Below are 60,948 nucleotides of genomic sequence, written 5' to 3' on the forward strand. Positions count from 1 at the left end.
GTCACTCATCTTCATGTATTCTGCTTTGGGTATGGCAGTGACAAGAGCTCCTCTGATAATATGATGCTTCTTGTAAAGTTTCCTCAGTTCTGGAGTATGTTTCTTTCTATCCACAGCAGCTCCTTCTTCATCAAGGACTAAATCACCAACACCATCTTCCAGAATATCCCATAATTCTTCATCTAGGCTCATGATGTAACTGTAAAAGTTGGTCTTCCACCAAGAGAACTCTTCAGCATCTCCATTGAACTTTGGAACTTTTCCAATACTGGTTTTCTTACTATCACTATAATCATGTGAGACATGTTTATAGCTAGTATCACCAGGACCAGTAGGAGTAGGAGTAGACATGTTTTTCTCAGATCTTTGACTGTTGCACGGTTAAGTGTTACACAACAGACCAAGGCTCTAGATACCAATTGAAGGTGAGAAAAACACAAGAAGGGGGGTTGAATTGTGTTTTAGAAAAATTCTTCGTTTCTCCTAAAAACTGAACACACTGATCAGAAGCTAAGCGAGACAGCTTCTGAAGTGATAATCAGAATCTAAATGCAGCGGAATAAAACAGAGAGAGAGAGAGAAGAAGAACGACACAAAGCAATTATACTGGTTCCTTCCACAATCCGGAAGTAGTCCAGTCCCCCTTGCACTTCCAAGGAGATTTCACTATGAGTAATATCTGATTACAAATGCTCAAGCACACAAGCAAGAGACTTCCAATGCTCAAGCACACAAGCAAGAGACTTCCTTTGCTCAAGAACACAATCAAGAGACTTCCTGCTCAAGCACAACTGCAAGAGACTTCCTAACTAAACAAAATTACACAGAAAATTGTTTAAGGTTGAACACTTGATATACAATCAGAGGTGCTCACAATACAAATCAGATACAGACTCAATGGACTTAAGAATTTCTAAGATATGACTTTGAGACACAGAAATTCTAAGTGAATGCAGAACAATTTCAGCAGAGGTTTGGTACTTGTGAAAATCTTGTGAGTCTTTCGTTCAGCGTTCTTGCATTACCAATTCTCTAGGTCTTCACTCCTTTATATAGAGGTGTGAGAGAGACGTTGTGAAATTGCCAGCACACCAAAGAGTCGTTGTTGAAGCTTGATCTTTCACCAATAATCTTTTGCCTGATTTGGCTGTTGTCCTATGAAGAACAAATTTGAAATCCATTCCTTATCCAAAGGAACATCTATGCAGGCGAAACCGTATTCTGGAGCTGTTTTCTTGTCCTGTAGCGCGGACACAAAACAGAGTAGTGGAGAACGTGGTTGTACAATTCGTACAAAGTACAATGTCAACGCTTTCGTCCAAATTGCAAACACACGCCTTCAAACACCTTTGAAATGACCGTTGCAAACTCCACTAATCCTTTGTTTGTGTTTTCGAATCCAATAGACAGCTTTTGCATTGATAATTCTTCAATTCTTGATTATTTGCAAATCCAGTTGATATTCAGCTTCTGGTGAAATGGCTTCTGATGAGGCAGCTTTTGATGATGCAGCTTCTGATGATATGACTTCTGCAGCTTCTGATGACGCAGCTTCTGATGATGTGGCTTCTGGACCTCTTGTCTTCAGAAGCACTATTCTTTAGGAGCAGCTTACTTCAGGAGCGCTATTTCTTCAGGAGCAGCTTGACTTCAGGAGCGCTTTTTCTCTTCAGTAGCAAGTTGCCTTCAGGAGCGTCCAAGCTTCAAATTTTTGTTGTTTCCATAGCTCTTTATTTGCTCATTCAGAACCAATGATGATGTAACTTTATAATTATGGTCCTGTACACTTGAACAAATATTAGCTAGTCCAATTTACAATTTTTAATACCTTGTTATCATCAAAACCCTTTAAGGTTCATTGTTAAACACATTTTGTTCCAACATAGTACACGTGGCGTCTTCATATTTTCCATCTCATTTAATGCTTTTCTATCAACCAATCAAAATGGATATTGAATCATTTATTTTTTATTAGCCAATCAAAATGGATCAATGACTCATTTATTTTTCATGAGCCAATCAAAATTGATTATGACATGATTTTTTTCCTATATATAGAGACAATTTGGTTTTCATTATTTTCATCTACATATCTTCCTCCCATAAAAAATCATTGTTTTCAACCCCAGTCTCTTTTCTTTTATTTGTTTTTTTTTCTTATTTTTTATTTTTTGTTTAACATTTATTATTTGTATGTTACTTTTTATTGTGATTTCTTATGTTGCTATTTTCTATTCATATTCTCTTTTAATTTTTTTTTCGGTGTTTGTTTCTATGTTCTTTGTTATTGACCGAATCTCTATTCATGTTTCTATTTTCTTTTGTATATACAAAAAAAAATTGTTTTTATGGCTCCTTTGATTTATTTAAAACAGACAACAAGGCAAAACTAATATTTTATAATTAAAAAAAAAAGATATTTGAGTGGACAAAGTTAATTAATTGACGAGCGTATAAATAAAAAACAAAAACAAGACCTTGCGTTAGTGTATAGTGTTTATGATATTTTTTAGTTTTATTTCCTTCATCCTTATGAAATATTTAAATGAATTCATACAATTATTAAAAATAATATCCTTTTTTTTTTATTTTGGTGGTGGCCGGGGTTCGGACCCTAAACCTTGCATATTTTATGCATTGTCCTACCAACTGAGCTAAGCTCACGTGGACTAAAAATATTTTTTTTTGGTACAACTAAAAATAATATTCTAATTAAAGATTATTAAATTATTATATTGTTTTAGAAAAAAATTTAAAGTTTTATTCAACGCCATCTTTGTATTCATTTTTTTTTTACGGAGCATTCATTCTATATTGTTAAAACTTATAATCACAAATGGTTTAAAATCGACTGCATATTTAATTCTTTCCACAATATTCGTTCCATCCTTGACTTCTACGGAAAAACAATTCTTTCAAAACACTTCTACAAACTTGAAAAATTAAAATTGAATGATTTTGAAATTGTAATCATAGTAATTTAAAAAAATAAATATGAAAATCAGGTATTTTGGCTCAAGTTGTTTATGAACTCCATCAAATTTTTTTTTTGGAAAAACCCGAATTTTAGTTACTTCGCGGTTGAACTCTTCTCTTAGGAACCATAGGGTTAACAAAAAGAATATATAAAGACACATAAATACCCATTATTATTATTTTAGGGAATAAATGCTCATTATCATTTTTCCTAAAAATAATCATAAAATATACAACAATATAATTTCCACTAAACGGTCTTTATTACTTTTCTAAAAATAATGAAATTGAATATGTCATCATATTTTTACACCTATTCCTTTTTAAAAAAAAATGATATTGCATAGGTTTGTACTACATACAAATTTGCTTCTATTTAATGGTGTTTTTTTTTGTTCATGCTACTAACAAAGTTCGATTTTGTTATATGATAAATGATCAAGTTGCACTAACTTACACAAGATAATAGATCAATTTGACTTATTAAAATTAAGGGACCAAACTGAGATTTTAAAATAAGTTTATGGGCAAAATTGACCAATTTTAAAGTTATGGGATTACATTGAACTTATTTTTTTTTTTGAAGGAAGGGACTACATTGAACTTTAAAATTAGTTACAGGGCCAAAGTGACATTTAAGCCAAAGAAAAAAATTAACAAGATGGAAAAAACATATAATTATAGAAATAGTAATAACAACAACATTTAAAAGGAGAATTGAATGATATTATTAGTATTAATATTTGTTGTCATGTTTTTTTTTAAATATGGTAGCATGTCTTTAATTTTTTTTAATAAGTTAATACTAAATTACTAATAGTAGCATTACAAAGAAAGGTAGACTCAATTGGTAAAGAAATGACTTAGCTGTAAGGTAATTGATTTAACTTATGGTGTCTGCGCGAGGACTTCTTTAGTGAATGATTTACAAGTACCTCTCTAAATGATCTTTGAGCCATGAGATTTGTTCTGACTCTGATGAGCTTCCGAAGCCTAACTCATCTAAGTATTTTATCATTTTTTTTAAATTGTAAATTTAAAAAAAAATTAAAAATCTCAACTTTTTGATTCAAAATGAAAGCCTAAATTTTAGCATATTCTAAAACAAAAAAGATTAATAAAAAACATTTTTTAGGAAAGATTATTCAATAAAATGGAAAAATCATATAATTATAGAAATAATAATAACAAAGTTTTGAAGAATAATCGAATGTTACCCAAAATTAAATTTGAGCAATAACCGATGTTTTTTTAAATTCCAATTTTACTAATTTTCTACAAAGTTTGTATTTCAATTTTTTTTAAAGTATGTTGTGTCCTTTTAATAGCATAATGCATGCAAATGTCTTTTAATAACAATTTTTTAATGCATTTATGTCTAATTTTATAAATAAAAATGTACATGGGATAACTCTTTAATGATCATTGCACTAACGATTTTTGAGATATAATATTTAACGAAGTAAATAAAATAAAAAATAAAAATCACAATGAATTTATTTTTAATAAAAAAAAATGTCGACGAATGTTAATTTTGTGAAAGGTATGAAATATGATTTCATCTATGTTGATCTCATTTATGTTGATCAAATTCTACTCTTTTTTCCAATATGTAGAACGCTGACTCACACTTCATACATTAACGTATTTTAATCAAGTGTGTGATTTTATGCATTCATAATTATGTGACGTAGTCATAAAAAGTAAAATAGAGACACAAACATGTTCAAAAATGTGGGTTAGTGGTGATTTTATGGATGTAGGTTTATGTTCCTTTCATTCATGAGAAGGGATAAATGAAATTAGAAGCAAAATGAATACAAAAAAGGACATTGAATATGAGAGAAATGATAAGAGAAAAAGATATGTAATGTGTTTTCTGTCATGAGTTGGAACTCTAAATCCAAAGTTTGTCTTTTTACCACTAGATTAAACTCTTAGAGTCGGAAAATCACAATGAAATAGATAATGCATTTTTAATTCAAATTAATCATGATAAATAGCATATTCATTATACATGAACCATCTCTCATCTTGGTTTTTTACTGAAAAAATTTATTGGTTTAATTGTTCTTGATTATTGGAATTACACGATTAAACACATTTTTCAAAAGTTGTTGGAAATTTTATGAGTTTCTTGAAAGGGTTTAGAATTTCTCGATAATTAATTTACCAAAACATTAGACTCAATTAAAAACACACCACATCTTTTAAAAACGTATAATTAACATGTATGTTGTCAACTTAGCATAACATAAAAGTGCTTTTCCAAGGTTAAATCCTACCTAAGACCAAAAATATTTTTTTTTTTGAAATAATACAAGTTAAATGAAATAAATGGTATGAAAGAGAACAACATGGAAAAACTTAAATTTAATATTTTCCAGAAGAAGAATTGCACTAAACCAAAAAAGCATCACATCATTTTAATTTTTTTAATAAGCATCTATTTTATCAACTTAGCATAATACATATGCATTTGTCTAATGTAAAATCCCATCAAATGCCAAAAGTAAATGAATTTGAAAAAAAAATTAAGGTTGAATAAAAATATAGCATTAAAACGAATTACATCTAATAACTAAAATTTAAGATAAAAAAAAATCAAACAAATGACATTTAAAAACTAACAAATCAGTTTATCATAATGTTAGGTTGGATAATCGTGTTATGCCAATAGCAACCAAACAAGTTAGATTGACACTACGTCTTCACAAAAAAAAACTTAAGGCACTAGGTAAATGGGTCATCTCATTTCTATCTTGATCAAAATCTACTCTTTCATCCAATATATGTAGAATGTTAACTCGCTCTTGAAAATGTTACCATATTTTAACCAACTGTGTGATTACATGTGTTCTTAATTATGTGACACAGTCATGGAAAGTAAAATAGAGACACAACATGTTAAAAAATTTGGGTTGATGATGATTTCGTGGATGTATGTTTATGTTCCTTTCTTTCACTGAGAAGAGATAAAGAAAATTAGAAGAAACAAAATGAATACGAAAAAGGACATTGGATATGAGAGAAATGATAAGAGAAAAAAATATGCAGTGTGGTTTTGTCCATAAGAGAATAGTGTATAATACGAGTTGTCGTTAATTTTATAAATTTGTTGAAGGAATTGAGGAATCTTGAGTAATTATTTTACCAACAAATTAGACTTTATTAAAAAAAACTCAATATCATTTTAAAATGTTTAATAATTATGTATTTTGTAAACTCAACATAACACATCTGCATTTTTTAATTGTTACATCCCACCAAATACCAAAATTAAAGGAATTTAAAATAATAGTGGTTGAATAAAAATATAGCATGAAAATGAATTTTAACATAAGAGAAATGATAAGGGGAAAAAAATAAAGAGTGTGTGCTTTGTCTGTGAGAGTATACATAATATATTGAGTTGTTGGGGGACTACTGGGGATCCAAAAACTAACAAAAAAAAATTCATCATAATTTTGGAACTACCGGGGAATCCTACACTGGGTATGATTCCCACAGTAAGCTAAAAACCACACGAGTGAGATTGATACCACATCCTTACAAAAAATCTTATAGTATCAAATATATGAGTCTTTTTACTGATATCTTCTTCGAAATCTACTATTCCATCCAATATAGAACTTTAAGGAATTAGCTAGGTATATGGGTATATCATTTAAATGGTCTTTAAAATTTACTCTTGCGTTCATGTAAAACTTTAATTCACATTTGACTCATTAACATCTCTTCCTCAAGTATGAGACTCTTTGTATCTGTGATCTACCACCTTGAATCACTCCCGCTTTCCCCACAAAGTTGAATCGAATAGAGATGAACCACACAAATAAGAACGATACCACATTTTCACCAAATATTTTAAGGCACTAAGTGTGAATTTTTTCACTTATATGTTGTTCAACCTTCAATCTTCTACTCAATGTTAGACTATAACTTACATTTGATACATCACAACATTATCTCCCTCAAATATGAAGAAATTCTAGCCCGTGCTTGGCACGGGTATCCATACTAGTTATAGATAATAATGTAATGTAACTTGCCAATAAACCGATTATTTGTGTGGTCCATCATTAATACTTATGAGTTATGTCTTCATCTTGTTCTTGGTTGGTTATTCTGGATTCACTAGCTTCATTATATTTTCTTCTTAGAGACTGAATCTATGATCAAGACATGGTTGGTGATACTTATTCTTTTCATGTCCGCAAACTATTTACAACGCGTGTCTATGAGAAATATCAAGTACCTAGTCTGTTTATCTTTGGAGACTCTTTATATGATAGCGAAAACAACAAACCATCCTACCTTTGCTGAATTTGATTACAAACCTTATGGAATCATTCCTCGATCGGCTCAACCGGAAGATTTACCAACGGTCGAACTGCAATTGACATAATAAGTACATTCTTTCGGTTTTAACTATATTACTGTGAACTATTTTTGTTATCTCTCTGTGCTTCAACTCAAACTAAAGTCTTTTCATTGACTATAGCTTGCCTTCTTGGATTTTAGATATTCATTCCATCATTTGCAAACACTAATGGTTCAGACATTCTCAAAGGTGTGAACTATGCATCTGAGGAAGCAGGAACTCGTATCGAGACAAGCATGACTATAGTTTAAACAAATTGTAGTTTTTTATGGTTTGTACTTATCTTCAATTGGTTTGTCATAGTTACCAGACATGAGTACACTATCACGTCGACACTGATAATAATTTCAAAATTGACATAATTAAATGTAACCACACAATTCTTAAAAAAAATAAAAAATGTAACCATAGTGCCACACGAGTCACGGTCGTGTTGTATCAAATACTAACATGTGTTGAATACCATACACATGGATCATAATTACCGCTGCTACAAAATGTATGTTACATTGCTCATACATGTCACCAAATTAACACATGTCCATACAAGCTTGGTATGACAGTTGACAAATCACCGAATTATAGTTTCTGAAATTGCTACCGGACTTGGAAGTCTTGAAAAAACTCAGCAATACCTTAACAAATGTTTGTGTCATGTAATAGAATGTAATGTTACATAAACAAATGAATGAAATATTATTCTGTTGAGAAATATGCTATAATGTGAAAATCAGAAATGTTTTCGTTAAATGTGGATAATTTTATCTTTTTCTTTATGTTATATTATCATTTAATTTTACTAAGGGCATCCATAATGGTAACTGTTTCATCTGAGTGCTGCTATATTGCATGAGGGCCACAACAAACGGAATCATACGACTATGGGAAAAGAAACAACTTTCAGAACTATCGGTCGCACTAAGAAAACCCAAAATCGCTTATTCAATCTCATGGTTTGCATTATCTTATGCAGTTATTCCCTTACTTAACAGAACCATGTTCTTTTACAGACACAATCCTTGAAAATCGACTCGTTGGGTATTAGGCATCTCCAAGCTTTTTTGTCAGGCAAGTGTTATATATAATTGATACTAGAAATCTGTCACACTGAGGAAAATGCTATCAGAGACTCAAGCGTAAAGACTAATCAATGCCAATATTTTGTTCATCATGCATACCTGAATTGTAAAAACAAAAGACAAGCGTAAAGACAAATTATTAATGTAATAGCTTTTAGAAATGTGATGGTGGTTTAAGGTGTCCAGCAAATTTTGTGTTCCATACTTCGATTTTTCAGTGGCGTGGTTTATTTTTATTTTTTTTTAACAATTGGCGTGGTTTATGTTGGTGCGAGATTTTTTCATATATAGGATTGTAATTTTCTAAAGTCATGTTTAGTGAATGTTTGGTGGAAGAAAAAAAAAATGTTCAGTCAATGTTTTACAGAGAAAAGCAATGCCAATTAAGTGGTTGGAGAAGGCACACATACCTTCTTTCTCAATAGAATTTCTGAAATATGTAATGCTGCTTGAAGGCAGAAGGTATGAAATCATATTGAAAAAGTGAACAATCTCACACAGTTAAAAATTGAGTCAACTTTTATATAGTACTATTCTTTATGATCTCCGCCACTTTTTTTCCGCAACCTTGTTTCAGTTTAATTCTGAGATTTCTAAGGGGAGCGCCTTGCTATCATGAAAACCCCAGCTGTGACCATAGTAGCTGCATGAATCAAAGCGTATCAATTTAAGAATGCTTATGTAACATATAATGTGAGGTTGATTATAAAGAATTTCCTACGTTGGGAAAGTGATCAAAGAACATTGCAATTTGGAAGTAAGTAGTAGTACTGATATAATACGTGAAGAGAGTAAAAATATGGCTTGTCCCATATTGCTAGCAAAGAAACATAATACATGAAGTTGTTCTATATCAAGATGACAAGTGAATGACTAACAAATGCAATTTGACAGAGATGTCTATTGGTTATTCCTGTCCCAATCACACTGTTCTAGTGCCACATTGCTGAAACTGCCATCTTCTCCGATTTATCATTTGATCGGTAGTGTAGTTTTAGTGGTGGTGGTTCTAGACCAGTAGCATTGACAGTTTAAAAAGTTCAATTTTTTTTTTTTTTTTAGAAATCACAACTTTGATCCTTATTTTTTTCTTTGATTCAGATCAAACTAAATTTTTATTCATTGATATGCAACTCAACTTCTTGCATTTGAGAAATTCATTTTATCATTTGCAAACCCTAATGGTTTAGACATACTTGAAGGTCTGAACTATGCAAACTCTAATCGTAGTTTTTGATTGTTCATCTTTAACTTCAATTGGTTTTTGGTAGGTGTTCTAGAGGACTATGTAGTACTCACGCAGTTATTGAACACGACACTGACACATCAACATCAGTAATAATTTGAAAAAAACTTACATTTAAATGTAATCACAGGATTTGGTGTCGTGTCAGCATCAAACATTGACATGTGTCAGATACCAGAGACACAGATCTAAAGTGTCGGTGCTACAACTTGTATGTTACATTGCTCATACATGTCACCAAATTAACATTATGTCCATACATGGTTTTGTATAGAATGTTGAATCGAAAGTTTTCGATAAATAATCAGCTTCTTCGTGTGGTCACAAATAAAGCTAAGTTCACCGTTTCTTTCTCCAAAACTAATGTCGACTCAGAGTTTCACCCTGCAAGACGCATCATAGAGGTTTCTTGGGTGTTATACCCTAATTTTGGACCTAAAAATACTTGCTCAAAATACTTTTCCATCTCTAATATATGTCTATTACTCTTGAAAGATTGTCAATTTGCAATTGTTTTACACTGGTATTTTACCCTGCTTTATCCTCCAATTTAGCTTTAAAAATCTTTTCATCTGTGTATTTGTCTATGTTTTCTTGCATTTCAAGTCATCCAAAATATTTTTCTTGCATTTCAAGTCATTTGAATTTGTCCCTGATCAATTGCATCTCTCTCTGCATTTTATTTCAATATTATTTGCAAAATTCATGAAAAAAGGGTATTTTAGTCATTTCCTGCATTCAAACCCATTTTAGTCCTTGAAAATTGTTTGAGTCTTTTCAATTGGTTTGTATAAGTCCTTGTTTCAATCTCATGTTAAAGTCCATTTCAAAAATTACATTTGAGTCATTTTGAGTCAATTTAGCCCCTAAGGGGCATTTTAGTCATTTCCTGTGTCAAAACTTTTTTAATCCCTGAAAATTGTCTCTGAGTCTTTTCATCTAGTTTGTATAAACTCTTGCTTTAATTCCCTGTTAAAAAACCATTTTAAAAAAAAATGCATTTGAATCATTTTGAGTCATTTTAGTCCCTAGGGGCATTTTGGTCATTTCACATGAAATTTTGGCAGAGAGAGGTTACTTTAAAGTACCTCATTTATGTAGTTGGTTCATTTTAGTCCATTTTTGTGTTTTTTATTGGTTTCACTTTACGTTTTTTCCAATTTACCAAATTTTATTCCAATTTTATTTTAAATTTCATTTCAGTCCTTCAAAGTCTTAAAATTGCATTTTAGTCTAGTATTGTTAATTGCAGTCCAGTCCTTGTATTTTTCCTTTTTTGCAGAAAGGTCCCAAAGGTCAAAGCAGTTAGAGATCAGTCAGAGTTTGTTACAAGCTTGTGTCCACGTGGCAGTGCCTGATTTGTCCAGGGTGCACATTGCGTCAGCTATAAAGGGCCATCTCATCACCATGTGGCGATAGATGATTCATTCTGCCAAATCACACCAGAAACAATAACCACTTTCTCTCTCTGAAATTTTAGGATCAAAAGCCAAAAAACTTGTGAATATTCATGAACATTCATCATGAACGTTCATCTTCAACCTCATAACAAAATCCTAGAAATTCCAGAATCATCACCATAGCCACGCATCACAACACAAAAATCAAAAGCGTGATTCAACAAAAAAACACGACGAATTCAATTCCAGATTCAATCACGAATCCAGTAACACGTGTGAGACAAAACTCGATCCAAACAGAACTGAAGCTAAGGCTCGCGAATTCGAAACCGAAATCGTCGTTGCATTCATCTGTGTTCGCAAAACAACTCTGCACCTCCGTTTGAGTCTGAACCGAAGCAAGAAGGAGAAGGCCGTGAATCTTGAAGCTTTCCGTTATCTCGCTCGTTTTCTCCGATCTCAAACAGAGGTAAGCCATACACACTTCATTCTGTTTTCGTTCTTATTGCTTTGTTCAAGAACTGCGAGTACATCTTTGGTAGATCTAGGACATGTTGAGGCTGATTTACGAAAACTAGTTTCAAAATAAGAAAGAGGAGAAGGAGAGGATCACTTTCGTGTAAAAAGATTTCAAAAAGGACGAAAATAGACGCCGGCCACCGTGCCGGAGGTACTTCCGGCCGACCTCAGCCTTCTTCTCCGTTCTTGTTCTGCAACTAGAGAGAGAGGGATTTCCTTTAGAGAGAGAATGTGGCGTGAAAAATGAAGGGTAGACCGGTTCTTTTGGCTTTATATTACCTTTGAACCGGTTCGACCCGCTCCAAACCCTACCCGGTCCATTTCCTTGGCTCTTAGGCCCAAGTTGTTTTACTGCCTTCTGTTATGGCTTCGCCTATGCTGATTACACCCCCCTGTATTGTTGATTGCACCTCTGTCTTGTCAAAAACCCTTTTAAAAATTCCTAAAAAATTGTGTTCAATATTTTCTTGTTATTTTCAATGAATTTTGATGTGTTGTACATATTAATTTTGTTGAAAATATATGAGGGAAATGTGGATTTCTTGATTAAGTTTGGTACTTGTAATTTTGTTAAAAATTTGTCAAAGCTTCCAAAATTGTGTGAAAATGCTTGTGATTGTCATGGATGCTTGAGACTGGTTCTTTGTGATATCTCTGCATATTAAAAGCTGCAAGAATATATGTGTGATGTTTCTCATTAATATTTTCACTTGTTTTGTTAAAATTTTGTCAACTTTTACTATGTTCTTGACCCTAATACTTTGATACATGATAGTGCTACTTGATGAGGGATTCTATGATGTATATGCCTCTGAATTCGTGGTTATTTTACTATTTGGTGTGCTGATTTGTGATTACTTGTGTTACAAGTCATGTAAATGTTTGTTTGTGTGTTATACCCTAATTTTGGACCTAAAAATATTAACTCAATTCTTCTTTTCTTGCATTACAAGTCATTTGAACAGTCTCTGATCAATTACATCCTTCTCTGCATTTTATTTCAATGTTATTTGCAAAATCCACATAGAAGGGTATTTTAGTCATTTCCTATGTTAAATTTTCTTTCAGTCTTTTAAAAATTTGTTTGAGTCCTTTCAAATAGTTTGAATAAGTCCTTATTTCAATTCTATGTCAAAATTCCTTTTAAAAATTGCATTGGAAGACATTTTGAGTCAGTTTAGCCCCTAGGGGCATTTTAGTCTTTTCATGTGTCAAAACTCTGTTTAAACTCTTAAAGTTGTCTCTGAGTCTTTTAATTTTGTTTGTATAAGTTCTTGCTTTAAATTCCTGTTAGAAATCCATTTTAAAATTTGCATTTGAGTCGTTTCGAGTCATTTTAGTCCCTGGGGGCATTTTGGTCATTTCACATAAAATCTCTGATTCATTTTAATCTGCTTTGTTGCTTTTAATCGTCCCGCTTTACGTTAATTTTCAATTTACTTTTTTTACCAATTTTTAATTACTTTTTAGTCCTTTTTGTCATTTTGTGTTTTAGTCCATTTGTTAGTCCAAATAATTTTCAGGTGCCACGTGTCCAAATGCTATTAGTCCACAAAAGTTTGTTAGAGTCCAGTTCCACATGTCCCACTCCAATTGGCCCAAGGCTTACCACATCATCTATAAAAGTCCAAGTCAAGGTCAAAGTGTGACAATTAATCATTTCCACAAAAAATACACAAAAATAACCAAAAAAATTTCCCTCTTTCTCTCTTTTCTTCCCCAACCGTAACAACTTTTCTCCACCACTCCTTCCACCATAACTAACCTCCATAACCACCACCTTCAATCTCCAACCACCCTAACAACCTCTTTCCACCACCCTAACAACCTCCTCCCATCGCCATCACCATCACAAAAACCTCACAAATTCACCGCCGTAACTTGCAAAATCCTCCATTGTTCCTCACTAATCCGATCCCCAACAACAAACTCTCATACCAATAACAACAAATCGGTTTCAACACACAAATCACTACACGATCACAAGGAAGAGCAAATCGAATCAAAGCTATGCAAACGAAACGGAACTGAGAAGAATCCGAGTCACAGAGAAGAAGAACAAGATCGAACGGCAAGGGTAGGTGCCGGAGACGGATTCAGGGTCTCATCAACATAAAAATTCGTCACTGTTCTTGGAGCTACAACGTCACAAAACCGCACCGTTCAGGCTTAAAGAAACGAAGCTGAGGTACAAAGGAACAGATCAGAGTTCGAAGAAGAGAAAGTTGAACCGGCTGAAGCTTATACATGGAGTATCGAAGCTGTTTGCAGCACATACGCCTCTGAAACGAACCAGATCGGAGGGAATCAGCAAGAAGAAGCTAAAACGAGCTGTTTCCAAAGAAGATCAAGCCAAAGCGAAGGAGAAACCTCAACGTTTCAAAATCACGAACCTGCAAATCCATCTCACAACAGAGGTGATTGAAACCGAAAACGTGACGAACGGAGAGGTATTTTTGTTCGTATCTTTATCTCTAGATCTAGTCCGTTCTGTTGCTGTTTTTTTAAATTTGAACTCAGAAATGAAAAGGGGAAAAGGAGACGATTATTTTGATCAAAAATGAATGAAGGAGAAACTCCGACGCGGCGGCGCTACGGCGGACCACCACGCCGGAGTAACTCCGGTCGTCTTCCTCACCCATTCTCCGGCGTTTTGCTTTTTTGTGAGTTTAGAGAGAAGAGAGTCTGAAACTGTTTTGTAGGGAGAGTTTTGAATCGTAAAAAATGTTTTACAAGAAGGAGCAACCCTTTTATACTTGCATCTAACCCATGGCTTTAACCCGCTCCATATTTTTGACCCATACCCATGCCCATTAATCTGACTGGTTCGACCCAGTTTGAACCCAGGCCCAACTCTCTACTGCTGTGATTCTGTTTCTTGCTTGTTTTAAACACCCATGCATGCTTCCCACACCCCCTGTTTGCCTCAAGTTGCATGAAAAATTCCACAAAAATTCTAGTAATTTTTTATGCTTTTTTTTTTTTGATATTTTTTGACGTATCTAACATGCCAAATCTTGATCACAACATGTGAAAAATATTTTGGTTCTTGATTGATGCTTTGTGTCAATTGTTGTTCAAATCTTGGTAAAATTTCTAAAGTTTTTTTTTTCTTTTTTTTTTTGTGAAGTTGTTGTGATCAATTATTGGCATTAGATATTTGTTTTTACACATGGAAACTTGCTTCAAAAAATATGTGTTCATGTTTTGTTAATTTGTGCATTTTTTTGTTATGTTTTGCGAAATTTGTGATGTGATTTTATTCTTAAACTTTGATGCATAAATGGGGCCTTGAGTATGAGATGTTTGGAGTGAATTTGACTCTTAGATATGATGTATACCTACTGTTTTTTGAATTAGCCTATGTGAATTTTGGGTTTGTTAAATAATGTGAAGCATACTTGTGAATTGAAGCGGACAAAGAAAAACTTGCAATCTTTATATTCTTTGGTATAGTTAATGATCTTAGTTCTCGTGTTTTTTTCTTGAACCAAGCCATTCAAAACTTCTTTAATATCATGAGGATTTAGGCCTTTAACTATACTTTAGAATGGTTTTAAAAGAAATGTCAAGCCTCTTTCATCACTTTTAGTTAATTTCTCTTGTTACTTCATTTTCAAGTTACATTTACTTTACTATGCCTTTAGTATGTTGTTTCGATTTCATTTGTGCTACCAAGTCCTTTTGTTTCATGTCTCATATTCCATAGCATCTCGCATATTCACGTTGCATATTTCTCTTTTTTTTCCTTCTCTTTCTATATTTCACTTGCAAGCAAATAGAATGTAAAGTTAGGGCTTTGTAATTCTTTTTTATTTTTCTCATGCCTTTTAAATTCTTGCAAGACCATAGAATGTATCTAGGCCAATGATGTAAAGGACAATGGACTCCAATAATGTACACCGACACAAGCACCGACACATGCACACACATCACTTTAGGTATATGGTTAGAATATGCATGTTTAGATGTATGTTTAGGATTGTATGTTTAGATGTATGCTTAGGAATCGCGATACTTAGAAAAATCCTTTTTCCAAAAAAAATATGAACAAACTTCACTCAAATATTTTTCTTAATAAACCTTGGGATCAAAATCCCATTGAATTTTCCCTTTATTTTCTTAAATAAAAACCTTAATGAATTTTAATAATACTTAGACCACATTTTGCAAAATAACTAATCTCACCTCACATTTTTCCAATCTTATGCCCTTGAGGCCTCTCAATCTCCATTCTTCAAACTCCAATTTTCAAACTTAAAATCAACCAACAAAAACAAAAAAAACATTTTTGGAAGAGAACTACGGTGGATTTGATCCCTTAAACGGGTACGTAGGCAAGGAACAAAATTCCTTCAATTCAACTAAAATAAAAACTCAAACACTTTCTTCTCCCTCCAATTCTTCACTTAGAATATTCTTAGGCTTAATATCATTTTTCCAAATAGCATTTAAAAATAAAGCGCGCGCGTAGAGAGTAAAGACGGTTCCTATAGGATACTATAGTCGTTATGGGTGCCTAACACCTTCCCGTAGCGAAAACAACTCCCGGACCTCAATTCTCAAGGGTTTTGCTTATTTTTTCCCTTCCCAAGAAAAAATGAGATATCACCGGTTAAAAAGGTTCAAACGTAATCAATGTTTGACACCCGAAAACCAAGATAAAACATTGTGAAAATAAAGTGCCAAATATGTCTTAAACATATCATAATTCTTGACTTGAGTGTATCCTTATAATCCTCATATTATTGAGTGTAATAAAACCTTTAGAAAATTGTCATGATGTGAGGATTGTAGGTCATATACTTGTTTTGATTGTCATGATAAACTTTAGACATATTTTGCTACTTTTAGGTTAAGGATCTTATCACTTTTTGTCAAGTTTTTAGTGGTTCTTTTGTTTATAATTCCCATTCTATTATGCCTTATGCTACTAACCACTTTACTTCATGTTTCATGCATTCCATAAGCATCTCATCCTCCATCTTATATTCTTGGTCTTTATTTTCTTACACTTTAGAATTCATGCAAAAGTTAGAATGTAAAACCTAGGAATTCTTGTACTTTACCTTATGCTTTTAATTTCTTGCAAGACCATAGAATGTAAACTAGGGCATATGTAAAGGACAATGGACTCTAATGATATACACCGACACAAGCACCGACACATGCACACATATCACATGGTTACTCTAGATGTATGCTTAGGGAATGTATGCCTTAGATGTATGTTTAGGAACTTCGATACTTAGAAAAATTCTCTTTTCCAAAAAAATATGAACAACATCACTCAAATCATTTTCTGAATAAACTTTGGGATCAAAATCCCATTGATTTTCCCTTTATTTTCTTAAACAAAAATCTTAATGAATTTTAATCATACTTAGACTCTTTCTTTGCAAAATAACTAATTCCACCGCACATTTTTCCAAATCTTATGCCCTTGAGGCCTCTCTCTCTCATTCTTCAAAATTCCATTTTCAAAAATTAAAATCAACCAACAAAAACAAAAACATTTTTGTGGAAGAGAACTACGGTGGATTTGATCCCTTAAAAGGGTACGTAGGCAAGGAACCAATATTCCTTCAATTCAAATAAAATAAAATTCAAACATCTTCTTCTCCCTCCAATTCTTGACTTAGTAAACTTTAGGTGTAAATATCACTTTTCAAATAGCATCTAAAAACAAAGCGTGCGCGTAGAAAGTAAAGACGGTTCCTATAGGATACTATAGTCGTTATGGGTGCCTAACACCTTCCCGTAGCGAAAACAACTACCGGACCTCGATTCTCAAGGGTTTTTCCTTATTTTTCTCTTCCCAAGAAAAAATGATATATCAAAGGTTAAAAAGGTTCAAACTTAATCAATGTTTGACACCCGAAAAACCAAGATAAAACATTGGGAACCTCCACCATTCAACAACTATAAATGTTGATGGTCTCATAAAAAGGCGCTAGAGACTCTATTTGTGGATGATTGATTAGAGATCCTCGTGGTAGATTCATTCGCGATTTCTACAATAGACTCGACATTTGCTCTGTTGTGTCGGCAGAAATATGTGCTCTTCGCGTTGGAGTTGATGATATAGCAAACCAGTTAATTATGATCAATAACATCAAAATTGCAGCCACCAAAAGCATGTATGAAAACGTGTCAATCTTCTAATTCCTCATTTATTGTTTACAATGGCTAGTCTTTAAAACGACACAGAGTCATTTCATAATTGAATTTAGTTACACATAGAGTTGGCAATGAACCGAACCAACTCGAAAATAGTTCGAAACTCGATTCGACAATTAACTCGTTAAACTTGGTTCATGAACCAAATGAACTGAACTTGAGCGAAAAATTAAGTTCATTAACTAAATGAGCTCAACATGAACTATATATAGTTCGGCTTGTTTGGTTCATGAACTATCTTGATTATATATATACACACCTTAAATTTACTTTTAATTTATATATATATATATATATATATATATATATATATATATATATATATATATATATATATATATATATATATATATATATATCAACCTTTTTTCAACGTAACTTAAATCTATTCCTTCTTGACTTTCCTTTTAAAAAATTAAAATATTACTCTTAAATTTAGTATTTAGTATACCATACACCTCTTTCCAACATGTAGAAGTTTTCATTAAGATGTTAACATTGAACCTTTACTTTACAAAACTAAGTTCATAGAGTCCGTGAAGAGGAGGTCTGAAATGTAGGCCGAAGGGGAGGGATGGACCATGATATCAACGTTAAAAGAAGCTCAAAGCTTAGCTAAAAAGGTTGCACAACTATTTCCTTTCCAGAGGGTGCGAGTGATGCTAACATGCGTAATCTTGATATGAACTTAGATATTCCATTGTTTATAACTAAATTCTTAAATATTTCGTTAAATTTGTTTATGCAGCTTACTTGCAGGCACTGTCATGGCTAGCAATTAAGGTTTTGAATTATTGCCTATGTTGTGCTGTCATCTCTGAAGCATCAACACTTTTGATCGAAGGCGTGTCTTACATGTATCAGTGTTTGACACCGATATATGTAATTAGTTGAATTATGGAATTTTTTTCTTCAAATTATTAGAGGTGTGGATGCGTCGGTGTTTGTGTTGTGTTCGGTATATGTGCCCGTGTTTCAAAGGTTGCCATCTTTGATGTTGTGAAAATTTGAGGTGAATTACTGTTTAGTTGCTTCCTTGCTAATGGGAATTGATAGTTTGTTTTTTTTTTTTTTGTTTGAAAAATGAAGGAATGCATGATTCTTTTTGTGTATCATACATGCAATGCGAGTCATATCGAGATACAAAATTGAACTCAATGATACGAATCTCTAGTGTATATACTGGACATGAATCTCGTACTGAATCCCTATTCATTATGTTGAACCCTGGGTCACTAAGATAGATATTAATTTGTTCCAATGAATCATTACCTAAACTTAGTGTACACCACTTTTTTTCTGTGAATTTTGTGTGGTCAGCCACTTTTCTTTTGTCGTTTGATTTATGACGTAAGTCTTAAATTATCTTGAGGTTCATATACGATATATTGGAGCACTGACAGTGTAAATCTTTTTTACACATGCATCTAATCAGATCACAAGTAAATATTTGTGGAGATATTTTAAGAATTAACTTGAATATTTGTGTGATTTGAATGGATGTGTATGCAAATTAAATATACGATTCATTACAAGATTTGACCATCGATGTGGAAAATAGTTCTTCTCGTTCACGTTATGAATCTCGAAATGATAACGATGTCTATGACTACTATGAAGAAAAGAATTTGTTTTTTAAGAATTGGGTTTGGTGTGTGTAGAACTTTCATAATCAAGGAGTTTGGCTGAAACTTCTTGAATGTGGTCCTTCATTTGGATGCTTTCATAAAGAAAAAGGAATGAAAAAAATAAGTAGGATTGAGATTCCAAAATTGAAAAAGAATTCCAAAATTGAAAAAGAATGAGGTTGAATTTTTGTTATTTTTATTTTATTTTGTTTGAACAAATTTGAGATAATCTCACAAGTCTATAGTTTTCTGTTTAAAGATTGTTTTTATTTCCCATGTAATGCAATGCAATATGTCCTGATACCAAGTTTCTGTGGGTGAGTAGCAGTAACACATTATTAATTTTTCCGTGCATCAATCCAAAGGCAGAAAGAAGGGATCTTTTGGAATCTGCGCAGTAATGAATCCTAAAAGAATGAAAAACTCAAACCCTTATTTAGAAGGAAACTTAGATACTTGAATATGAATATGGACATAATAAGTATATACTTCGTTAGAACATTGCAAGTAAGTAGTACTGATATGTTACTACAAAACTGCCAAGTGAGGTGTAAATGTTGAGAGTATAAAAATGGCTTTTAGTCCCACATTGCTAGCAAAGAAACATAACACATGTGAAATTGTTATATATAAGATTGCAAGTGAATTACTAACAATTGCAGTTTCACACAGGTGCCTATTGGCTATTGCTGTCCCAATGCCACCGTTCACGTGCCCTTCTGTTAACCAGCGAAACTACAGACTTCTCCGACTTTTCATTTGATCGGTAGTAGTAATTTCGGTGGTAACATTGGCATTTGATCAGTGGCAATGGACAGTTTAAAAAGTAAAAAATTTCTTTAGACATCATAACCTTGATCATTTTCTTTTTCCTTTTCAAATTAGCTTGTTAGCACTCTATCTCAAGATAATTATTATGAAATAGATTATATTATAGATAATAATGTAATGTAACTTGCCAGTAAACCAATTATTTGTGTGGTCCATCATTAATACTTATGAGTTATGTCTTCATCTTGTTCTTGGTTGGTTATTCTGGATTCACTAGCTTCATTATATTTTCTTCTTAGAGACGGAATCTATGATCAAGACATGGTTGGTGATGCTTATTCTTTTCATGTCCGCAAACTATTTACAACACCGTCGTGTCTATGAGAAATATCAAGTACCTAGTTTGTTTATCTTTGGAGACTCTTTATATGATAGCGAAAACAACAATAACCTTCCTACCTTTGCTGAATTTAATTACAAACCTTAAGGAATCGATTCCTCGATCAGCGCAACCGGAAGATTTAGCAACGGTCGAACTACAATTGACATAATAAGTAACATTCTTTCAGTTTAACTATTTTTGTTATCTCTCTGTGCTTCAACTCAAACTAAAGTCATTTCATTGACTATAGCTTGTCTTCTTGGATTTTAGATATTCATTCCATCATTTGCAAACACTAATGGTTCAGACATTCTCAATGGTGTGAACTATGCATATGAGGGAGCAGGAATTCGTATCGAGACAATCATGACTAAAGTATAAATAAATTGTAGTGTTTTACGTTTCATACTTATCATCAATTGGTTTGTCACATGAGTACACTATCATGTTGACACTGATAATAATTTGAAAATTGACATAATTAAATGTAACCACACAGTTTTTTTTTTTTTAAAAAGTAACCATGCCACATGAGTCAGGGTCGTGTCGTGTCTGTATCAAATACTAACAGGTGTCGTATACCATACACAATTTTTTGCAATTTCTTATGTAAATCCCCTTGATTTTCTTATATAAACCCCTATAAATTGGGCAATTTCTTTAGATTTTTTATTATTTGCTTGCAATTTCTTATGTAAACCCCTATAAATGTGTTGCAATTTTTTTTTGCCCAGACTTTATAATAATCCTGGCTCCGCCACTGAATACCGGTGCTACAAAATTTATGTTACATTGCTCATACATGTCTTCAAATTAACACATGTCCATACAAGCTTCGTATTACAGTTGACAAATCACCGAATTATAGTTTCTGAAATTGCTACCTGATTTGGAAGTCTTGAAAAAACTCAGCAATACCTTAACAAATGTTTGTGTTATGTAATAGGATGTAATGTTACCTAAACAAATGAATGAAATATTATTCTGTTGAGAATATATATGCTCTAATGTTAAAAAGTAGAAATTTATTCGTTAAATGTGGATAACTTTTTCTTTTTCTTTATATTATATTATCATTCAATTTTACTAAGGCCATCGATAATGGTAATTGTACACATACCTTATTTTTCAGTAGAATTTCTGAAAGTTGTAATGCTGCTTCAAGGTAGAAGGTATGAAATCATATTGAGAAAGTGAACAAACTCACACAGTTAGAAATTGAGTCAAATTTTATATAGTACTATTCTTTATGGTATTTGCCACATTTTTCCTCAACCTTGTTTCAGTTCAATAATGATATTTCTAAATATTAATTTAAGAATGCTTACGTAACTTATGATTTGAGGTTGATTATAAAGAACTTGCTACGTTGGAAAATAATCTCAATTCTTTGACATACATCAATTATTTGTAAAGAGTAAAAATATGGCTTTTAGTCCCATATTGCTAGCAAAGAAACATAATACGTGAAGTTGTTCAATATAAAGAGGACAAGTGAATGACTAACAAATGTAATTTGACAGAGATGTGTATTGGTTATTCCTGTCCCAATGACACTGTTCAAATGTCACACCTCCGAAACTGCCCACTTCTCCGACTTATCATTTGATCGGTAGTGTAGTTTCAGGTGGTGATGGCGTCTGAATAGTAGCATTGACAGTTTAAAAAGTTCAATTTTTTTTTAGAAATCACAACTTTGATCCCAACTAATGTTGTTTCATTGAGCTGCAACTCTGCTTGGATTTGAGAAATTAATTTCATCATTTGCAAACCCCAATGGTTTAGACATACATAAAGGTCCTAACTATGCCAACTATAATCGTAGTTTTTGATTGTTCATCTTTAACTTCAATTGGTTTTTGGTAGGTGTCTAGAAGACTATGTAGTACTCACGCAGTTATCAAACACGACACTGACATGTCAACATCGGTAATAATTTGAAAAAAAAAAACTTACATTTAAATGTAATCCCACGACTATATCGTGTCGGCATCAGACATTGACATGTGTCAGATACCTGAGACACAGATCTTAAGTGTCGGTGTAACAAAATGTATGTTACATTGCTCATACATGTCACCAAATTAACATTATTTATATCCATACATGGTTTTGTATAGAAAGTTGAATCGAAATTTTTTAATAAGGAATCAGCTTCTTCGTGTAGTCACAAATCAAGCTAAGTTCACCGTTTTTCTTCCAAAACTACTCACAGTTTCACCCTATGAGAAGCATCATTGAAGTTTCTTGGCAACCTCCACCACTCAACTACTATAAATGTTGATGGCCTCATAAAAAGACACTAGAGATTCTATTTGTGGATGATTGATTAGAGATCTTCGTGGTAGATTCATTCGCGATTTCTAAAATGGACTCAACACTTGATCTGCTGTGTTGGCAGAACTCTGTGCTCTTCGCATTGGAGTTGATGATATAGCAAACCAATTAATTATATTAATAATGTCACAATCGCAGCCACTAAAAGCATGTATGAAAACGTCACAATCTTCTAAATTTCTCGTTTATTGTTTACAATGGCTAGTCACATGGAGTCATTTCATAATTGAATTTAGTTACACCACTTTGAAGCAGTATATATAGCCAACAATCTAAACAAAAAGTTGAACACAAGTAAGAAGATATAATACTGTAAATAAATTGGTTATAAGACAATACAAGGTTTGAGCAGAGTTGCGAAACATTTAAATGGCGAGCCATTGAATTTTGTGCGTACGTTTAAAATAAGTGATTTTGTTTGACTATATGATATTATTCACGTAATATATTTTGATTATATTTTCTACCACTACATAATAACAAATGGTACCATTTTTGTATCGATTTATAAAATATCAAATGTTTATATTTTTTGCTAATACATAATTAAATATATCAAAGGTCAAAAATGTGCGTTGACATGTAAACTAAGCAACTAAACTCAACTAGTTAATGGACTCATAATTATATAGAAAATTGATGGAGATTTTATATAAGTACTCATAATTATATTGAAAGTGAGCACTTGACATTGCATGAGAGCAAAATCAATTCCAAATCGTTCCCTCTTGTATTTTTTTAACTAACAATAACTATTATAATCAAATAAAGGTAGATTAATACAGTTAATTGACAGCGGAATCCACAGTGGCGGAGCTAGAAAAAATATTTCGGGTGGGTCAGCAAAATATACTCTAATATATAAACATAAATTTTTCTGTTGTAATAAACGCTAAGCACAAAGTTTCATCAAAAAAGTAAACTACATACCTTAGAAAATTAAAATATTTCGTTACGCGATCCAACTAACTTGAAATCATCAATAACCAACTCAGAACTAATACTTGCACTAATTTCCCTTTCGATACAAACCGTCATGCTATCATTTAGAAACCCACTTCCCATCTTGTTTCTCAACCTAGTCTTGATAATCTTCATTGCTGAAAAAGATCTCTCAGTTGTGACCGTAGAAACTGGAAGAGTCGTGATAAGGCGGAGTATAAATTAAATGTGATATCTTACGATTCATTATAAGATTCGATCCATGATTTGGAAAATAGTTCTTCCGGTTCACGTTATGAATCTCGAATCGATAACGATGTTTATTTCCCTTGTAGTGTAATGCAATAAGTACTGATACCAGGTTTCTGTGGGTGAGTAGTAGTAGCACATTACCCCTTTTTCCCTGTATCAGTCCAAAGGCAGAACAGAAAAAATGGGATCTTATGGATTCTGGCTAGTAATGTGATCGATCCAAAAGAAAGAATAAACAGAAGAAAGAAAAACCGAAACCCTGATTCAGAAGGAAACTTAGAGACTTGAATATGAATATGGTTCGGAACTATTTAAATGAATGAATTAATGAATGTCGTTGTTGTTTGAACCTAAAAACAGAATAAGTATATACTTTGATAGCTTCCTTATGAAGGCAGTGTGATAAATCACAATTATTTCTAGGAACTGGAAAATAGGTTAATGGTTATTGAATTGGTTTCTTTTATATATTTAATAGAAGAAAGGATAGGGAGAATCATCCCATAACGGTAATTGTTCCATCTACGAGTGCTGCTATATTTCACGAGGGCCACAACAAACAAAATCATACGACTTGTTAAACTATGGGAAAAGAGTTTTTGTGAGCTTAGCTTAGTTGGTAGGGACAATGTATAATATATGCAAGGCCGGACTTTCAAACCCCGGCCACCACAAAAAAAATAACTATGGAAAAAGAAACAACTTTCAGAACTATCGGTAGTACTAAGAAAACCCAAAATCGCTTATTCAATTTCATGGTTTGCATTACCTTATGCAGTTATTCCCTTACTTAACGGAACCATGTTCTTTTACAGTCGCAATACTTGAAAATCGACTCCTTGGGCATTAGGCATCTCCAAGGTTTTCTGTCAGGCAACAATGCTTCTATGGGATGTTATATATAATTGATACCGAAAATCTCTCACCGAGGAAACTGATATCAACGACACAAGCGTAAAGACTAATCAATGCCAATATTTTGGTCATCATGCTCACCTGAATTTGTAAAAACAAAAGACAAGCGTAAAGACAAATTATTAATGTAATAGCTTTTAGAAATGTGATGGTGATTTAAGCTGTCGAGCAAATTTTGTGTTCCATTTTTCAGTGGTGTGGTTTACGTTGGTGCGAGATTTTTTCGAATAGGATTGTAATTTTCTAATTTCATGTTTAGCCAATGTTTAGTAAAATAAAAAAAAAAAACTAAATGTTTTACAGAAAAGTAAAACCAATTAAGTGGTTGGAGAAGGCACACATACCTTATTTCTGAATAGAATTTCTGAAATATGTAATGCTGCTTGAAGGCAGAAGGTATGAAATCATATTGAAAAAGTGAACAATCCCATACAGTTAAAAATTGAGCCAACTTTTATATACCATTATTCTTTATGGTCTCCGCCACGTTTTTTCCTCAACCTTGTTTCAGTTCAATTTAAGAATGCTTATGTAACATATAATGTGAGGTTGATTATAAAGAATTTGCTATGTTGGAAAAGTGATCTTATACAAGTAGTTGTGTGAAAATAATCTCAATTATTGGATCTTAAGATGGTGGACAGACATCATTTCTTTGAAATACTAGAGGCCACAGTACAATTAGATCATAGAACGTTGCAATTTGGAAGTAAGTAGGACTGATATGTTACTACAAGTGCCAAGTAAGGTGTGAAAGTTGAGAGTATAAATATGCTTTTAGTCCCGCATTGCTAGCAAATGAACATAACACATGTGAAGTTGTTATATATAAAGATGACAAGTGAATTACTAACAAATGCAATTCGACAGAGATGTTTATTGGTTATTCTTGTCCAATGACACTGTTCAAGTTTCACTCCTCCGAAACTGCCAAATCACAACTCTGATCCTTGTTTTTTGTTTTTTGTTTTCATGTTCTTCGTTGATTTAGCTCAAACTAAATTTTTATTCATTGAGCTATGCAAACTCTCATCGTAGTTTTTGATTGTTCATTTTTAACTTTAATTGGTTTTTGGTAGGTGTCTAGAGGACTATGTAGTACTCACGCAGTTATGGAACACAACACTAACACATCAACATCAATAATAATTTGAAAAAAACTTCCATTTAAATGTAATCACATGACTCTGTCTCGTGTTAGGCGCATCAAGCATCAAACATTGACATGTGTCAGATACTAGAGACATAAATCTAAAGTGTCGGTGCTACAAAATGTATGTTACATTGCTCATGCATGTCACCAAATTATCATTACGTTGATACATGGTTTTGTATAGAAAAGTTGAACCGAAAAATGAAAAGTTATTAGGATTAATTTTTCTCAAAATCTTTTTTTTTTTTTAAACAAGGAGGTAACACATGTACAAGTTAAACTCATTTTTTTAAATAAAAAAGTAGATTTTTATGGGTAGTAGACAAACAAAAATAACTTCATATTTTTTTCAAAAATCTCTAAAAAAAAACTCTAGATTCTTTTAACACATTTTTTTTAATCTAATACAGTTAATTGACAGCGGAATCCATAAGCCGATGATGTAGGATTTCTATAATATTGAATTTGATAAGAAAATGGATTTATAAAAAAGCTAATGAACAAGACGAGGGTACCCCGTGAAGAAAAAAGGACAAAGATACCAGCTTCGGTTACGATAAAATGAACTTGGGAAGACGTTACAAAATCGAGAAGGATTCAAGACCATCTATTTGACGGAACCGAAATTATCTCTCTTAGCAAGAATATCATCACAACCATTAGCTTCACAATACACACGAGAAATACCGGGGCTAGGGTTTAAGATTTAGAACACAACAAAAGAAGCATTCAGAGAGAGTATGCTTCATAGTAGATATAAAGGTAAAACCACTTTGTGACGGAACTTGAGGGTCGACTTTAATGAATATGGAAGGGATGGAAATATCCAGACAATGACAAAGAGAAACATCCAAAACTAATATATTTGTTCATGAATCACATGATAAATAAATGAAAACTCATAGAACCAATCACGATTGAACAAGTATCTTTTAAAGATTTGGTGTATGTATACCGAATACAACAACGACTCTAAAGGTTGAACTCAATACTTTTAAGAATCTTGAGTTTAACTGTCTCATATATATAAGAATCAATGTACATTATACGCTAGTCCGAACTAAATTAATCGAATATATAAGACACAATTAAACTCAAGATCCTTAAGTTTATACGCCATCACCATCGAGAGTCATGTTAGTCTGACGAGATGTCTCCTACAATTGTCAATTATATATTTTTCCTATAAATATAAACATTGAAGTATAAGAAATAAATAATGAAATAAAATGTTTGTTGTATATAAAGACAATTTAGAACAAATGAGCCATTAGATTCATGATAAACATGAGAAATAAGAACGTTATAGTCAGAGACACGCTGCAATTGAAGCATTTCAAAGAAAATAGGCTTCGAAATGGATTTGAAGGTAAAGTTAATTGTGACCTAATTCAAAACAACTTGAAAGTCGAACTTAACGAAGAGAGAAGTGATGAAAAGTTAATTAGCAAAACATATGACGTAGAGAAACGTTCAATGCTAACATATATTTTTTTTGGTTACGAAGCTAAAAAAACAAAGCAAAAAGAACAGCTAAGCTTTGCGAAACTAGTGAAGAGGATGTCTGAAATACTTGCCGAAGAGGAGGGATGGACCATGATATCATGTTAGAAGAAACTCTCGGCTTAGCTAAAAAGGTTGCACAACTATTTCCTCCTCGGAGGGTGTGAGTGGTGCAAACATGCTCAATCTTGATAAAGAAAATCTTTGATGTCTTGAATCTGAGTAACATACTTGTGAAACCTTGACGCTTGTTCATGGAGGATATCAACACAATAGAGAAAATCAATGAACCAAATAATGTCATGTTAATCCATTTGTTTAACCAACAAAAGTCTGGAATGAATAACATGGAGTTCAACATGAATAATATCTCACTTTATTTTTTTTTTAGGAAATATCCCATGATCCTCAAATCTAATATATTTGTTCTACAATAAAATGACAAATAAATTAAAAAAAAAAATCTGTTGAGTAAGTTGTGATTAAATCGATAGTTCAATCCACTTTAAAGAATTTGTCATATAACGAGGATCAAACTAATCGACAAATTACCAATATAATATAAGACACATTAAACACAAAATTCTTCGGTATTGAACACCATTGTTAAAAAATAAAACATTTAAACATAAGATTCTTCGATATTGAACACCGTCGTCGAAAATCATGTGGATTATGTTTATTGAGATGAGATGTCACCCATCAATCATATATTTTTTCATATGAAATAAATAAAATTCCTCCACAAAAAAATGAAAAAAATGACCCAAAAAAATCATAGGTATAAATAAACCCATTTAATGTGAATTTAGGACAAAGAATAAAGAAAATCCTAAATCAAAAACACAAGAAACTGAGCAGCGCCGATCACAACGCCGCGGTGAGGTGAGTAACTCCGATTTCCTTTTTCCGATTTCATTTCATATTCCGATCTCCCTCGCGTGGTGGCGCCGACGAGGAAGCGATTCCGGCCGCCCTTCAAAGGGCACCGCATCACAGAATTGCGTCGAAGCTGAGCGGAATTTTTATAGATTTTGTTTTGGAATTTTTTAGGGTTTTTTTTTTTGGGGGAGTTACTAGGAATTGTGACGACAAAGGGTATGGGAAATGAATTTTTATAGATTTTGTTTCGGAATTCTTACAATTGATACGATTTTTTTGAACTATATTATGATACAGAATATAATTATTTCGGCAATTTGATTTAAACTTTGATCCAATGTATTTTTTGGTTACCCATATAGGAAAGTTTTAGTTTTAGGCTCAGTCAAGGTGGGACTATTATTGCTTACGCCTACGAGTTTTGATTGTTTTATGACTATGTAGAGCTCATGGTTATGTATTTTGAGAAAAATTTGATGTATTTATGATGTTGGTTGCAGCAGAGTTTGATTTTCTGTATTGCTCGAAATGGGTGTTCCTAAGCAAAAATGGTCAGAAGAAGAGGAATCCGCACTTAAAGCTGGAGTTATCAAGCATGGGGTGGGTAAATGGCGTACGATCCTCAAGGATCCTGAATTTAACCATGTTTTATACCTTCGGTCAAATGTTGATCTAAAGGTTTGCTTATGTTGTGCTTATTTATTCATTTGTTGTGGTAATGAATTGAATTAATGTTGGACCGTAAAATCTGGATCTAAATGTTTCGTTATGTGGGTTGTTGGATAGGATAAATGGCGAAATTTGAGCGTGATGGCAAGTGGATGGGCTTCGAGGGAGAAGCCAAAGGGAGCAATGAAAAGGGTGCATTATCAGGCACCAATACACGAGGACAACTCTATGGCTGTCACTCCTTTTTCTCTAAGTGATGATGAATTTGTTGATGTTCAGCCTCTTCAAGTTTCAAGAGATATGCCGCAAATTTCTGGCCCAAAAAGCTCTAGTATAAGGTTGGGCCCAATTATTTTATTTTATTTTTGTTTTTTTAATACGGTAACTTATTTAATTGTTGTCTAATTGCGTTGACAAATAGCAGCCATAGCATAGTGGAATTTTAATAAACTACTATTGTTCTGTGATACACAATTCGATACAAAATATCATAGTAATACCTCAGTTAGATTCTCTGATTGAAATACGGGAGAATCCTATTCAATTCTTGATGGGATCAGATCAGAAACGGAGTCTTGCAAATTATCCCCTCAAGTGGAAGATAATTTCGAGATGTTCGAACGTAATCAAGGGTTCAATATGAATAGTGTCACTTTAGCAACCACACAAGGTGACACTTTACCACTGTTGATCGGCTTTTTGAAAAAGGATGAGGCAGAGATCGAGTAAGAATTTGAACAAACTAATATTTATCTTGATCAACTATTGGCAATACTCGCATCTATCACCTAGGGTGCAGAATAGAACAAATAATTTTATAGTGCAGTCGGCAATTGTCTTTCAATTAGGGATTCTTGTTAATTGCCAAGCGTGTTAAGATCATTCATTCCATTGCTTTCCTTGTATTCTTGCCTGATTTCATTATCTTGTTTTGCGTGAATCATATAAAGGAATCATTATCTTGTTTTGCTTGCATCCTATAAAGGAATCATTTATTTAACTGTGTTTACGTTATACAGGTTGGATAACCTTATAATGGAAGCTATATCTAGCTTGAATGAACTTGGTGGTTCTAATAAAACAACCATTGCTTCTTTCATTGAGGTATAATTCTGATTGCTAAACCACACTTTTATTTGTTCTGCTTTTAATTCATTAGTTGACATGTTGTTATTCTAACTTCAGGATTGTAGATGTTATTATACGTAATAAATATCACATAAAATCATTATTTTATTTTGAAAGTATTTTAGAATATCTTAGAAAATTTATTGGGAGGTGTTTCCATATTCTATGATTAGTACAAATAAAAATCATTATTTTATTTTGAAAGTATTTTAGAATATCTTAGAAAATTTATTGGGAGGTGTTTCCATATTCTATGATTAGTACAAATATGGGTTAGTACTTCGTCTGAGAATGAATCCTGACGCAAGAGTGAGGTGGCTACCTTTTGAATTGTTATATGGTCATATGGAGGTCATGGGACAGCCTCTGATATGCTTGCTGGTGTAAGGCTGCGTACATCTATCCCCACTAAGATGATCTCACCTATTGGGAGGCTTGTGCCCTAGAGTAATAAATTACAATCACTTGCTGTGCCTATCATTTACAAGACAATATCCTTGTTTATAGTCCTAGAATTGTATAGAAGAAAATGTAAGAAATATGTAAAGATAATTAGCAAATGCAAAAGAAGAAAAAAATAATCAACTACATACATATAATAACACTGATAACGCAAATGTTTAATTACTTTGATTTTGCTAGCTAAGTTGGGGCCATCATGAAGCAGAGCTAGTTTGAAAAAGAAGGCTAAAATTAAGCCATTATGTTGAAGACAAGTGAGCCAATTAGCTCAAATTAGCTTCAGTGGTTTGAGACCTGTGCGTGTGAGTGTCTTGCAACAACTCCATGCCTTCTGAAACCTGGTTACTGTGTCTTGTGGTTTCTGCGAGTGAAAGCTTAATGCATCCTGATCTATGATGCTATTTCAACTTTCAGTTGACTAAATCTTATGTGCTTAAGATATGACATTATATTCATTGTTATTACTAACTGAAGTGTTATAGCATTGCATTTGGTTGGATACTGCTCTGTTTTATATTTCTTATACAATATTGTTTGTGTGAAACATATGTTGAATTTCATCATTTTGTATTCTGTAGGACCATTACTGGGCACCTGCTGACTTCAAAAAGCTGCTGTCAGCAAAACTGAAGTATCTTACATCTCGTGGAAAACTGATCAAGGTATATTACAACACGTTTCATCATGTCATAACTCATCCATCTAATGCAAACTTACAATAAAAATTGTCATAAATGAACTTGCTTAACTCTAAGATGCTTGGATTAGTATTAGGAAAAATCAAAGTCTCACATTAGCTAGAAATAAGGCCAAGCAGAGCTTATAAAGCCTAGGCAATCCTCACCGTAGAAATTGGTTTGCTGGAGTTGAATCAGGCCAAAAAACACTAGATGGTATTAGTGTCTATCCAGACATTATTGGACCACCATATATTCCATGAACCAAGTTTGTTAGTGTTGGGGGTGATGAGCAGGTGTGTTAGAAAAAACTTAAGACTCACATTGGCGTGAGATAAGGCCTACATAAAACTTCTAATGTCGCGGCAAATCTTAGGCCCCAAACCCTACACATTACACAAACTCTGGTATACCAATTATATGACTGTAGGTCTGAGTTCGTGGAGTGGAAAATGGGCTAGATATGGAGTAATAGCTGAATAAAATAATCTCAGGACAAGGGGATTTGGAGAGATGGTGAAACGAATAAGGAAAGATGTCATTAAAATGAAAGTAGTGACTTTTTTCTTGAAGGAATGAAAGTAGTGCCTTGTCGAGTTGTAATTTTCTTCTTCTTCAGCATACACATCTATTTGAAATAGGGGTGCTGTGGATGCTGTTACGTGTTTTATTCTATTCTCTGTAGTCTGTTTCTTATATACAGCCGTTGGTTGTGGGTTTGGGCTGAGATTCTAGTATACAACTCCATTTTCTAATGTAGACTTAAAGACAGTTTTCTTCTTTATATTTGAATAATCAATATTTTTTCCTGATTTAGTCTTATACATTTATTGTGAGCTATATTTGGATGCTATTCTCATTTTTGGATGTCATGTAATGTTTACTTATTTCAATTTGAGATTTTATTTCATGGGTTGAATTTTATATTTCAGGTGAAGCGCAGGTATAGGATTGCACCTACTCCAGCATATTCAGACAGAGGAAGACACCCATCAACATTATTATTGGAAGGGAGGCAAAAAGGCTCTATGAAATTTTACAGGGATGAGAGCAATATCCATACCAAGTCCGAGATCGATTTAGAATTAGAAAAAATAAGGTCCATGTCTGCACAAGAGGCAGCCGCATGTGCTGCTCGAGCAGTTGCTGAAGCGGAAGCCCTCATGGCGGAGGCTGAAGAGGCAACAAAGGAGGCAGAGGCTGCAGAAGCGGAGGCAGATGCAATGGAAGCTTTTGTAGAAGCTGAAAGGAAAAGGCTGAAGGAGAAAAACACCCAAAGACGGTAAATCTTGGCTTTTTCTTCCTTTGTCATACTATAACTTAATACATTAATAGGACATGTAGAAGATTCTTTTGGATTACATATGATATTATTTGGGAATGCCAATTTTATTTGCTCTTCCATAAAACCTGCTTGCGAGGGCATAATACATATCTCTTCTCAAAATTAATCATCTAAAATGATTAGAAATGTGATTTGTTGCACATCTCTTCTCAAAACCGATCATCTAAAATGATTAGAAATGTGATTTGTTTGCGGAAGGATTTATCGTTTCGGAAACATTCTATTAGGCATCTTAGTGATTATTTGGTATATCTATCAAATAGATGTGGTATTTTATTTTTTTTGCATATTTAAATTTGTAGATGATCCCTGCTTGATTGAAGTGTGAAGAACGAGACTTGGGGAGCGTGATCCGTGGCGTTGGGTAGGACAGAGAGTCAGTTCTTCATAACCATTTGCTGGCATTTTCTATATCTTATGAAGAACTAGACCTTGAAATATACTTGTTGTAGATTAGGAAACATTGTTTGAATCTTTTGTTGTAATTTCTTGAGAGCGGTTGTTTCCATTAGTGCTCTTCAAGTATACCATTTGTAGAAAGCAGATGTTTATATGAATTGGAATCTATTCGAATTTTTGCAAAAGCATATAGTTTTATTAGTGAAACCTTTCATATAAAAAACCTTTTAAGTTAAAGAAAGGCTTTATTAGGGATCTTTTCATGTTGTTGGAACAGAGTACCTTTCCATCTGTAGGTTTGTGTAGGGATGGAAATGAGACGAGTTGAGTTTAACTCGCCTTAATTCGACTCAATAAGAATTGATTAAGCTCGAAACTCGGCTTGAGTTCGACACAAATCTTTTTCTATCCCTAGTACAACTAGTTTAAAGTTCAAGAACAACTTGTTTCTCTGAATCGCGTAATTTAAAAAAAAAAACAATTTTTAGATCTTTGACCTTTTAATATTTTTTTTGAAAAGTCAAAGATTGAATTAAAATATAAGCTATCACAAGCATAATGTGTTTAAAGGATAGACACAAATACAAAGATCATACCTGCATAAATATGCAGATAAATATAGAAAACTAAACATAGCTAGCTGCGAACACCCCAAAACAAAAATACAGAACCACACCAAAACCAGTACACGCAACAAAGACAAAAATCAAAAACTAGATTTGGGCATATTGTCAAAATACTATACTCCAAATACTATATATAGAATCGAGCCAACTTATAAACCAAACAAATCAAACTATATGTATCTCATGTTCAGCTCATTTAGTTAACAAACTTGATTTTCAGCAACTCATTTGGTCATGAACCAAGATCAACGAGTTAATTGTCCAATTGAGTTTCTAACTATGTTCACGTTGGCTCGGTTCTTTGTAGTATGCAAGGTTCTACTTTGGAGGAGTGCACTCTGTTCTAGACTTGGATTCACGCCAGTCACTGCTTGGTGCAGTCCCTCATTTATGAACCATTAGATGTGCTTATTTAATTAATTTATTTATTGTGCTTTTGATTTATTTTAATTAAAAAAAGTGTGAGTTGGAGAGTGAGGTGAATGAAGGAATACATCCCTGTTCCACACACTTCATTCCACAATTATTTATCTAGATTTCAAATGTAGTCCTCTTTTTTTTGAAGTCAAATGTAGTTCTCTTAGAAGGAGTTGTGTAGTAGAAACTGATTTTTGATACAATCATAGTGCATGCTTCTATTTGTGTTTGTTAATAGGTAAAACCGAATTTAAAGCATATGATAGATATAACATACAATGGATTTGACAAGTTTAGTGCAGTCCCTCACATGTGATAGATATAACATATATGCTTCCACTTTTATGTTCTTTTCAGAAAGTTTTATTTGAATATATTTTAACATAAATAATTTTACATTCAATTTATTTTTGCCATAGTAGACAAGGTGGTCTGGCTATCTTTGTATGAAAAGTTATTGGTTTTTAGGATCGTGAATTTATGGGTCTTAGTGTCTTACTATTGATACCCCACTTCAACACCCTATTTATCTTTTTTTTTCATTAGCTTTTACTGAGAAGTATTATCCCTCAACATACTCCCACAACACAACAATTACTTTCCACTTAAATTTCATTTTTTGATGCAAGTAGCAGTTGTTGTATTCCACTGTGACTTACTGACTTGTTTATAGTGTGGTCCAATGGAAAAAATCAATGCAAGCAGTGTCTTAAAGTTATATAAGGCATTTTAGTACAGTTTTATTGACATTGTTAGTGAATAATAATTAGGAAAATAGTACATTTTTATTGACATTGTTAGTGAATAATAATCAGGAAAAATTACATTGGTCTCCCTTAAGCTTTGTTAAAATATCACCTCCATTGGCTGTATTGTTTTAATCAAACACTCACATCCCTTATTTATTTTCTATCCGATAAATTCCTCCCTTTCAGGTTAACGCTGTTTAACCTTCATTAAAACAGCTATCCTTTTGCTTAGGATCATTTTCAACAACTACTCCCCTATTTTTGAAGTTTTCCCCATTTCATCACTGGTTTCTATCCATTTTCATTCCCTATAATAGATGTGACTTGTTAAAACAGCTTTCCCAAGGACGTGATTCTGCTGCAATTTGCTGTGCCACAGGCACCCTGCAAAAGGCATCATCACATCATAGAATTGCGCCACAGTAAAGCTTCATTAAGCGGCCTGATTTGCAGCATATATTTATTTTGAATTGAGAATTTTTATAGGTTTTGTTTGGGAGTTAGGAGAGAATGGTTGTTTAGGGGAGGGGAATTTCTCAACTTGTTTCGGTATAATTCTTACAATATATATATATATATATATATATATATATATATATATATATATATATATATATATATATATATATATTCTGAATTATTTTGAAAAAGAGTAAAATTATTTGGACAATTTGGTGTAGCCTTTTGAAACCTTGATCCAATGCATTTTTTGATTACCCATGTAGAAAATTCAAGTTTTATGGATAAAATAATTTGCCCTGGCTAGGTGGGACTATCATTGCTTTTTTTTTTTTTTTTTTGCTTCTAACGTTCGAGCAAAGCCTAAGAGTTTTTAACGTGTTACGACTCTTTAAAATTCGTGATTATATATTTGGAAGTGAATTCGATATTTTTATAATTTACTTATGATGTTTTTTTTAAAGAAGCTAAATTAGCCCACCTAAATTAGCACCGAAGAGAATCGAACCTGAGACCTTGAGGAGGAGCACACTCCCAGGTCCCAAGCCAATACCACCAGGCCAACTCAAGTGGGAATTTACTTATGATGTTAGTTGCAACAAAGTGAATTATTGTGTTGCTCTAGATGGGTGCTCTTAAGCAGAAATGTACATTTGAAGAGGAAGCGGCTCTTAAAGCTAGAGTTGTCAAGCATGGGATGGGAAAATGGCGTACAATACTCAAGGATCCTAAGTTTAACTCATATTCACTCAAATCTCGATCTCAAGGTTTGGTTATGTTGTTGGTTGTTGTGCTTGTTTGTTTATTTATTCCTTTTCCATATAATAATGTATTGAATTAATGTTGGACCGTCTAATGTGGATCTAAAGGTTTGGCTATGTATGTGGGTTAAATAGGATAAATGGAGAAATCTGAGTCCGATGGCGAATGAATGGTCCTCAAGGGAGAAGTCTAAGGTTGCAATCAAAAGGGTGCGTCATCAGGCACCAAAACAGGATGACATTTCGATGGCTGTAACTCCGGTTACTCCAAGTGATGATGAAATTGTTGGTGTTCAGACTCTTCAAGTTTCAAGAGATATGCTGCAGATTCCTGGTCCGAAAAGGTCTATTGTAAGGTTGGGCCCAATTTTTTTTTGGTTTAATATGGTAGTTTTATTTCATCTAACGTTGTCAAATAGTGTAGTGAAATTTTAACAAACTACTCTATGTTGTCAATAGTGCGCTATAGCGGGTTAGCATGGCGGCACAGCCTGCCACTACCATGCCATAGGCCCACAAAGCACCGTTGAGAGAAGCGGCGATAACGGCCACAATTAGCTGTTGAAAAGCGGTGCCGTCAAGGCACATTCCTGGTACCGTAGCGGTTTGGTGGCCGCTATTGCAGTTTTGTGGGAAAATTCTCGATAACCCAATATTTTATTTTTTATTTTAATTTGTTTAGGATATATTGGTACTTTCGCACTTTTAAGTGACCTAATATTGTAACCACCCACGTGTTTGATTGTTCAATTGTGGCTGCTTTTTGTTTTTTGTTTTTTTGCTTTCTTTACTTCATGCTGCCATCGTGCCTTCGAGTTTGAGTTCTGCCACTGTTGCCTTGCTCTTGATCGAGTTCTTCTCTATTTCGTATTCTGCCATCGTTGTTCTCCTTGCTCTGTGATACACGATTTAATACAAAGTGTTGACAATAATATCGGAAGTGGAAGACAATTTTGATATCTTCGATGATATTCGAGGGTTCAATGTGACTACTGTCGCTTTGGCCAACACACAAGGTGGGACTTTACCACCGTGGAGCGGCTTTTTGCAAAAAGATGAGGGAGAAACTACGTAAGAGACTATAGCGGCACTTTATCACTGTTTTTTAGCAGAACTTGAACAAACTAATATTTTTCGCAATCAGCAAATGACAACACGCATCTATCAACCTAGTTTGCAGAATAGCACATATAATTTAATATTACTATCGGCTATCGTCTTTCAATTCGGGATTCTTATTAATTACGAAGTGTGTTAAGATCATTCGTTCAATTGCTTTGCTAGTATGCTTGCTTGATTTCAATATCTTGTTTTGCTTGCATCCTATTAAGGATTCATTTATTATTCGAAATTTTGTTTATACATGTCCCCCCTTTTGTTGTACGTTGTAGTTTTTTTTTTTTTTTTTTTGCATTTATTTTGATACTGTATGCTTAGCTGTGTTCACATTATGCAGATTGGATAACCTTATAATGGATGCTATATCTAGCTTGAATGAGATTGGTGGTTCTAATAATACAACTATTGCTTCTTTCAGAGGTATAATTCCGATTTCTATACCCAGCAATTATTTGTTCTGCTTTAAATTCATTTAATTCTGTAGTTGGCATGTTATTCTAATTTTATGATTGTAGATGTTAAATTTCACATAAAAACATTATTCTACCTTAACAGTAATTTAAAATACCTTAGAAAATCTCTCGTCCATATTCCATGATGTTATTTGTTTAATTATGATTAGGGGTTGATATTAGTACAAATACTGGTTGATTCTTCATCCAAGAGCGAGCCTTGGAACAGTGGTGAGGTAGCTGCCTTTTGATATTTAGGTCACATGTTGAACTCCTTGTCACATCCTCTCTTCGTGTGGGTGTAAGGAGGCATACGAGAAACTATCCTTGTTTATACTCCTTGAATTGTATAGAAGAAAATGTAAGAAATATGTAAAGATAATTAACAAATGCAAAAGAAAAATAAAATAATCAACTACATAATAACACTGATAACGCAAATGTTTAATTGCTTTCATTTTGCTAACTGCGGCCATCATGAAGCATATCTAGTTTGAAAAAGAAGCCTAAAATTGAGCCATTATGCTGAAAGACAAATGAGACAATTTGCATTAAAAAGCTTGAGTGATGTGAGTGTCGTGCAACAACTCCATTGCCTTCTGAATCCTGGTTTCTGTGACCTGTGATTTGTGAGTGGAGGATTAGTACATCTGGAGCCATAGGTGCTTTGAATGTCCCTTTGTGGTAGAATGTTGTCATGCTATTTCTACTTTCAATTGACTAAACATTACATGGTTAAGAAAAGACATTATATTGATTATTACAATACTAGCTAAAGTGTTGTAGCATTCCATTTTGTTGGATACTTCTCTATTTTATATTTCTCATACAATTTTTTTTTTTGGTGTTAAACAAAAGTTGAATTTCATCCCTTTATATTCTGTAGGAGCAATACTGGGCACCAGGAGACTTCAAAAGGTTGTTTGTCAGCAAAACTGAAGTATCTTACCTCAAGTGGAAAACTGATCAAGGTTTACTGCAACATGTTTCATTATGTTCTAACTCATCCCTCTCATGCAAACATACAATAAATATTGTCATTAATGCATTTGTTTTCAGCAGTGTTTTCCTATAACCAGTGTGGGTGCATTTACAATCCTATCCTATGGGTTAATGTAAGAATATGAGTATTGAATGAGATTGAAAAATGGATATCCCGTTTATAGTAGAGCCTGACCTGTCTTTACAGTACTGTTTTATATTTACTGTTTCATGGACAAATATAAAATCGAACATGTACTCTATGATGTAGTGGATTAGTATTAGTATTGGGGGAAAAATTGAAAGTCTAACATTGGCTAGAAATAAGGCCTAAGTAGAGATTATAATGCCTAGGCAATCCTCACCTTAAAAGTTGGTTTACTGGAGTTGAATCTGGCCTAAAAACACAAGATAGCATTAGTGTATATCCTAGTCAGATTATTCTGCCACCATATTATCCATGAACTAAGATCAGTAGTGTTTGGCGTGAGCAGGTGTATTAGAAATAACTCAAGGTTCACATTGTTGTGGGATTAGGCCTAAATAGAACTTCTAATGTCTAAGCAATCTTCACCTTACAAGCCGCTTTGTGGGTTTGAGTTTGCCAGATGGAACGCACATTCAGTCAAAAGGGGCATGCTCGAATTTGGGAATTAATATAGATGGGGTGCAGATAGCAGTCAACGCTCACTTGTTTGATTTAGGTGTCGTTTTGGGAGTTGAATGGTTACTAACTCTAGGTGACACCATTGTGAACTGGAAAAAGCTTACTATGAGCTTCTGGTATAATAAGGAGTGGACTTTGAATAGTGTGTTGAGCTCAACTGGCAGGGAGAACAAGGGCTGGATGCGTAACCTTGAGAAAAAAAGGAACGAAGAAAATACCCTTACTGATGAACAACAGGGAGAGTTGGAGGGGTTATTATTCAAATATAAAGATATCTTCAGAGATCCTACAGGCCTGCCATCGGAGAGAGAAAAAGAGCACGCCATTCATCTGAAGGAAGGGCATGGAGCAGTGAACGTGAGACCATATGGATACCCACATCACCAGGATGAGATTGAAAGACAAGTGAAGGAGCTGCTGACAGCTGGGGTGATACGACGAAGTACCAGTTCATTTTCTAGTCCTGTTATACTGGTCAAGAAGAAAGATGATTCGTGGCGCATGTGCATAGATTACCGGGCTCTCAACAAAGCCACCATCCCGGACTAATTTCCCATCCCCGTCATTGAAGAGTTACTGGATGAATTACATGGGGCTACTATTTTCTCCAAGCTCGATTTGAAATCCGGTTATCATCAGGTGAGAGTCAAAGTAGAAGATATCCACAAGACGGCTTTTCGAACGCATGAAGGACATTACGAATTCCTGGTGATGCCTTTTGGATTGATGAATGCCCCATCTACCTTCCAAAGCCTCATGAATGATGTGTTTCGTCCTATCCTACGGAAATTCGTGCTGGTTTTCTTTGATGATATTTTAGTTTACAGCAGGGATTGGAAGACTCATATGCATCAGTTGGAGGAGGTATTGAAAATTTTAAATGCCCAAGGTCTGGTAGCTAATAAGAAAAAATGTCATTTCGCACAAAATTCTGTTGACTACTTAGGACACGTGATTTCTGGAGATGGAGTAGCAGTTGATCCTAGCAAGGTGGAAAGTGTAATGAAGTGGCCAGTTCCTAAGAACGTGAAGGGAGTACGAGGATTTTTGGGGCTTACGGGGTACTACCGAAAATTCATCAAAGATTATGGGAAGATAGCACAACCCCTGACAGAATTGACAAAGAAGGATGCTTTTTTATGGAATGATCAAACACACAGAGCTTTTGACAGGTTGAAGGTGTGCCTAACCACAACACCTGTCCTAGCACTGCCAGATTTCAGTAAAGAATTCACTATTGAGTGTGACGCCTCGGGGATAGGGATTGGAGCCATCTTGATGCAAGATAAGCGACCTGTTGCGTACTTTAGCAAGGCCTTGGGGGTAAGAAACTTGGCTAAGTCTGCTTACGAAAAAGAACTGATGGCAGTGGTGTTGGCGGTACAACACTGGAGACCGTACTTACTTGGGAGACGTTTTATTGTGTCCACCGATCAAAAGTCTCGAGCAATTACTGCTGCAAAGAATTGTGACAGCTGAGCAGCAAAACTGGGCGGCAAAATTATTGGGTTTTGACTTCGAGATTGTGTACAAACCGGGAAAATTGAATAGAGGAGCTGACGCCCTGTCAAGAGCAAATGAAGGAGGAGAGTTGTGCATGGTAGCCACTAGCTTAAGATGGAAAGATGAAGTAGTTTTGAAGGACGAATTCAATCAAGATTCTCAGCTTCAGAAGATTGTAAAAGATCTGCAGAATGATATTAATTCAAGACCGGGTTTTGTGTACAAGCAAGGGGTGCTGCTCTATGAAGGCAGGTTGGTTATATCTAGTAAATCAGTGCTAATTCCCACCTTGCTGGAGGAGTTCCATGCCACTCCCCAAGGGGGTCACTCTGGTTTTTATAGAACCTATAGACGTTTGGCTGCCAACGTGTATTGGGTAGGAATGAAGAACACTGTACAAGAATATGTCAGAAATTGTGATGTTTGTCAGCGGCAGAAGTATTTAGCCAGCTCTCCAGGTGGTTTTCTGCAGCCTCTACCAATTCCAGATAGAATATGGGAAGATATATCCATGGACTTCATCACAGGGTTGCCCAAGTCCAAAGGATACGAAGCTATTCTAGTGGTGGTCGATAGGTTATCAAAGTATTGTCACTTCATAACTCTGAAGCATCCTTATACAGCCAAGACCATAGCTGAGGTGTTTGTGAAGGAAATTGTAAGGTTACATGGTATCCCTCTATCAATTGTAAGTGATAGGGACCCCATTTTTATGAGTAACTTTTGGAAGGAGATGTTCAAATTGCAGGGGACCCAGTTGAGGATGAGTTCTGCATACCACCCTGAATCTGATGGGCAAACAGAGGTTGTGAACAGGTGTTTAGAGACTTACTTGAGGTGCTTTATAGCTGATCAACCCAAGACTTGGATTCACTGGATACCATGGGCTGAGTACTGGTTTAATACTACTTATCACGCATCCACCGGGAGAACTCCTTTTGAAACGGTTTATGGCAGAACTCCCCCAACTATGGTACGCTGGGTACAAGGGGAAACGAGGGTGGAAGTTGTTCAAAGGGAACTGATGGATAGGGATGAGGCTATCAGGCAGTTGAAGATTCATTTGTTGCGGGCCCAAGACAGAATGAAACAGTACGCTGACAGGAAGAGAAGTGACAGGAGTTTTGAGATAGGAGAGTGGGTATTTGTGAAGTTAAGAGCTCATAGGCAAAAATCTGTGGTTTCTAGGATCAATGCAAAGCTGGCAGCAAGGTACTATGGTCCTTACCCAGTAGTAGAACGTGTGGGAGCTGTAGCCTATAGAGTAAAGTTGCCTGAAGGTTCTCGTGTGCATCCAGTTTTCCACGTCTCCCTACTCAAAAAGGCTGTTGGAACGTATGGTGAACAGAATGAGTTACCAGATCACTTAGAGGGAGAAAAGGGAACCACTTATGAGCCAGAAGTTATTCTAGCGTGCAGGACAGTACAAGTACAAGGGGAGGAAGTCTGTCAGATACTAGTGCAGTGGAAAGGACAGAAGGCTGAAGAGGCCACATGGGAAGATGCTGTGTTATTGAAAAGTCAGTTTCCCAGTTTTAACCTTGAGGACAAGGTAGAAATTTCTGGAGGGAGTATTGTTAGGACTGGTACTAACAATAATGGGCCAGAGCAATCATTGATCCATCATAAGGCTGTGGGGCCCAAAGTGTGGCAGGTTTATTCTAGAAGGGGTAAAAAGGTACATAAGAGACAGTGACGTAGTCAAGTAGCTTGGAGAGTAAGTAGAGAGCTAATTTACACTTCCACTATTTAAGGGGTGTGAGTGGGGTTGAGAAGGGTATCTTGGAGTTTGTTAATTGTAAGAATGAGTAGGCAGCTCTAAGCTAGCCTATAGGAGCTTAGCTCTGGTCAGATCTAGGGATTCCCATTTCCCCTAACTCTGTAATTTTCCTCAATCATAAATCATCAATAAAGCTCTTTTATCATCTTTGCACTGTTTTATTCTTTTTTCTCTGGTGTGAGTTTCTGGTTCGTAACAAGGTGTATTAGAAATAACTCAAGGTTCACATTGTTGTGGGATTAGGCCTAAATAGAACTTCTAATGTCTAAGCAATCTTCACCTTACAAACCGCTTTGTGGGTTTGAGTTTGGCCCCAAATTATATGACTGTAGGTCTGAGTTTGCAGAGTGGAGATTGGGCCAGATATGGAGTAATAGCTGAATAAAAAAAATCTCAGGACAAGAGGTTTTGAAGAGTTAAAATGAATATAGTGACTTGATTTAGTTTGATGAAAATAGTGACTCTAATGTAGACTTTAGACAAAATTAGTAGCTTTTGTTGTGAATTAAAAACAGTTTTTGTTCAGTATATTTTGGGAACCGATAATTTTTTTTGCTTTAGTCTTGTACATTTATTGTGAGCTATATTTGGATACTATTCTTATTTTTGGATGTCAAATTTACTTGTTTCAATTAGAGATCTTATTCATGGGTAGTTTTATATTTCATGTGAAATGCAGGTATAGGATTGCACCTACTCCAGCATATTCAGACAGAGGAAGGTAGGTACACATCGACCTTATCTTTGCTAACTCTAAATCTATCACTAATCGATTTAGAATTAGCAAAGATAAGGTCCATGTGTGCGCAAGATGCAGCCACATATGCTTCTGGAGCAGTTGCTGAAGTGGAAACCGCCATAGCAGAAGCTGAAGAGGCAACAGAGGAGTCAGAGGCTGCAGAAGCGGATGCAGCACAAGCTTTTGCAGAAGCTGCAATGAAATCACTATAGGGATGAATACCCAAACTCGGTAAATCCTGGCTTTTCCTTCCTTTGTAATACTAGAACTTAATACATTAATGTGATACGTAGAAGATTCTTTTGTATGCAACTTAGAATAAAAATAACATGAAATGAGTTTTTTATATTGACATATAATATTGTACTGGGAATTCCAATTTTATTTGTTTTTCAATACAACCTACTTGCAAGGACATTAAACACATCTCTTATCAAAACCGATCCTCTAAATTGATTAGAGGTATGATTTGGTTGTGGAGGGACTTGTCATTTTCGAGACAGTCTATTAGGTATTTTAGTGATTATTTGGAATTTCTATCGAATAGATGTGGTATTTTAATTTTAATTTTTTTTTGTTTTTGCATATTTAAATTTGTAGATGATCCCTGCTTGATTGAAGTGTGAAGAATGAAACATAGCGTGATCTGTGGTGTTGGATATAGGAAGTGGCTCAGGGAATTATTTTGAAGAACTAGACCTTAAAATATCCTTGTATAGGAGCATTGTTTGAATCTTCTGTTGTAATTTCTTGAGTGGGGTTGTTTCCATTAGCATTCCTCCCTCTTCTTCCACCACAAGTTTAACATTAGGTGTTAAACAATTTTGTGTAATAAGCTTCAATTTTATTGTAAATGTACTATGAAAGTATTTATATATTAATAAAATGATAATTTTGTATCATGTTTGTCTCTTTACTTTTATGTATATTTACATTTATTTTATTTTTTTTGTCATTTTCGATTATGCAATCTTAATAATATACGCCACTATTGTCGTGAAATCTGGGTAATACAAGTTTTTGGATTTTATACTTGGTTCGGACTATATAATCCAAACAAAGGGTAATTTCAGAAGAAAAAAAAAAAAGTTGCGTTAGAAAGCCATAGGACGGAAAAAGAATCAATCTTGCAAAATAGGCAGTTATTTAGAGGGTTGGAAAATCCAACCATTCAGCTGGTTCTCTATGGTCTCTTACTCTCTTTCTAGGTGCATATGACTTCATAGATTTATTTTTTGCTTTAGAGGGTTTGGAAGATCCAACCACCAACTGGAATGGTTGATAGTTTCTTTCATGATGAGCGATGTCTTTATTTTCTTCATCTTTAGCCATATTAGCGCAAGACTCCTTTCGGGATTCAATACCTTTTTTAACAACCTCATGAATGTTTTCATTTGCTTCTTTCATGAACTCCATGTCTTTTTGAACTAACTCATGAATGACCACCTTATTTGTTTGTGCATTAAGCTCTTGATAAACTTCAAGATTCTCTTCAAGGTCCTCATATTGTCGTATCCACAACTTCTAAGGTAGCAGGGCTTTGGTCATCCACAAAGGTGCCTTGCTTTAAATCTTAATTTCTCACATTATCAGCTGTATTTACCTCAATGTCTTGCTTCAAATTTGTACCACTACTTTATTCCATTTCCATCCATGTCATCAAGATTAACATTTCCCGAAACCCTTTGAGCCATGTTACCCTCCAAATTGATTGTTGTTTCAAGTGGTTTGTTACATTTGGAATTTGAACCTTTCAAACTGATAGTTTTAGTTTCTCTCTTTTGCACATTCCTGTTATCTTTGGGTTGTACAAAAATTTTCCTTTACACTTGTCTATGCTTTCTCTTGTTGATCAGCTCCTGTTCCTCCTGAGCTGGCGCAACTTTGACTCTTTTGCAAAACTTACATGATGACTAATATAGTTAAAATGGTTGTAAAAGTCGGGCATGTTTTCATAGTCAATCTCAACCATAAAAGCATATCTTTTTCTCTCAATGATTTTGATATTTTGGTTTAATTTTGAGCTCCATATCCACTAACATAAAATGACCAAAAGTTCTGTCAAATCTTGGCTTATTTGTAGCAGTGGCGGAGCCAGGTTTTAAACATTGGGGGACCAAGTCTTAATAGATATAATTTAGCAAAGAAACACTAAATCTTCAAATGCATTATATATATATGGGGTTTGCTACAATAGACCCACTCATTTTCATGAAGGTCTATTTTAGCAAGGTGCACCTTTTACTTTAGCCAAAAAAACGGGTTTGCTACAATAGACCCACTCATTTTCACGAAGGTCTATTTTAGCAAGGTGCACCTTTTACTTTAGACAAAAAAACCTTTGCGTTATTTTTTTGGAAAAGAAAAAACTAAAGGATATAATTGTAATTGATGTTTAAACATTTATTTTCATGAAGGTCTATTTATGAATTAATGCGCCCAAACATTTATTTTTTAGCAACTTTCCCCATTTATCACCGTGAACAGATCCAGCCATCCCAAGCGTCGCCGTGCTCATCATCATCATGGACGACTCTCCTCCATTTCTTTTCCTTCTCGCGTTAACTTCTCTCTACTCAGTCCTGCACATATATGTCCGGCCAGCAATCTTTCTCCTGTTTTTCACTTGTAGTAGATTTTCTTTGATTTTTCTCTCTTAGAACCCTATTCTTTCTCTCTGTACGAGTATGAGATATGCATTCTACCATTTTCTCTTCTCTTATTTCAGCATGAAGCTTGGAGTCACAATTTAGATCTCATTCATTTCTTTTTTGTTGGAGGAAAAACATTGTTACAGGATGAATTGAGAACAAGTCTCTTCTTCTCAATTCATAAAAACACAAGGATGAGAGTTAGGAAGATTAATATTGTCCTTAAAATGACTATACATGTTACAAACATGTTCAAAATTGATGCTGGTGCTGTCCGGATTATGTTATCCAGATTGCATCAGCACCATGAAAAAAGGGTGTTTAGGGGGTGTTCGGATTCTATAATCCGAAAAAATCAAATAGCGCGCCCTATTTTTTGAGATTTTCGGATTACAAAATCCGAAATGGTGAAAAACTCATTTTTTTTTCACCCTATTACAAAGGAAAACACCAGTTCGTATTTTAAAATCCGGATATTTCAAGGGCATTTTTAGGAAGAAAAAAAATAGGGCGGGCGAGAAATAGATAGGGTGGGAAAGTAATACCCTACCATAAAAGATAGAATTGAAGGCTCCAACTTACATAATGGTTTTTTTTAGAAGTGGAAAGATTTTTTTTTGCCATAAAAGGCAAATGTCCAACATACAAAAGACATGGGGGGACCATATTCATAACCATGTGTAAATAGCATTATATAATAATAGTATAGTAGTGGTGTAAAAAAATTGAAAAATTGGGGGGGGGGGGGGGGGGGGGGGGGGGAACCACGGCCACCCCTGTCCCCCATGGTCTCTTTGCCACTTACAGCATCAGTGCATATTGGGGCACCAATACTCCCATCAATAGAGAAAAGTATCTTTGCTCTCCAATACTATTGTGATAATCTATAGATTCTAATCCAATCTTGAAGGGTGGATTGTTGTTGCATGTTAGGGTTAAGTCACAACTCCAAGCAAACAGTTTAAGAATCTATAGATTATCACAAGAGTTGAAGTGACATCTCTATAGTTGAAGGTTAGCCCCTTACAAGAGCAGTTGCGCTCACCACTTTGACAAATGTAGCGAGAACCAACGACGCTTCTATCAAGGTCACTCTATCCGGTTGTATTTCTTCGAATTGTATGAAGTTGAAAATTCACTCTTTCCCTATCGATTCATCACCCATTCATATAAAAAGATATATTATTAAGTTATTGAATTGATTACGATGATTAGGGGTGAGCACAAAATCTGAACCCGCCCACCAACCGATATATCTGAGTCACCCGCGGGTCCATCGGGCAGGTTAAAACGGGTATCGGGTGAAGAAAGACAAAAAAAATTGGGTATGTGTGGGTTTAGACGGTCGAGCCCGGTTTTTACAAATCCAAAACCGTGTAAACCGAAGCCGATCAGCCCATAACAACATTTACTCCACAAAGCCCAATTCATTATACATATCCATACCCAATACCCTCAGATATATATATATATAATTCCTCATCTCTTCTCTCAAACACAAACAGAACCCTAGATCTGTAGATCAGGCGTCGTCCCTCTCTTCTCTTCACACACTCCATATCTATCAACGCCTCCTTTCTCCCAGCTCAACAATTTTCTTCTATTTCTCTAACTTCGAATTTCATCTTTGTCTTCCTCTCTCTTTTGCGATTGCATTAACATGGATCTCTCCTTTGATTTTTGTATTCCTGTTGTGTGAGAGCACATCCTACATGCAAGCAATGCATCTTGTGTTGATTTACTATGTAGATATACTTAAATATGCAAACTTTTCTTTAGATTTAGCCATGATATACTCATAGATCCAGATCTTTCCAAGTCCAAGGTGCAATATTTTAATTATGAACACGTGATATTGGGAACAAGAAAAACAATGATAACCGATCTCTGGCCTTTTTCTTGTTAAATTTTTTATAACGTGATATTTTAATGATTGCTATGATACTTTGATCTATGACCTTTTTCTTGTTAATTTATTGATGAAAGTCTTGTTAAAAAATTTGGATGTTCGGTTTCATATATCTTGCCGAGTTCAGGCCTGAACACAAATTGGGAATTCACTCAACTCAGGTTGTTTTCTCATATTATGTGACAAATTCCATGTTATTAATATTTTTCTTTCATGGATGTTTTTCTTTATTTTATTTTTGAGTTTATTTTCTCCTACTAATCTTGTTTTTTTTTTCTTCACCAGATCTATGAGCATGGAACCAAAACTTGATTCATGGAGTATCATCACAATTGCGATTGAACAAAAATCGTCAATGACGTCTTATATTTCTACTTCTTATCTGTTGTGCTATGTTTTTATCAATTTTTTATGATAATTCTCAACGACTATGATTTTTTTGATTAAACATTGGTGAAAACGTAGGCATAAATAATGTCATCAATTTGTCATGTTTCAAAAGGTAATAATCATGAGCTTATTATATTTTAACCTTCGTATTTACTACTATAGTTGAATTTGAATTGGTTGTTTTTATTTTGATCAATAATGTGTATTTGTTATTTGAATTTGCAGGTTATCGTATATGTTGACGTGGTTTAGTAAGTGATTGTTAATTTATTAAACAGTTTATAGATCTATAATTTTTATTATATAATCCTTAATCCATGTTTTTAACTTTTTTTATGATAATTTCAAAAAAAACTTTTTTTTATAAGATAATATATGTTTTAATTGTGACATTGAGATGCAATTTATAAGAATATATAGTTTCCTTGATACATCTATCAAGTTATTCTGATACTCTGATTTTTAGTGCATCCATTTAAATCAATCTTATGTTGTGATTTGGCTTTCAATAGTATATATTTGGAAACTCTCTAGATGTTAGAAACTCCCATTTAATCAGCTATATGTGAAAGGATTACATAAAAATGTTATTTTTGTTTATAAGAGCACTACCTGTCCAGCAAGGACTCTCTTCAAAATACTTCAAATTGAAGAATACATCTGATTCTTCCTCCAGCCTAAACATCAACAAAACACATTTTTCAATTTTAATTACCATTCTAGTTACTTGATTCTAGGACCATATAATATATATAAAGAAAACAGAAACAAAATAAAAAACATTATTTAAAACAATAAAAACATAGATCTTTACTTGCGCATGGTTTCCTTCAAACCCTCTTCCTCAAGAAATTGAAGAAGGAGTAGCACCAATTCATTGGTCAAAGATGCCATTTTTTCAGCTCCAAATGATGTGAAGTAACTGACCCTCAAGAGAAAATTGATGTTTTTAGATCACTCGGTTGAAAAGTTGATATCTAAGCAAAAAAGATATCAACTTTTCAACCGAGTGATCTAAAAATATCATTTTTCTCTTGAGGGTCAGTTACTTCACATAACTTGGAGTTGAAAAAATGTCATCTTTGAGCAATAAATTGGTGTTACTCCTTCTACAATTTCTTGAGGATGAGGTTTTGAAGGAAAGCATGCACAAGTAAAAATCTATGTTTTTATTATTTTAAATAATGTTTTTTTTATTTTGTTTCAGTTTTCTTTATATATGTATTTTATGGTCCTAGAATCAAAGTAACTAGAATGGTAAATTGAAATTGAAAAACGTGTTTTGTTGATGTTTAGGCTGGAGGAAGAATCCGATATATTCTTCAAATGCATTTAAATAAACAAAAATGTTATTTTTGTTTAACAAAAATGTTTAATCATCAATTTGTATGTAATTTTGTTGGGTACACAATTATTTATTTGTTTGTATTATATATGTCAGCTCAAGAAGACAAAGTCATTCTTGCGGAACCAATTTCATGGATATTTCTGATTTATTATAATGACAACAATGACAATGATGATAAAACCAATGGTGGTGATGATAGTAATGATGATCTTAAGAATAACGATGATACTGACTTCATCAGTACCCGACCAAAGAAGGTAAGTATTACTTTATTCAAAATATTTTAAAAATTGCTTAAATATTTAAAATTATATTTTGTATGCTCCAATATTTTTTCACTACATTACTTTATTTTACTAATACATTTATAACCATATACGAGTTTAGATTCTAAGTTCACGTACTACATATTCAAGGAAGCCTAGACGTCCAAAAACACTTCCACCTAAATGGATTAACAAATGGGATATTGAAGAATGGTCATGACCTAAAAGTAGGATTGATAAGGTATGTAGTCAAACTTAAAATCAAGACATTTAATCATATTTTCATGTATTTGTTTTGTTGACATTGTAGAAATGACTAATTATTGAAAATAAAAGCATGCATTTAAGAAAAAATATTTATAGCTTCTAGTTTTTTTTTTTGAAGCAATTTATAGCTTCTAGTTAATTAAATATTATTGTAAATAAAAATTCTATTCATATGGTTTAATTGTATCTAAAGAAACTTAACAAATAAATAAAAATATAATCAACTACATATAATAACATTGATTACGCAAATGTTTGTATAATGTGTTAAATATTAGTGCATCTTGAGTCTTAGTTCATCTTAGAAGTTGGTTTGGTGGAGTTGAAGCAAGCCAAAAAAATACAAGATAGTACCACCTGTTTTCTATGAACCAAGGTAAGTAGTTTTGAGTGTGAGCAGGTGTAATATAAAAACTGTTACTAGACAAAACTCAAGGCTCACGTTGGTAATGTCTATTGTCTAGGTAATTTTCACTTTACAAACTGCTTTGTGGGGCTGAGTTCGGATCCAAACCTTACAAATGAGACAAACCCTAATATTACAAATTATATTATTGCATGCTCGATTTTGTGGAGTTGAAATCGGGATAGATATGGAGTAATAGTTGAATAAAAAAATTCTTAGGGCAAGAGGATTTGGAGATAAGCTGAAAGGAATAAGGAAAGATGTCAAGTTAATATGAAAATAGTTACCTGTGAGTTGAAATGATGAGAAACAAACCTTGTATTCTTTTTTAACTTAGAATACATGTATCTCCTTGAAATAATGTGTTGTTGCTGTGACTTCTTTCATTCTAATCATGTGATTTCTTGCTTAGATACAACTGCTATTGTGGGTTTAAGTTAAGATTCTAGTATACAAATCTTTATTTTCTAATGTAGACTTAGACAAAATTATTACATTCTGGTATGAATTAAAAACTAATTTTGTTCAATATATTTTAGAAATCCATATTTTTTTTTCTTGATATAGTGTTATACATTTATTCTGAGCCATATTTTGATGCTATTCTCATTTTTGAATGTCATATTTAATTTTTCCAATTAGATATCTTACTCATGGGTTGAGTTTTATATTTCAGGTGAAATATATGTATAGGATTACATCTACTCCAACATATTTATTCAGATAAAGGAAGACACCCACCCTTGTTATTATTAGAAGGGAGGCGAAAAGCCACTATGAAATTTGATAGGGATGAGAACAATTAATATACCTACAAAGTCTTAGATAGATTTAGAATTAGAAAAGATAAGGTCCATGCCTGCACAATAAAGGGGATGAAACTCCCCAAAGATGGTAAATTTCATCTTAGCTTTTCCTTCCTTTGTAATACTATAACTTAATACATTAATAAGACACTAAGATTCTTTTGTATGTAACTTTGAAGAAAAATAACATAGAATGAGTTTTTTTTTATATTTACATATGATATTATTTGAGCATAAATCATATTGCTTCTCAAAACCAATCAATTAAAATAAATATAAATGTAATTTGGTTGTGGAGCAGTTTATCGTTTTGAAGATATTGTATTAAGCATGTTAGTGGTTATATGATATTGCTTCACGAGGAGCGAGATATGTGGCTTGGAGTAGGACATACAATCATTCATATTAACCAATATCGGTTTAGTCTTTAGGATTATTATTATGAAGAACTAGACCTTAAAATATCCTTATTGTATGATTAAGAACATTTCTTTTTTGAAACTTTGTTGTAATTTCTTGAGTAGTTTTTTTTTTTCCATTTGTGCTCCTCCAATATACGATTTGCATAAATCATATGTTTAAAATGAATTTGAATCTAGGGTGAGAAACCACAAGAAAGGGAGGGTGAATTGTATTTTCTTTTTCTAAAAATATTTTTCTAAGTTATAAAACAAAACAAAGCAACGCAAACAATTATTCTGGTTCACCCCATAATTCGAGACTAGTCTCGTCCCTTTGCACTTGAAAGAGTTTTTTTTTTTACTATAATCACACAAGTCTAGGATTTTCTTGTCTCATCTTGAGGACTTCTACAATCAGAGTTTACAATTAAATTTGATTGGTGTTTACACTTTGATACTCAGAGAGTGGTAAAATGGCTTAAAGCTCAATAGATTTATGATCACTTAAAGCTCAATTGAAAGTTTGTAAAAAAAATTGTAGCTGTTTGTTCGCTTTAGGAGTAGGGATGTCAATGGGTATCCGCGGATACGGGTAGTATGATATCCGTCCCCGCCCCGTTGGATAAATATGGTACCCGTACCCGTCCCCATACCCGTGTGGGTATCTCTATACGGGTAATCCACGGGTATTTAGATACCCACGGATATCCGCGGGTACCCATGAATATTTTTTTTTTTGCACAAAGAAACATTCAACTTTTAAAGATCCATACATAACATATTCCATTCAAATTTCATAATCCATATTATAATCCAACAAAAATCAGGATTCTTACATAATCCCAAGCAAATTCATCATACCATAATAGATATGATTCTTACATAATTCATGCAAATTCTTGAAGTAAAATAAAAGATAAAAACATCCAAAATCCAAATAAACATCCAAAAAGCAGAAAAATCTCCAAATAAAAGCCAGAAAAGCCTAACATAAATGTTTGAACGAATATTGAGAGAAAAAAACAGAGAAAGAAATTTGAGCGCCGTACATAAACTAGTTTTTTTTCTTAGACACCAAACTCATATATATACACATGGGTATTTTAGTAATTTACTTAATATATTAACGGGTACGGATACCCGCGGGCACGGGTATCATCAAATCCGTGTCCGTGTCCATAAAGTAACGGGTAGTTAAATACTCATTTATTATACCCGCGGATACCCGTTTAGCTACCCGCCCCGTGCCCATGACGGATTTTATCCACGGATACCCGCGGGCACGGATTTTTTTGCCACCCCTATTTAGGAGTTCATGCATAAGGGTGATATACACCATTATCACGATATGAATAACTTATGACACCTTCGTAAGCTATTATGTAGTATTCTCATGGTGGGTCAATTTCGTATAAATATTATAACTCCTAATATTTATACCTATATATAAAATTAATGTATCATATTCATGACCCATGAGATATGGTCATCAGTCTACATTCATAATAGTCACTACGTTTTATTACTATCAAATTTATTAAAGCTTGACTACGAATAATTTGAAAATAGTGCTTTGTATGTTAGTGTAATCTCACAATTTAGTCTCACTTAACGTTTCATTACTCGAACTATCTATTTCATGAACTTTATTTATCTTATAACAAATATAATAAAAAACATCTCTAATTATTTAATAATAAAAGTCACGATACATAACATAATGTTTAACATAAGATTATTGACCTTTAGGGTTTACATCAACGTTCCTTTAAATGTACAATCTTGTACAACCTTATGATTCATTTCATTTCAATGTGAATATGTTGCATTCACATACCGTCTAGAAGCATGTCTTAAGATGCTCACTAAATATTATTCGTCCATCAGCCATTACTCTCTGCCCTCATCAAAAGGTTCGAATTGGTTGAGATTTTTGAAGAATATTTGTTCCTCTATGCACAAAGATTGAATGCCACGGAAGGCAAATAAATCACAAAATGATCAACAAGTTATCAAATATGTAAAAAATACTATGAGTAACATTCCAACAGAGAGACCGTTAGAATTGAATTTTATTTTGGAAGTTTAGTCCCCGATAAGTCGAATTTCCTAGGTTCGTCATTGTCTCAAGAGATGTGATTGATTGTACGTTGAAGTCTAACTTTTTTATTCCAATACTTCTCTTTCTATCTTAAATCGTTAGTTTATATTTCTTCCATGTGTTAGAAGGGGTCAAGGAACTGCCTCTGAATCAAAGAAAATGGTATATGTATTGAATCATGTTGAATAAATTGATGAAATCATTTGATATATAGATATTAGACACTGAAGGAGAATAGGAGTTATAAGAAATACTCTATTTATTTGAAGCAAAACATAGAGAAGAAGACAACAAACTTAAATTTTTCTTGTCAAAAAAAAAAACTCATATTTTAGATATTTTTCTCAGTGTTGTAACTTCGTCAAATTCAAAGGAGTTCGTTCTTTAGATTTTTTTTTTTTTAAGGATCGTTCTTTACATGAACAGAGGAGATGTAAAAGATATATTAATGGAATTATTGGAGGAGATAATAAATATAATTAAATTGACTTTTTTTTTTATGAAAAGTATATTTTTTATTCTATTAATTGTACATAACGCAAAATGTATAAAATTATTTACTTTTTTTTACAAAAAAAAAAATAAGGAAGAAGAAATTTTAATTAATTAAAGTGGCACACCAATGCTGATTTTACGACCATCCCAATGAATGCTTAAACTTTTTACCAAGAGGATACAAGCATGACTCTTACAACTCCGCTATCACCTCAACTAAGATATCATATACAATTAAAATTTTATGGATTGTTTTATACTTTTCATATGATAAAATTACACTTAAATTGTTTGAAATAAAAAACAGATAACTTTTAAAATTAATTATTTGATTTTTGTAATTCTTAGTATAAAAATATTATTTAATTTCTAATAGTATAAAGATTAAACTTAATTACAATATAAATGTATAAAAGTCAATTTATAATTAAACTTTATTGAATTGTTTTGAATAAAAAATTAATTTAAAATGGTTTGAAAGTAAAAAGTAATTCAAATTATGTGAAAATATTAGCGTAAATCATTTAAGAAATATGACCAAAAGTATAACTATAAAAATGGATTTAACTAAATGAACCGCCAATATTACTTGTTTTATAATATCAATGATCAATCAATCATAGCCATCAAATCAATAAAAAATTTTGAAATTCATCATATATGATATGATATGATGATTTTGTGATAATGTGCTTACAATATAGAACTTCCCACGGTTGACGGTAAGTAAGAAAATTAAATTCTAAAAAAATTGATATAATGATATGCATATTTTATGATATGATATGATGATTTTGTGATAATGTGCTTACAATATAGAACTTCCCACGGTTGACGGTAAGTAAGAAAATTAAATTCTAAAAAAATTGATATAATGATATGCATATTTTTCAGTATAAATAAGAAATTTAATAAATATAAAATAAAAGTAGAAGTAGTTATAAATAATTTATTTAAATTAATTATTTACTAAAAGAAAATTTAGAAAGAAAAATTATTTAATTTGTTTTCCAATATATAAAAGAAATTTAATAAATATCAAATAAAAATAGAAGTAGTTATAAATAATTTATTTGAATTAATTATTTACTTAAAGAAAATTTAGAAAGAAAAACTATTTATTTTTTTTCAGTATAAATAAGAAATTTAATAAATATAATATAAAAATAGAAGTAGTAATAAATAATTTATTTAAATTAATTATTTACTAAAAGAAAATTTAGAATGAAAAATTATCTAAAAACTGCAGAAATAAATAAAAGCAATATTTTTTTTGAAAAAGCAAATAAATTAAAGATAATGCTAAACCAATTTCTATATATTAAAAAACAATATAAGTAGAAATTTTAGAAGGGAAATATTATTATTAATAGAAAATTTATAACTATTTCTAAATAAATTCAAACATATTAAATTGGATTGTTACGTTTATGGAGTTGTTGGAACTTGGATCGTTTTTGTGTTGGCAGACGATTCATACTCCTATCCAGATACTCTAAACACTATCTCTACATTTTTGCAATTCGGTTTCGCGTCTACACGTGGGTGCGCCGAATTATTCGTGGTAGTTGGTGTTTTGAGTTTTGCTTTATACCCTCTAGAGTTGTTTCTTTGTGATTTATTGGGCCAGGTGCATGCTCCGAGTCTTGTAATTTCTCTTTATTTTAATCTTATTTCTATTTTGCCTAAAAAAAACATATTAAATTTTTTGAACAACAATAATTATGCAGTGAATGTTGAAAATAGTTTCATAAAGACATTCAACTATACTATTCAATTAATTTTTATATAATCCTCTAGAAAAACTAATTTTTGTATAAATAAATGTCTCCAAAATATAACTAATTTTGCCACCGTAAAACCAAACACACATAATTTTTATCAAAACTTCAACCTATCTAGGCTGTATAAACTAGTACACACTAGCAGATGAAAATAATAATTCCTCAAAAATAGTTTTATTCGCACAGATGGATAAACTAGTACACACTAACTAGCAATAAGAAACTGATACATATTGTTGAACAAAAAAAAGGGAAAATAAAGAAACTGATACATAGTTTTTTTTTTCATTGATATTATTCTATGATGTAAAGTCTCCAAATGCTTCTTTTTTCCATCTGATGATTACACAGAACGTTTCTTGATCCTTGCCAAGCAATTGTCCATTGGCCTTGTGTGTGGTAAGAATCTCACTGGAGATTTTGGGTTGAGTTGTTCCAACCTGTGAAATAAAGACACAACATTAACATTAGTAGTGTTCTATATTTACCAAAAATAATTTTATGATAAAAGTTTGACTTTGTAACTTTGAAAGACGAAATTTAAATTTTATACGAAATAATTGTAAAATGTGCGTACAATCGTTATTAATAATAATTTTCTCTCAATATGCACAGGTACCTTTTGATCAATTTTAATATTTTTATGACGTGTATATACTTTGCTTCAATAATATATTGTGTGTGTGGGAAAAAAAATTCATGTGAGTAGTAAAAAGAGGGAGAAAATATATTACTCATAATTGAGGAGAAAGTGGTGAAGGAAAACTGAGATTTCCAGCTTAGCAAGATCATTTCCAGGGCACAATCTAGTTCCTCCTCCAAATGGAAGGAATTCTCCAGCTTTGTGCACCTCCTAAGAATCAACATCAACCAAATTGTCAAATATCTGGAAATAATCACTTAATTTGTTCAATTCAAATGAGTAGTAATAAAAAATTAAATGGTTATGACTTACTTTTTCCCATCTATCAGGATTGAACTCGAATGGCTTAGGATAAATTTCTGGGTCAAGGTGAACCGACCTGAACCAAACTAGAGCTTTCCAACCTTTTGGAATGAGGTAACCTATAACATCATAATGTAGTTATTATTTAGGGCTATGAAGAAAATATTACACATTAAAAAATCACTACAATATACTCTTTATTGCAATTTTTTTAACAAACATTCTTTTATCGGCCGAATGTCATATGAGTTCCACTAAATTCATGTGTGACAATAAGGTCGGTATTTAAATTAGTAAAGACCTATTTGAATTTAATGTTTAAGTAAAATTGAATAAGGTGTATGTAATGAAATCGTATACTAACCATTGATATTGACATCAGATGTTGCCTCCCGAAAGACGACTAGTGAGAATGTAATCAGTCGCATTGTTTCATCAATCACCTATGCAATTGTAGACACATAAAAAGTGATTTCATCATAAAAATATCAACTAAAAGTTGAAAGTAAGTAACCTTAAATCAACAATTTACAATCCCTACCTTAGAAAGATAATCCATCTTTCTAACATCCTCTAGCTTCAATCCTTTTTGTGTGGAAGGCCTTTTCCTTAAGATTTCCTCTTGTTCTTCCTATTAAAGGTAGTATTATCATCAAGAAACAAATCAAATTAACACAAATTTGAAGGAAAAAAAATTCACAAAGCAAACAAAAACTAGGTGATTTGATACCTTAGCCTTTCTGAAAAATTCAGGATGCCTTTGCAAGAAATAGGTAGCCCACATGGTTACATGCCCTGAAGATTCATGACCAGCATTCAAGTACATCAACATGATATCAATGATTTCACCATCACCCAATTTTCTTCCATTTTCATCTTGAACATCTACCAAAGCATCCATCATATCTTTGGCTTTTTGGCCGGGTAATAATTTTTCCCTCCTTTCATTTCTTCTCTTGTCCACAATTGATTGAAATATAGCCACTAGATTTTTCCTTGCCTATAAAAAAAATAAAAGTAATGTATAAGACATGGCATTTTAAGAACTTCAAGATTTTCACAAGGAATATTGTAGAAATACAAAGAAGTCTCACTCAAGAGTACTGCAAGGTGTGTAAATAAACTCAAATAAGTCAATCCAAATAGACCCTGAAACTAAAAAAATTTCAATAAACTTAAAAGAGAGTAAAATGATGTTACCTTGAGTGCCTTATGGAATGCAAATCCAGGAATATTAATTCTCATGGCTCTAACACCAAGGTTAAGAACTGTGTATTCTCTTTCCAAAGCCTCCATAACATGATCACTCTCTGAACCAAGGAAAATATGGATAATAATTTTAAAAGTAAGTTTTCTCATTTGAGTTAAAAACTCAATTTCACCCATATGAGTCCATTTCTCCAATGAACTAATCACAACTTCTTCAATTTTTTTTAAATACACTGAAAGTGCTTCATAGCCATTGATTGAAGATGATGTTAAACGCCGAAGTCGTTTGTGTTCTTCAAAAGGCATTTTGATGAAAGATTTTTCTCCAATTAGTTCAACTGTTGATTGTGGCCAACCAGGTACGAATTTTTCATCATCTGTTAAAACTCTTTTGCATGCTTCAGGTGTTGTCACCACTACACTAGGGTTTCCAAACATGAATACCTTGTATATGCCTGTTTTTCCAAACCTGTACCATAAAATGTTAGTGGTTTGCATCATTCATGGAACCACATAATTATTGATTTGAATAATTAAAATGTTTAAACTCTTTCAAAAATAAATAAATATTAACATTAATATGTGGTTGTGTTTTTAAAAATAAAACAAACTCAATTTAATTGGTTTTCATTTAAATGAGTTTGGATGTTATTAACACGCAACCAAATAGAACTGCCACTCTGCATGAAAACAATATTGAGAACCTCTGCATGTCACACGTTTGGCAACAATTGTTTGCAATATTCCAAGCATGACTAGAATGAAATAATTATTTAATACAACTAAATTCCAATTTAATTTTGTTTTATTATGCACTGGACCATCCTAATTATCATAGGGCTTACAATGACGTCGACTCGTCAAATTGGCCTATGTGTTCAGAAAAAAATTATGAAAAAAAAACCTTGCATGCAAATCCTAAATAAAATTAAAAATAACTTGACCAAAAAAAAATAGTTAAATTCAATCTATTAACAAAATGGTTGCTTCTAGGAGAGATTTTAGAAGAAAACTTGTGTGCGGTTACAAAGGAATAAAGATGCTACAAGTGAAATATAGATTTTTTTTTATGAAAATAACAAGTGGAATATACAATAAGATAAAGGGTTTTTTATAATTTACATGAAAAATTACAATAAAATAGCTTGTTAAGTGATGAAAAATTAAACAATTAAAGAGGATGATATAATTATACCTTTTGACAAAAGAGGCCATGAAAGAGTCTGGGTCATTGGACTTGAATGCCCTAAGGAAAGACCACATGTTACCGATTACGGGCCATCCCATGTCACCTGGTGGCAAAGAGTATTGCTTAGAACCAAGTTTTGCTTCATAGAGCAACCAATTCACATTCTTGAGAAGGGTTCTTAGGATAAAAAGAACACCAACAACGCCACCAAAGACCACCCATATGGAACCCATCTCTAAAATCTCAGAATTTATGGACACTCTATATGATTAGTGGCTCACACGCTCAACTTGAATATGTCTTGCTCTCAATTTATAAGCAAAGATTAAGAAGAGAGAGAGAGAGACACAGAGAGATGGTTCATGAATCTTAATATTATATTTTAAAGCTATAGAAAGTAATATTTTCTAAAAGGTTTTTTTTGAAAGGATATTTTCTAAAAGGTTGAAAATGAATAGTGATAATTGTGCATGAATCTTAATATTATATTTTCCTATTATATTATTTAAAAAAAAAATTTGAAGGAATTTATTTAAATATTTTTAGAATTTAATAAATATGCATTATCGATATATATATATATATATATATATATATATATATATAGAGAGAGAGAGAGAGAGAGAGAGAGAGAGAGAGAGAGAGAGAGAGAACATATACTATGAGAATGGCATTCTTATATGAGAATAGTGAGAATGAATAAGAGCCATGAGATTAAAAAGCATTGGTTGAGATTAAAACATTCCTAAATGAGTCATTTGTCATTAACATCATGATATAATTGTGATTTTTATTGTATCAATAATATTCTTTTTTTAAAAAGGGTGTCATTATTATTCATTTATTTCGGTCATCATCTCTCTCCATGGTCTTCATCTCCTCCATTGAAAAATTCCTAATTTCCATTTCAAGATATCAATATTACCTATTCCATATTCTACGATCCAGAATTATACCTATTCCATCTTCTACGATCCAGAAATCTACGATTAGCTTTCACAAATTATATTGATTGAGACATGAGTAAACGACAAAAATTTAGAAATTCAGAGATTGATTTTAGAAGTTTAGAACACGATGATACAATTTTTTTTTTGAGGGGATGATACAAACTTAGATTTCATAAGTTTTGATTGAAAAAAATAATAATGAAATTCGAGGTTTGATGTTATAAAGTGAAGGAAGGAGGGGTTTTTTTTTTTATAAAAAAGATATGTTCTAAGAAGCGTTTTTTTTTTTTAAGTAAATGTTCTATGAAGTTTGATTAATGAGGATTCAAAATTATATTTTAGGAATGT

The 60,948-nt window shown here is 33.0% G+C and overlaps 2 protein-coding genes, 1 long non-coding RNA gene and 1 pseudogene across 14 annotated transcripts; 3 read left to right on the forward strand and 1 right to left on the reverse strand.

Annotated features, from left to right (window-relative positions):
• Positions 1-28,482: 28,482 nt before the first annotated feature.
• On the forward strand, positions 28,483-36,069 carry LOC146945122 (telomere repeat-binding factor 1-like). Of its 11 annotated transcripts, none has more exons than XM_085743487.1 (7): positions 28,483-28,552; positions 29,050-29,149; positions 29,336-29,556; positions 30,238-30,322; positions 31,387-31,470; positions 32,418-32,767; positions 35,945-36,069. In XM_085743487.1, exons 2-7 carry the CDS (start codon positions 29,078-29,080, stop codon positions 35,949-35,951), a joined length of 819 nt encoding a protein of 272 aa, XP_085599613.1. In that variant the 5' UTR covers positions 28,483-28,552; positions 29,050-29,077; the 3' UTR covers positions 35,952-36,069. The 11 variants fall into 11 exon arrangements, with proteins under 11 accessions (XP_085599613.1, XP_085599614.1, XP_085599608.1 ...); XM_085743488.1 differs by having other exon boundaries at positions 29,053-29,149; XM_085743482.1 differs by having other exon boundaries at positions 28,483-28,765; positions 29,050-29,227; positions 35,945-36,060.
• A 6-nt stretch (positions 36,070-36,075) lies between these two features.
• LOC146945123 (telomere repeat-binding factor 1-like) lies at positions 36,076-44,222 on the forward strand (annotated as a pseudogene). Its single transcript, XR_015026253.1, has 7 exons — positions 36,076-36,247; positions 36,377-36,597; positions 37,698-37,780; positions 38,169-38,173; positions 38,702-38,797; positions 43,399-43,713; positions 44,083-44,222. The product of XR_015026253.1 is annotated as a telomere repeat-binding factor 1-like (transcript).
• A 4,333-nt stretch (positions 44,223-48,555) lies between these two features.
• On the forward strand, positions 48,556-51,566 carry LOC146945124 (uncharacterized). Its single transcript, XR_015026254.1, has 4 exons — positions 48,556-48,683; positions 49,874-50,037; positions 50,168-50,287; positions 51,396-51,566. It is a non-coding gene; the product is annotated as an uncharacterized LOC146945124 (long non-coding RNA).
• A 4,886-nt stretch (positions 51,567-56,452) lies between these two features.
• LOC146945125 (ent-kaurenoic acid oxidase 2-like) lies at positions 56,453-59,957 on the reverse strand. The gene is made up of 8 exons (XM_085743491.1): positions 59,657-59,957; positions 58,453-58,930; positions 57,983-58,252; positions 57,794-57,883; positions 57,617-57,695; positions 57,262-57,371; positions 57,041-57,159; positions 56,453-56,746 (listed from the first exon to the last, which is right to left on the reverse strand). Exons 1-8 carry the CDS (start codon positions 59,881-59,883, stop codon positions 56,650-56,652), a joined length of 1,470 nt encoding a protein of 489 aa, XP_085599617.1. The 5' UTR covers positions 59,884-59,957; the 3' UTR covers positions 56,453-56,649.
• Positions 59,958-60,948: the final 991 nt, after the last annotated feature.

Source organism: Medicago sativa, chromosome 2 (assembly GCF_051527215.1).
Source record: "Medicago sativa cultivar Bolivia chromosome 2, Bolivia_mono, whole genome shotgun sequence".
Classification (NCBI taxonomy): Eukaryota; Viridiplantae; Streptophyta; class Magnoliopsida; order Fabales; family Fabaceae; genus Medicago; species Medicago sativa.

What these genes read in the sequence shown, in the direction of transcription:
- LOC146945125 (XM_085743491.1), bottom strand. Translation starts at nt 59,883, where the DNA reads ATGGGTTCCATATGGGTGGTCTTTGGTGGCGTTGTTGGTGTTCTTTTT. An exon ending in AGATGGATTATCTTTCTAAG is followed by an intron (nt 57,696 to 57,793) that starts GTAGGGATTGTA and finishes ACAATTGCATAG; the next exon opens with GTGATTGATGAAACAATGCG. An exon ending in CACTTTCTCCTCAATTATGA is followed by an intron (nt 56,747 to 57,040) that starts GTAATATATTTT and finishes TTTATTTCACAG; the next exon opens with GTTGGAACAACTCAACCCAA.
- LOC146945122 (XM_085743482.1), top strand. Translation starts at nt 29,078, where the DNA reads ATGGGTGTTCCTAAGCAAAAATGGTCAGAAGAAGAGGAATCCGCACTT. An exon ending in GGTCAAATGTTGATCTAAAG is followed by an intron (nt 29,228 to 29,335) that starts GTTTGCTTATGT and finishes GTTGTTGGATAG; the next exon opens with GATAAATGGCGAAATTTGAG. An exon ending in CCAAAAAGCTCTAGTATAAG is followed by an intron (nt 29,557 to 30,237) that starts GTTGGGCCCAAT and finishes TACGTTATACAG; the next exon opens with GTTGGATAACCTTATAATGG.